The sequence below is a fragment of the Solea solea genome, chromosome 8, assembly GCF_958295425.1.
Source record: "Solea solea chromosome 8, fSolSol10.1, whole genome shotgun sequence".
Lineage (NCBI taxonomy): Eukaryota > Metazoa > Chordata > Actinopteri > Pleuronectiformes > Soleidae > Solea > Solea solea.
In genome coordinates, this window is record NC_081141.1 from 18,422,688 (window position 1) to 18,480,699 (window position 58,012).

Below are 58,012 nucleotides of genomic sequence, written 5' to 3' on the forward strand. Positions count from 1 at the left end.
GTGGGTACACATCATAACTGCAGGGATGCAAGAAGCATTTATCCCATGAAACCGTTGAATGGACAGGCTTTTTGTGCACGCTGCTTTGTGTTTTCAGTCATACAGTTGTCTCACTTTACTAGCCTAGTGTTGCTGTTGCCTCCGCCTGAGTGGACATACAATGAATCACCTCTGCAACACAGCAATGTCACTGAACGACATCTAAATACGGCTATACTGAGAAACATAGAGAGAGTCATGTGAGGCTGATTGTGTGAACTCATTTGACAGTGTTTTGAATGTAACACATTTATTTAAAAGTTACACACAATGGTTTTTAATGATCCTTTTTTTATTGTTCCAGATTATAAATTAGAGCTAATTTGCATCATACTTCTAAAATCTACTAGGACTACAATGATGAATCGATTATTAATCAATTACTAAATGAATCGTCAGCTAATTTTATAATCGATTAAAGGTGAACTGGAATGCTTGTATCGCACATATATGTTAGATATGGAGGTCTACTTACATATATTAACTTGTTTTCATGGTTAAAAACCTCCTAGTCGCTGCAAACGAGCCGAGCCACGTGGACTGTGTTGTGATTGGCCAGCCAACGAGAGCTTTCCCACTGTCCTGTGATTGGTCAGGTACCTGGAAGTGACGTAATTGGTAGGCCAGCTCTCAGATACACAGCTCCCCCTCTGGCACGGTGGATGCTCTGCATCTCAGCAGCTACAATGAGAGTAGTTCTTCTTCTTCTGCGGTTGAATGTACGCAACCGGATGTGCCTGGACTAGTGCCCGCACCGGGAGGCGCTACAGTGGTGAGAGGAGTGGTGAGGATTTCTGATGACGACATCAAATTAAGTGCCGATCCGCTTCGCAGAGCCCAGGAAAACAATAAAACCCTATTTTCTCAGCAGTGGCTGAACTGTTTGTTCTGAAACTTTAGGGTTTCATAAACGAGGTAATGACGCAGATACACACACACAAACGCAGCGTTAATTGGAGCTTCCGGTCTATGCCGCCTTTAATCAGTTTGAATGTTTCTGTTTTCTGATTTATCAGCTTCTTAAATGTGAGTACTATCTAGTTTCTTTGTACCATGTAACAAATAAATCATTAAATCAAAATCATTTTGAACAAAACAAGTCTATAGATGATAAAATAATAAAAATATAGATATAGAAAAAAAATAAATCTCCTCTCTACCAATACTACTGTCATCAAACAAGATTATGGATGAACTTTCAAATTAAATTTTGTAATTTCACTAACTATATAACATTTATGACGGAGTTTAATATATATGCAGTATGTATGTGTATGTGTATAAATGATATATATATAATTATATATATATGTGTATATGTAGTATGTAAATGAAAGTGTATATGTATATATGTATATATGTATATATATGTGTATATATGTATATGAATATATATATATATACATATATATATATATATATATATATATATATGTGTGTATATATATATATATATACACCTTCATTTACATACTACATTCTTGACCTGCTTGCCACTGAACAGCTCTGCTGTACCTGTGAGGGGTTATGCATTTTTGCTCAAGGACACTCCGGTTTTAATAACGAGAGTGGCTTTGTCGCTTTCCACAGCCAGGCTGTACAACCCCAGTGCAAAAGGTTTTGGTCCATGCACTGCAGTGCCTGTGATAATATTTTAACAATATGGAGGCTGTGTGATTCACGGCAAGCAGGCAGTGGGCATACGGCTACATCTGCTCTTATCTCCGTAATGGTCGTCTTACCATATTCATTGCTTTGGTCTTTAATAGTAGGACGAGGAGACAGTCATCTGGCACATGTCGGCACGAGTCAGCATCAGCCAATGAAAAGACCATCTGAGGAGGATTAGCATATTGGCATCAGGCCTGGAGACAGAGCGAAGCTGTCAAGGCAGCGAGTCCTAACGACAGGTCACGTCGGACCACTGCACAGTGCTATAACTCTTCTCTCCTTTCTCCATAATGTACCTCAATTGCCTTTGTTTCCCTCTTTTTTGAACTTCTCACTTACTCTATAACTAAATGCAGCTCACCTGATCTGTCCAGCCTGTCTGACCTGTTCTCAAAAAATGTCGTTATTATTTTTCTACAGGACCTTTCATTAAGTACATGTCTCTCTCTCTCTTTGTCACCCAGTCTCCGTTCTCCTCTCTGCCTTTCCCTTTCCTTTTAATAATTAAACAATGATTCACTGATCTGAGGTCAAATTTTATCTGCCCCAAAAAGAGCTGAAGTGTATTGTCTCTGCTCCGTCCTCAAAGTAAGGTCCTCTGACGCAACTCATATCATCTTCAATCTGCCATCTATCTTTATTGGGCCAAATTATTACACCTTATTAGCTATTATTACATTTTATTATCAATTCAAATCAGGTCAGTGGTTCATCCATCCTGGCCTCCGTCCCACTGTTTCTCCTCTCCGACTTCCCCACTTTCTCACTTTCGCTGAGGAGATCAGACAAAGAAGTTCTCTGGCCAAAAAACTTCAGCAATTTTATGCGAGGTTAAGTGCTTTGTGAGAGAATGGGTGCGTATATATAGGCTCATTTGCCTCCTCAATAATAGAGATTAAAGTGAATTGGAAATTAGCAAAGTGTATCATCAGCTCTCTCTCTCTCACTGCTGAAAGTTTGAACTTGAGTTTTCAAATCTCTTCACACAATGTCAAAACATAATAACGGGCAGTGTTACAGAGAAAAGCTTATGACAAAGATTTGGTTTGCTAAAATTGCCTTGGATCTAGACGACGGGGCCTGTTTGCACTTTTAGATCCCTTAAAAGAAAATTGGTTCACAGAAAGTAAACAAAATGTGCCTGCTTCAACAAACATGAGTAGTCTATGTGTAATCTATGGATTTAAAATTCCATCTTTCATAAATAATTCATTGTATGTAAATTTCCCTCCAAATATCTTGCAATGGTGAGGCCAATTCCTTTTTTTTGATGAATATCAAGCTGTTTAACAACTTAGAAGACAGCCGTGTTTGCAATTAAACACCATTTCTTTAGGCGTGTAAAAATATAGAAACAGATGATCTTGAATGAGATTTAAATAAAACTACTTAATATTAAATTGCAAATCCTTTGCTTGCAATAACTGCATCAAGCCTGCAACCATTGACATGACCAGCATCCTTCTTCTCTGATGCTTTTCCAGGTTGTTGTTTGTTTCTCCCGTCACTCTCCTTTTTAACAGGTTAAATGCATATTTAATAGGGTTTAAGTCTAAATTTCTCCACTTTTCTCCCCTGAAATCCTTGGTTGTTTTGGAAGAATGTTTTGGATTGTTGTCTTTCTGCATGATGAAGGATCAGTTTGGTTGGTTGGTTCATTTAAAAAAAAAAAAAAAAAAAAAAAAGTAGAATATTGATGAAAGAATTCTGTAAAATTCTGGGTTTATTTTGCTGCCACCATCATGTGTTACATCATCAGTGAATATCCTGTCTCAAAAGAAGCCATGCAAGCCCAAGCCATAACATTACGACCGCCATTATGTGTTTCACAGAGCTTGTGTTTTTAGGATCATGAGCAGATCCTTTTGTTCTCCAAACTTTAGCCTTTCTATCACTTTGATTAAGGTTAAACTTTGATCTTCATCACTTCAGAATGTTTAGGCCTTTTCTCTGTACATTTTGGCAAATTCCAAACTTGTCTTCTGATTTTTATTTGTTAATAAGTGGTTTGCATCTTCCAGAGTAGAGTCATTTCCCTCACTGATCGAGTGATAAAGAGTCAACTACGATGAAAACAAAGTTGAATCTTTCACTGTGACTTTTTTGAGATGATCCAGGCCAGTGATTCCAAAATTGAAGTTACAGTGTCGAGTGGCGAGAGATGTGGTAAATTAATCATAATGTACACGCAGAGGAAGCAGTGAAGTGTGAGTAATTCATCAGTGGATTGTTTACTTTGGGTATTGGTCTAAATCCCAGGTAATTAAAAGCCTCTTGTTCATAACCGCAGAAGCACTCAGCCTTTTATTACAGCTGTTCTAATATGAACAAAGCTTTGCCTGTAAATGAATGAATGTTGAAGGCCTTGTTTAGTTTGAGGTTATTACATTACAGGTCATATGACACAGATTCACTCTCTACTTAGCTGATAAATCAATATATATAAATTTTAGTTAACCTACAGCTAGAATGGGATGAAAATAAATGGGACATAACAAATCAAAAGGTTTGAGTGTTTGTCCAACCATAGATCTCACCATAAGGTGACATTTGATATGAAAGCATTTTGTTTGATTAGTTACATCTTAATGAAATTAACCGAATAAAAAGTAATGTATTATTATTATTATTTTAAAAACAAAAAGATTCCAACACTAATGCACTTCATCAGCAGAGGAGCATTTAGCAACAGCACACCATTCTGTGTTAGCGTTAATTGCAGTTGTGATAGCGGTTAAAGGGAAGATCCTTCTCTGACTCCCGGTCATTTATCTCTCCATTACTGAGAGCACTCTGAGTTTTTTATTGGAGTAATAAAGTCAGTCTTCACTGCCACAAAAAGCCTCCTGACCTGTGGGTGCTTCAGATGCCCCCGACTCCTCCCAAATGTATCCATTGTCTTCATATTCACTCCCCCCCTTTCCCTTTCTCTCTCACACACGTACTTACTTACTTACTAATGTGTAATTAGACCAATAACAGAGGGTCATTTATAATGAAGCACAGGGCAGGTGCCGGATGTGAGTATGTCTCTTTTTGTGTGATGTCAGTGAAGACTGAAGAATTCACCTACCCCTTGAATTTTTTCCCCTTGAACTACTGTCTGAACCACAACAAATGGAAGTTTACAGTGACTGTAATGCATGTACGCCCTCTTGTGGTTGAGAAATTTAATCTGTGAACACTGACAGAGGACACTGACAATTGTAGTTACTTCATATGATGTGGTTAGACAACAACTTTGGATGACAGACGTTCTAAGATAAAAGGGACAGACTCTCTGACTACTTAAATGTACAAATGAGTAAGACCTGGACCAAGGCTTTCATATAAAGAATGGAACACCACTGAGTGAATGTGATTCTAATTACTGGAGACACATTATCCGAATTAATTCCATTTGACATTTAGAGATAAATTAAGTAGGAGAAAGTCATATAGCAGGAATTAACTGAGTTTGACCTGGATAAGAAGACTGTACATGTGACATGATGGGTCAGTTATGTGACCAGACTGACTGCGGTGAAAAGGTCAATGGGTCTTTGTAGTGAAGGGTGACGTCTGTGGGTCTGCATTAGATGCCTTTGAACATCCTTTGAACAAAAGATCAGCCCCAGCAAGAGCAGATTACACTGACGTCACTATGACTACAGCAATGCACAATCATTGTGTGCGTTGTTTAATCAGACATCTATCCTGTTAGGCTTCTTTAAAAACCGAGTGCGCTCGGAATTAATGATATGTGAGGGAGATACTGTGGACTGTAACAAACAGAGACCACCTCTACCCACCCTTTCTCTTTTATGTCAGGGAACTATGGTGGCCTTCACATACCAGAGAGATTTTCTTCTTTGTTTAAATAGTAAACTTCTGCTTGAAAATGCAGACTGCATGTTCTTGCATGCATTTGTCCATTTGAGCTTCTGTAAAAATGTGGCAGCACAACATGGTGGTTTCTTTAAGTACAAATAAAAGACTTGTAATGTTTTGTTAAAGGGATTATACACTGATGTAAACATACTTGAGTATGGGTAGTATATTCGATTTCTCTCAAAAACCCTCCTAAATATGACATACTCATCCTTGAAGGTTGTCCATTCATGGGCTGACTGTTTTCTTCTGAGAGTGCAGTGTTATAAATCATAGATAAATCATCTAATAGAGGGGTGTTGGGAACACACTATCTTTTAGACATTAAAATTATGTTTGAATTCTATATTTAACGCATGACTTTTAGTGATCGATTCTGTCTCTGATTGGTCTGCATGAACATTTGTGATGTATGCTGTGGTTATCTGAAAACAGGCATTGTCAAGCAATACGATCGGACCTGACCGAGGGGGCATTTGTGTGTACACAGCAGGAGCTCAGGGGTGGGGAAGAAGCATTTATTTTGTCAAACTACTGAACAAAAAGGTTTTGGTTGGGGGGCAAAAAAATGTACATCCAAACTTTTTCTGGGCACTTCTTTGTGTTTTCAAACATGCTCTCACCAGTTTTCAGCCACCTCACTTTACTGTTGCAATGTTGCTGTTGCCTCAGTGTCTGTTGACATAAAACAAATCCCCTCCTGTGTGCAGCACAGAACACAGAGTAATCAATTAAAGAGTAATTTGATATACATTTATGTAACTCACTACAGTTGTAATTACACACTGTAAGTGCAAATTTAATATACATTTATGTAACACACTACAGTTGTAAGTACACACTGTAAGTGCAATTATTTACATTTATTACATTTACTACTTGGGCACATAACATTATGACGTCATTTGTCTCAACTGCCGGAAACGCTGACATCACACTCTCGCAATACGACTGGATGCACATGAATGAACCCGATTCCTACCCTGACTCTGCTGGGCACTCAATATGCTGTCTTTTATGTGCGTTATTTTGTGTCTATGTGCGTGCACAGCCTGTTTCCGGATGCAGAGGGGGGTGGAAGACCAATGGTGCAGCGCTTTGCACTCGCCTTTAAAATCACCAGTCACCAAGACATCCATCACACAGACAGTTCCTCAGTGACGGACACAGCACAGACCTTACAGGTGAGAGGAAAATATTTATTTGAACATATTTGCCATTTCTTGATTTGGTTAAATGATAACTATTGTATTATTACTTATTTTTAGCTTTTAATATTATACAAATACAACTATTATTCTGTTACAAGTTCAAATATGTCTCATATGCCTTCATAATGTGAGTTACTCTTTGGTAATTTTACAGTTATTTGAACATCAAGGAATAATGTGGGTTCTTGAGAAGATCAGGGAGAGCATTGAGAGCATTCCATTAGAGTTGAGTCATATCATTGGGAAGAGTGAGGAGGATATTTTTATCTCTTCTAAGACCAGACTCTCTCAGAATCTGCACAATAACATCCTTACTCCAGACAAGATACCAGAGTTCTGCTTGCCCCCAAGGCTCTGCAGGAGAAGCCGGGAGGCAGAGACAACCGCACCTCACCAGCTCTGTCAGAACCAGGTACCAAAGAGCGGCACTTGCTCTGGAATGACATGTGAAAAAACGAAGCTTGCAGTGATAAGGAATAGTGATGTATCAGTGGCTTGGAAGGATACAAAGAAACCTTTGCCATTCTCTGCAGAGGGTTATGGGATGGCTGGGATATACGAGAGCCCAAATACCCGCAGGAAAGAATCTATATTTCATTCAAAGTTCCCCATTTACATGCTTGACAGAAGCATTGCTGCTGCAGCTCCTCGGCTCGCAAAGGTTAAAAAGGTGCAGAAGAAACCTATGTCTGGGATTTTCCCTCAGTTGTGCAAAAGCCTGTCAGAGACAGGAAGCACTGAAAGTGAAACATCCAGTGACTCTTCACCCCTCAGTTCCCCTTACACTACTAAATCCTCCTTCTATGACCAGTCAGGCAGTGGTCGTCTGAAAGCAGCAACATCATGTCCTTTGTTAATTGGCGGCAGGGAGGAAATGGGGAGGTTGAGGAGAGAGGTTTTAAGTTTGCAAACCTTTCCCAGTAGCCCTCCCAGCTCAGTTGCAAACTCACTCACTCTTGCCCCACCTGTCCTCTTCCCACTAGACGTTCTCCAGTGCCAGGAGAGACTTCAGCGCGAGCATGTCGTCCCTTTGCTGGGTCGTGGTAAAGTTCGACTCTCTGCTGAGAGCACCACATTTTCCACCAACACGCTCTTATCCCTATTCACAGTCAGAGTCCGTGTGGTGTCTGTGGAAGGCCTGTGGAGTGATACGAACCAACAAACTCTGAACTGTGCAGTGAATCTGTGTTTGACACCAGGGAAGCTGCAGCCACAGAAGAGCGCCACCATCAGGAACTGCCACAGCCTTGTGTTTAATGAAGATTTCTACTTCACAGCACTGAGTCAGGAGGATCTGCTGGAACTGCAGCTGAGATTAAAAGTGGTGGATAAACCTGCAGCTGGAACACTGAGGAGGGGGACAGTGATTGGGGTGTTCACCAAACCACTGTCTCAGTTACTTAATCTTCATAAATGGGTCTAACTTATATTTATTAGGATGTGTGGAAAAAGGTTTGAACAGGAGACATAAGAGGCACTGTGTTAAGACAGTATGTGTAGCAAAATATGTTGTTGGTTTTCATCAATATTTACATCATTTCTTTAATGATTTATTGATGTGTTTATGTTTAAATTATTTGTAAAATAAGAACAACTCAGGTATTTCAGTTTAACACATTATATTCCCAGACATTTGATTTAGAAAATGAAAATTACATCAAAAGTATTTTAAAAATGTTTAATTCAAAAACATAATTCCAACTGCATGTACTTTAACTGTAAAGATTGCTGATGGTGAATGAACAATATGAACCATTTAAATACAAAACTGTGATCTCAAGACACAAAACTATTCCTGGTCTATTGAGTCTATGAGTCGAATACAAAATAAACGACAGTGTTGTATTGTATTTAAGTTTGTATCACATGTCATATTAAGTGGATGTTTATTTAGTATGTAGGTCACCTGTGAGTAAAGGTATCACAGTGCAGCTGTGGATATGTGATTTATGTGCTAATAATTGTGCGTTGAATTTAGGATCGATGTCAACTTAGATGAAATGATGCGATACATTACTACAACCGCACAACCAGACTGATTTTCAGCAAAAAAGATCAAATCCCTCAATCACTCACATTTATGTACCATTTGTGACGAATGAAATTAACCCACTCAGTGAGTTCAGGTGTTTAACTGCAGTCTGGTCTCTTCTGCTAAACCAGGGGACGGTTTCACCAGCTACAAACCCAAGACGTATGTTAAAGAAAACAAACACCGTCATTTATTAACTTTTACCCTAATTTAACGTGTGTAAGAAGAAGCCCGAAAGCGACTTCTGACACAACATAAAGAACTGCTTCAAGGTAAAAACGCAACAGTGAAGTAAAAAGCATGACAAATCCAGAGGGGGTCAGCAATGCTACATTATCATGCGAACTGTCATAAAACGACAACAAGATAGATAGATAGATACTTTATTCATCTCACAGAGAAATGAAATGAAACAAAAACAACAACATTTTGAATTAAAGGCAGACAAAGATGAAATACTATTCAATTTACAATTGGTACATCGATGATAATTTGATGAGAAGGAGAGATAAAGGAACTTCAAACTGTGATTAAAACTTCAAACTGTGGAGGGCAGCATTACCTTGTAATGTACTGCCGGGAATTATTATTAGAAGAAGAATTAAGACCGGAAGAGGAGGAGAAGGAGGAGGCAGTAATGCAACATTGCTCACTGCCGTAAAACGCAAACAACAACAACACAATTCTACGTGAAAGTAGCCAACGGAGACCGTCTTCGATCCTTTGATGTGGACCAGTTTAAAGAGGAAGTACACGCGTCCGGGCACATCGGGTGGCAAAGGACAGCGAGGAGGAGGGCAGTAATGCAATATTACGTCTGCTGTCGTAAAAACACCAAGAACAAACAACTTAAACTGAGGATTCAGGGATTCTAGGAAGGGAAGGAGAGGACGCAAAGGAAAGAGAGGAAGGAGGCAATACAGATGCCAAATGTCGTCCAACACCACCACACAACTATTAACTAACTATTGAGCACCTAGAATGTGAACATTACGACGACAGGGTGACATAAACGACAAAATGGTCTTCGAAAGCGTGGTGGTAGACGTCCTCAACCGGTTTTTAGGGGATTATGTTGTCAACCTTGACAGCTCACAGCTCAAGCTTGGCATATGGGGAGGTACGTGAACATGTCATTGTCATTTTCTTTCCTAAGAAGAGCTCATTTGCTAAGATAGCTAGCCAGTGCTGGCGGGGGCTACTCCCCAGGCGTGTGACAGAGGCTCCCTCAGCTGTCAGTGTCACTTTATCTGTGTCAGAGTCGAGTCGAGAGATTATGCAGCCAAATGCTGGTTTACAGATAGTTCAGGGAGCATGAGTAGTTCCTGACTGCTACAGTAATCACACATTAGCTTCTGTGGTGTTGGTTGCGAGGCTGTTTGTTCAGTGATTTCATAAATAGTTGAGGGAAGCAAGCACTTAGGGGTCACACCCTTTCACGTAGCCAGGTTATGACTTGCCACTGTGTTTCACACTGAGAGTCATTTTCGCCACAAGCTCCTCCAGTAGGTGTGACACAGTTCTTTTCACACACCAGAGGCTCCAGAGCCATTGCTGAAATTTTAAACAAATGTGTATTTTCATCAGACTGTAGTCTGCTGCTTTACTCAACAGATGTGAGAAAGTCCTAAAATGGAGACATAGTATAGTCTCCTTGGGCTTGTTTTGATTATGTGTATGTCATAAATGGTTTTAATAATATATGTGTTTTAATGCCCTCAGTGTTGAGTTGGGTCATTGGGTGCAAAGGCCAAATACCTTCTCTCTAAATTGGACCGGCTTTCTGCCAGCCTCATCATATATACAATGCTAATCTATTAGTCTTCACAATGTAAACAACAAATGGTAAATCAATAATCTTTTCATCACAGGGAATGCTGTTCTTACAAATCTTGAAATAAAAGAAAATGCCTTGGTAAGTTGCACACAAATGTGTACTGTATGTGAGCACAGCTTGTCACCTGTCATGTCTTTCCAGCCTTGATAATTATGTTTTTGTGCTACACCAATTAAATGTGCTTTTGTTGCAGAGTGAGCTTGACATCCCTTTTAAAGTGAGAGCTGGTCATATAGGTGAGATTGTAGCTAATGAACTAATGTGACATACAGTGTTACAGTGAAACATTTCCTCACCTTGTGTTTACGTTTATAGGACGGCTGGAACTTAAGATTCCATGGAAAAATCTCTACACTCAGTCAGTGGAGGCCACACTGGATGGTGTCTATCTTCTTATAGTTCCCACAGCAAGTAAGATAAGCAACCATGTACAGCTGAATAACATGAAACATGTTTTACATAATGTGTATAGTACTGTACAAATAGCTTCATTGTTATGTTGTAAAACAAATTATTTCTCATAGCCAAGGGTTTTGCAATTAACTGGTTTTGCGGTAAATATTAATGTAATTTAAATAACTGCAGTACAAAGTTCAGTGTAATAAAGTAAACACACCTTGGTGTATTACAGTAGCTAGCATCTCTCCATTAAGTACTTGTCAGAACATATAGGAAACTCCAGCTTAATCTTCTGTGTATGTCATAATTTCCATAATAACTTCCAATGATCCAATTCTTTCCAGGTATAAAGTACGATGCAGAAAAGGAGGAAAGACAGTTACACGAATCTCGTCAGAGGGAGCTACAGCGGATAGAAGAGACAAAGCAGAAGGCTGCTGAACAAGGTTAGGGTTCAGAGTTTGATTTAAGGGTGTGTCTGTTTGTGTAAACATGCAAGCACATTCCTTTCCTGTCTATTTCTTTTCCTTTTTCACAGGTTCCCCATAGCTAAAACTGCTTCCCTCTGTGAGACTAGCAGACAAAAATAACAGAGATGGACATGATTGTATGTAGTAGATGAAATTAAGTAGAAGGAGAAGATCATCTAAACCATGTGGCTTTGTGGTTACTTTCAAACTTAATATTTTCCAAGGTTTAACACTGCTGAACAAAAATGCTCTTTTCTGCTGTTTTGTTTGAACCTGTGTTTAATTTATTGTTCCAACTACATGCCCAGGGTCTACAGCCAAAAATAGCCGTTTTGCTTAAAACCCGGTTCAATGCATCTCTTCTTCTTGTTTTATACAAGTTACTTGTGCACTGCCCCTTTATATTTCAATAAAATTACAAATTAAAAACACACTTATCACAGTCCTGTAATAAGCACTAAGGAAAGTGCCACAGACTATTACTTAACTTTATAAATCATATTTCAGCATCATAACTTGCATGTAGCTTCAGCAGTCATGCTGCAAAGAATACACTGATATTTCATGTTTATGCTAAAATAAATGTAGTACTTAATAATACATCCAGAATACATTGTTTAATTTAACAGAAATGAATATGCAGTTGCCATTTTGTTTGACAGAGAACCCAGCGATGGAGAAGCAGGACTCCTTTATGGAAAAGCTTGTCACTCAGGTCATCAAAAACCTGCAGGTCAAGATCTCCAACATCCATGTACGATATGAAGATGATGTAAGTTTTTAAGCCGGTTTATTCCAGTACACTCAGTTTAAAATTAATTCACTGTCTTTTTTTAAAGTTGTAACTATTAAGTGTTTTATTTCTCCTCATGTTTACACAGATCACCAATCCAAATTGTCCTTTATCATTTGGAGTGTCTCTTAAAAAACTCAGCCTTCAGGTAATGTTTAATGTTTCCAGTGTCAGATTATTTGCTAAATTCAGTACTAAAATGTGTTTTCCATTGTTTAATAATTAATCGCATTAATACTATGTAAAGTCATCTCATTGAGGCCTTGCTCGCTGTTTGACCTTATAGACAGCTGATGAGAACTGGAATCCAACTCTTCTAGATGAGAATTCTAGGCTTTTCTTCAAGGTAAGTAATTCACATTATTGCTCAATGGCGTTTGTTTTTTAGAGTCTTAACATTGTACAAACAATTTTCTTATTGAGTGTGACTGGTTCAACTGACCAAACAGTATTGCATTAAGACCCTTTAGTCTGTGTTCCAAAGTTGAAAAAGCACTGCATATTGCCAGCTCTTGTTGTTATCAGTTCCACTGCTCTAATTGCTTTGTGCTTTCGTTCCTCTCAGTTGATTCAACTAGACAGTTTGTTTGCCTACTGGAATGTCAACTCAATACTCTACTCCAATCACAGTGCTGATGAGGCCTTGGTGAGTCTCCCTGTTATTGTTGTGTGGTACCTTGTCACCACCAGCCTGGATTTAGTCTTATTCTCTGGTCTGGTATAAATTATTGTAACAGGCACAGTGAGCTATTTTATTGCACTTATAGGGCAGCAGAACAAAGTCTCTTTGTAGAGAAGTATTAATGGGTAAAAGTAATGCTTATAAAGCATGCAAAAGAGACAGGAAAACATTGAGCACTGCAGAGGTAGATTGATGATAAAAGTTTTCTGTGTCTTTCTTTTAGCAATGTCTCAAGAACAGCATGGAAGTCCAGAACTATCTTCCTGACAGTGTTGACTTCAGTGAGTGTCTCCTTTTCATTTCTTTCTTTGCACTTTCACACTGTTTGTTCGCATGACAATTAAATGAAAGCATTAAAAAAACACTTAAAGCCGCAGCACCCGAAAAGTATCAATTAGTATAGAAAGGAAATTGGTATATGGAGCGTAAAAATTATGCTCTTGTACTGCATTGTGTGAAAAAACTCACACAACTCAAATACATTTTTACCAGATTTCAGCACCACTAAATTTTGATCTAAACAGATCAAAATTTGGGTTCAAGTTATTACAAATCCATGTGCAACTCAAAAGTTTGGTTTCTTGCTGCTGCTCCACAGTTTTCCGTCCCATCTCTGCGGATGCTAAACTACGAATGAATCCCAGGTCAGATGTGGATTTCTCCTCTCCTAAGCTGGACCTGATGGTCAATCTCTGTGAAGTGGCCATTGAGCTCAACAGATCCCAGGTAAGTAATTGTAGTACAGATTATAACGTTGTCTAGTTGAAACTTAATTTTATTCAAAAGAGTATAGGAGAAACAGACATGTTAAAGGGGAGTGAAAATGTAAGCATACTTGCAGAGTGCACAGAGTGAAAGAATGACTTGTTCAGAGAGGATATCTGCTCTTGTGTAAGTACTCTGTGCCTCTGAGTAATTGCTGACTTCCTCCCTTTCCAGTACATTAGCATCTTGGAGGTGCTGGGCTCAGTGGATATGATGTCCCGGAACCTCCCATACAGGAAGTACAGACCTGAGGTCAATGTTCATCGGAACTCTTGCATATGGTCAGAAAACAAACACATGCACAACATGACTTTGGTTTATGACCATCCCATGACATTTTGCCACATTTTCTTGTGTTGGTACTTATTGTTGAACTTTGTAATGTTTAGTGTAATTTTGTGTGTTGTCTCTTTGTAGGTGGAATTATGTAATCACAGGCATCCTGGAGGTAGACGTGAAGCCACGTCTCCATATGTGGTCATGGCAACACATTCGCCGGCACAGATTCATGATCAAACATTACAGAGAGCTCTACAAGACAAAAATCACCAGCAAGAAACCCAGTGAGGAGCTGCTCAAACAGCTAGAGGTGGGGCAAATCTGAACTGATCTTAACTGATGGAGACAGGAAGGAAGGAGACAGACAGGGGTAGACCAGGATCATTGTAGTGCATAGAATACTTAAAAAAACATGGTAATAGGTAGTAGATAATATGTATTACAGTGAGGGAGTCAATTGATTGCCCTCTATTTGTCTTTTATTTTTGATTAGCTGGCAAATCCCTTTCAAATGCTTATATTTGTTCTTGGCTTTAAGTGTTGGACTTTGAGTTTCGTATTATTTGGGATATTAATGCTAGTGCAAGTTGCTTCTGCTTGATTTGTACACTGGCAAATACCTACTTAACATCAGTGACTATATAGTACATCACTGACAGTATGAAATGTAAAGCTAATAGTCTATGCTATAAGCAATCCTAAAGATCTTGCCTTCCCAGTATCTCTTCAGTAATGCATTTACTCTTTCTTGATTCATAAGTACTTACTCCCAAATCCAGTGTCCAAAGTCATAAAGGAATTGATGGCACTGGAGATGGATGTTGTTATACAGAGAAATACACCATTAAAGCTGCCTTTAGTATTTTAGATTAAGTGTTTTTCCACTGTCTCCCCTATGCACTGTACTTATCATCTATGCTTGATGTGTTTCATAATGGGCATTTAGTAAGTGATGGAGGAGCAAAAACATGCTGCTGAAAGCACCAATCAATTTGTGTTGTATCTCTGTTCTCAGGAGCCCGAGAAGACCCTGGACGTTTTTAATATCACATTAGCCAGGCAGCAGGCTGAAGTGGAGGTGAGCTCATCTATATTTGTCATCTGCATTTACCCATTTTGCGTTTGTAGTAGAGGTTGACAGGAGTGGATTTTTAAAGGTCGATAGTGAGTTTAAATTATGAGAAAGCTGATAGTAGATTAGAAATAGTGGAATAGAAATCAACAAAATGTCTGTGTTTATCATGATAACAATGTTCATTGCAATACAAAAAAAAATGAAGTGTGTTTTAAGAGTTTTTTCATTCTTTTCCAGTGACCTAATGACTATTTAATTAGTTAGGCTTTGTAACCATTCTCTTTGTCCAAAGCTTTGTCAGAAAAAGATGGATCTCCCAAATAATTACTTTTTATTCTTTATCCCAAGGCGAGCAAGGCAGGCCTGCGTATTTATCGGCCAGGGTTAAAGATGGAGGAAGAGGAGTCTCAGGGTTGGGTGAACTGGATGTGGAACTGGGGAGGAACGGCTGAAACATTAACAAAGGATGCCAAAACTGGAGGTGGGATGTACAAAATAAAAGTTAGGATAATGAAACGAGCATGCACATACACAAGTTTGCGTATGACAAAGAGAAAAGCTCCTATATATTTTTGTAGTTTGAGGCCATGATGTGAGCTAATGCTTTTGGTCCCGGCCACACAGGATTTGATGAGCTGTTAACCCCTGCTGAGAAATCCAAACTCTACACTGCCATTGGATACAGCGAGACTGTTGTTAACCCCAACCTGCCAAAGAATGTGAGTCTCTTTCGCGACTGACACCCCCCTGTCACCAATCTGGGTTTCTATCCCACTTAATTGATACTACTATGACTACAAAGTTTGATTATGTTCTGTGTTGTCCTTATAGTTTGAGGACATGAAGGTCAATTTCCATATGGAGAGGCTGACAGTGTCTTTCCAAGACAAGAACGACAAAAATGAGATCATCAGGGTGACTGTGGAAGAGCTCAACTCCACACTCGCGCAGAGACCTGGAGCGCAAGCCATCAAGTTTGTCATAACCTTTTTGTCTTTTTTTGTTGTGTGCATTCTGGTTATTGTATCTTCAGGAGCTGGATCTGCTTTAGATTAGAAGAAAACAAGAGGCTTCTTCACTTCTTCCCTAGAACTGAAGAAGCCTCTTGGATGAGAGGTGAATTGTTCTCAACTTCATTGAAGCAAGTCCAGTTGCTTATATGTTAAACTCCTGAAGATGTTTTATGTATAGTATCATAACTGTTTGGTTAAAAGTGTTTGGATGGCAAATTTGCATATGTGTACTTGCAATGAAACTACTACTATTACTTTTACTGTTACACCAAGATGGATATTAAATATAGTCCCACCTTTTTGCTCTTGTACTAGCACAATGGCATCTGTGACATTGACATTTTGTTCCTTTTGTTTTCGCTTTAATCAGAGTTACAGCACAGCTGACTTTATTCGAGGTCACAGGCCTGGCCAATGGCCGACCTGCACCAACCCTCCTTTCATCAAGGAAAGCAGCCACAGGATCAGGGACCCCACTGCTTTCTATCCTGTTCGAGACCAACCCTCTGGATGAGTCAGCTGACCAGCGACTTCGTGTGGAATCGCAACCGCTGGAAATCATCTATGATGCAGTGAGCGGTGTCTTTCAGTGTGAATTAAAGCATGTGAAAAACGTACGCCACAAATTAATTCTCTGTTTGTATACAGACAACTGTGAACGGCATGGCAGTCTTCTTCATGCCTCCTGATGACCTGCGGCTTGATGAGCTCACCAACGCGACACTGATGAAACTGGAGCAGTTCAAAGATCGTACATCTACTGGTCAGTTGCCCTAACGTGCACAGACATACACATATGCGTTCCAGGGGCCAGCCTTTGTTTGCACCTTGTCATTTTCATGTGCTCCCACAGGCTGCATGTCTCGGCTACTGAGTTTGTTTAACTGTGGTTTTCCTATTCATTTGTGGACTTGGATTGTTTCCAGTGATTGTCTGCAAAAGTACTTTTATTATATATTGTATTAGTGTCCTTTTAATCCTGTGCTCTTAACTTATTTTGTTTTTGTCTGTTTTTTTTTTTAATTGTCTTATTTAAGACAATACTTGCGTTTTTATGGTGAGGTCTTGCAACCACTTTCCAATGTGCTATTATTCCTCAAACTCTTACTCTAACAGTGTTTTCATCGATTAGTTTTATTGAAGTTGATTACAGACTCATCCATCAACATTTTATTTATCCCACTATGTTGTCAAGTAACCCTTCAGTTAACATAACATGAAGGTATGAGATATTTCTTGTATAGCAATACTTTTTCTAAACATTTAATAGCTATGCTGCAGGCTGTAGTGCTAATGTTTATTTTTTTCATAATAGTTCTGTATTTGTCATTACTGTCTGTTGTGGCAGCAATCGTTGTGTTTATGACGTTGTATTTTTTTTTTGTAGGTCTAATGTATGTGATCGAAACACAGAAAGTGCTTGACCTGAAGGTAAACTTGATGGCCTCCTACGTAATCATTCCACAGACGGGATTTTACAATGGGACTCAGAACATCCTACTGCTGGATCTTGGACATTTCAAGGTCAGAAAGTGTTAAGTGTTTTGTGGATACCCTAAAAACTGTAAAGAAACAATAATTTCTAAATTTGTTTTCCATTGTCTTAATTTTTAGGTTTTAGGAAATGTAATTTTTCTTTTCTTTTTCTTTTCTTTTTAGATATCCAGTCAAAGCAGGGGGGATTTACCGCTGTTGTCCGCAAGTCCCAGCAACATAGAAGACCTAATGTCCAGAGCATATGACAGCTTTGATATCAAGCTTAGTAGCCTGCAGTTCATTTATAGCACACCAGGTAAAACTCGTGAGAGCTTGCCTTTTCTAATGCTTAAGATTGAATGTGTGCGTGTGTATGTGTGAAATACAGATAAATGTAAAACATGATCTGTGCTTAATAGATGATGACTGGAAAATGGCTCGTAAGCAGAAACAGTCACTGCTGCACATCTTGGAGCCGGTGGATCTGAAAATGGCTTTCAGCAGGGCAATGGTTGTCAAAGACTCCCGCATGGCAAAGTACGTGCAAACAAATAAAACCGGATTTTTTTTATATAGTCATCTGTGTATAGTGATAAATAGTTTACTACTACAGCGATGTTCAGAACTATTAAAAAAAATAAATGTATCCTTAGATTGTAAAGAACAGATTAAGACTGTTCTGCACATTAAAGTTCGGCATCTGTGTTTTAGGTATAAGATGTCTGGAGAGCTTCCTCTGCTGTCTTTGCGTATTTCTGACGATAAACTCCGAAGTGTGCTGGAGCTGGTGGACAGTATCCCGCTACCTAAGTCTAGACCTGTTGCACACACTGGTTCATCCTCCACTGCAAAGGTAAGAATGTCATTTACTCTTACTAGATGGCCTTCTCTAAATACTGTGTCAATGAGAGAAATTAGTGGAGGAAAATGGCAAAAAATGTTTTGACCAAAATGTAGGTGTTTCTTTATTACACTTAGTAGATAAAAATAAACAATTGAAGCCACTGTATTTTAATACAACACTTTCGGGTGGATAAAATCATGTTTTGGTTTCATTTCCTCCACAGTCAAAGCAGCAGTTCACACCAAAGTTTTCTCACAGACGACCTATGAATTTAGCTGACCAACGCTCTTCGTTCATGTTCGAGTCGTGTGAAACCATCAGCATCAGCTCTTTGGGTGAGACATAGGCCTTGTTGTAGTGTGAGATCATTGCATTAAATACCTCATGGTGGGGGGTTGTGGTGGTGGTTGATACAGCACAGTATTGCGATATTTTCTGTGGCATCATTGTATTGATACATGGATGCCAAGTGTGGATATTTTATGTGTGGATGTTACTTCACTCAAACAAAAAACAGACTAGAGGAGCCTGAGATGTCATGAAAAGCAACTCAAAAGCAATCATTTCTAAAGATGAATACATGTCATCCCCAATTTGAACTTTTCAATCCTCCAGCATAAACATAAATCCAGGAACAGCAGCTCTGCTCTGCTCTGCTCTACATCCTTAAACATTGGAGGTGTTGCACAGAGCAAGGGAAAATGAACTTTCTGCATCTGTTCAAACTTACATTTAGTCCAATATCTAAATACTAGGCCAAAATGTTTGTGTTTTCAATGCACTGTTGCGCTTCCTACTGTAGCTGCCATAGCAGTGGCTGCATTCCTGAAACACTACTCTAAAAAACTAAAAAAAATGTAACTACAATGACTCCATACATCCTGTAGACTACAGTTACAGTAAAAGCAAAGCTATGCTATGTAACCAGGATGATGAAGGGATAATGTATGTGAGTAATTACATTATTTATTTTATTAAACATGAATAATAAAGCTTGTTTATTGTGCAGGGGGGTTCATTTAGGTCTGCACTCGAAACCCCTTACCCTAATAAACTGCAGTATATTATAATATTTTTTAATATTGTAATATCATTTTTAAGGATGAGTATCATGATAATATCATTTTAATAAAGCCTCTGGCAAATCCCACCACCACTATAGTATGACGGGTGGATTGTTTGTTTTTGTCACTTCTCAGGGTCCGAGGAAGATTTGTTCTACGATGCTCCCAGCTCTCCCATTGGTGAAAACCCATTCTTCCCGGACAAACCCATGCCACTGCGCTATGCAGATTTATACAAGAAACAACTCCAGAAGGAAGACGCTCAGAAGAATATGACTGACTTCATCCTGAATTTTGAAATTAGTGAGGTACAGAGAGAGAGAGCCTCTACTCTTCTGTTGTGACCATTTTTAATAGCTAACACAGCAACAGTGTTCTAGTAAATGATTCCCCCTTTATCATAGTTATAACATGATTTCCTCTTTGTTTTTTCCTCTCTCTTGTTTTCTTTTTGTGTGTGTTCTTTCTTCATCTAGTTTTCTGTTCAGTTGTGCCGCCTGTCTGGGGATCAGGAGATCACAGTGCTCCACTTGGACATATCGGGTTTGGGCACTGAGCTGAAAGTGTGCACTTTTGACATGACGGCAAACACATACCTTCGAGAGATCTGCCTAGAGTGTCCCGAGTATGTGGGTAAGTAGGTGCGACTTTTATGTATTTGTAAATTAACGCTAGCCTACAGATTTTGTTACGTTAATCTTGTCTTCATTTGTTTCCTGCTTGTGCAGATTCTGAAGATAACCAGGTTAAGCTGATAACCACACTAGACAACACAACGAAAGACTTGCTTATGCTTGATTATATCAAAGTATGTGTTATAATATCAACTCATTACAGATTGATATACAGGAGAATTTGTTAGTATTATTGGTTTTTAAATGAGGATTGCTTGTCTTACTTAGGCTGATAAAACTGGCCCGGAGTTCAAGACTCGACATAAGAATACAGAGCAGCTCATCAAGGTAAGAAAATGTGAAATTAACTAGTAACCAGTGTTAAATTCTCATTCTTCTTTTATTCTTTTCAACTGTATTTCAAGTCATTAAATATGTGGCGTATTAATGCAGGTTTCACATTGAACATGTCAATGATGCAAATTACGTACTAAATGTATCTTTATGTTCTTTATCTTAACAGGAATAATAACAACATATATATAATTTTGTATATAATACTTACAAATGTGCTGTGATATTGTACTGTCCTTATTTTAAAACAGGTGACCTTTTCATCCCTCGATGTTCATCTACACACGGAGGCTCTCCTGAATACCATGAACTTTCTCAACAACCTCCTTCCTCCATCCACTAAAGAGGGAGGGAAGGATGAACTCCCCACTATTCCTGAGGAAGAAGAAGTAGAGGGAGAGAAGAAAGTAGAGAAGAAGGAAGGATCTTCTGTTATCAAGAAAAGAAGTAATGAATTTCACCAAAACCTTTCAGATTTTTAGTGAATTTCCCAGTTTAAAGCCATTAATCTCCTGTGTTTATCTTCATTATTTGTCTGAAATTGGGCACTGTTTCTTGTCATTTTCTCATGTTTTAGCTGGTTCAAGGAAGTCAAAGGATAGACCTGTGGTGAATCTGCATATCAAAGCTGATCTCCGCTCCCTGAAAATTTTCATTCGAGGACAGAAAATCAGGATTGCTGAAATTTGTATCGAAGGTGTGCAAACGTTGCAAACAAGCTCTTCTCTATTGCATTCTTAAGCTTACTGCTTGTTTTGCTGTTGTGGTGCTTGCCTGTTTGTCTTTATACACAGTGGTTTTATGATACACCGTTCCACTATGCATTGCCCCTGGTAGTCAAAAAAAAAAGGGTTCACCCAGTGTCTCACTTTCTGAACCATCCAGATCTCGTCTCTGAGGTTCTGATGAGGAAGAAGGAGATGGAGATTCTGGCCAATCTGAGAAAAATTGTCATCCTCAACTGTGACAAGGATGCCCTTTACCAGAAGGTAATATTAGCAGGTGGTCTTTAAAAAAGAAAAAAGAAAAAATCCACTCATAGTATTATCTTTTTATGTTATAGTTCTGAAAATAACCATATTTTACATCTTTATGTCTTCATTTATATGTTGTTTTGTTGTACTTATTATTCCTCCTTGGATTACATAAAAATAATGAATGTCCGTTAACAAAACTAATCTCAAATTGCTTTAAACCCTTAATATTGTCTCTTATTACTTAGGCTGTGACCATAGCAGATAAGGAAGTGTTTTCATTCCGCATGGTGAACTATACTGATGCCACAGAGGGAGATGCCTATCTTGACATGTCTAAAGTAGACACTGCTGTCAGTCTAAATGTGGGATGCATTCAGGTCATCTTCCTCAACAAGTTTGTCTCTTCCATATTGGTAAGAAATCAAAAATGGCTAAATCTTTCAAGTTTTTATGAGGTTGTTATGAAAATGTGCTTTCTAGGACTGGGTATTGATTAATACTTTCTGATATGTATCATTGACACTATCTTGATACTGATTCCTGAACAATACTTTTTACAATATACATTTTATTAAATCTGTTTTATTATGTTACACATCATTGTAAGATTTTTTAGTTATAGCTAGTTTTAAATCTTATCATTTGTCTGATAAGTCTTTGTTTTCCATGGATAGTCTATCACCTCCTTTAATTTGTCTTCTAAATAGTTGTTTTCCACTGTCTTTTTCTTCAGGCATTCATCAACAACTTCCAGGAGGCTAAAGAGGCCCTGGCTGAGGTGACAGTCCATGCTGCAGAAAAGGCAGCATCTGGTGTGAAGGAACTGGCAGAGCGAAGCACTCGAATCGCTCTGAATGTCCACTTCAATGCACCAGTCATCTTCCTTCCTCAGTCCTCCACTTCCTCCAACGTCATTGTAGCTGACCTTGGTCTGCTTTCGGTCAAGAACAGTTTCTCTAAGCAGCCATTTAAAAGCGATGCTGAGATCCCTCCAGTTGTGGATATAATGGCTGTGAGACTGACTGACCTTAAGATGTACAGGTCAGAGTGCATTTTTTTTTTTTTTTTACTTTTACAAAGGTTACAAAGTGAACTGTTTATCAAAGAAGTTGTGTGAGTTTGATTGATCAATATGATATTCTCATGATAACGGCTGTTAAAGACTGTTGTGTCGTTGCTGCTTCCAGGACGACATACGTAGATCAAGGTTTTCATGGGGAGACTGAGCTGCTGATGCCTGTCAGTTTGGACTTGGAAATCCGGAGAAACCTTTCATCTAACTGGTACCACAGTATACCTGACATAGAGATTGCTGCTCATCTAAAACCCATGACTGTAAGTTTCTCCGTATGGTAGAGTGAGAAAGAGAGAGCGGTTAACCATAATCAGCAGTTCTTATAAATTAATTAATGCTTAAGGGTTTACAGACTAGGGCTGGATTACACTCTCTGTGGTAAGCGTCCTCGGAGAGCCACTTTGTATTTCTGCATGTACAAGTGGGCAGTTCTGTTCATACTCAAACAAAAGTCTGCATCAATCTAGAATTCCACACATGCACACTCTCATATTCTGTTCCAGTAGTGGCAAATTCTCACCAGGAAGTTGCTCTCATTTTTTATGCCTTATGCCTTCTTTGAATGCTGAATTGAGCATGTGTCGGCACTGCCGGACTTGTTTATAGAAATTTAGGCAAGTCTCCATGGTTACCTTCTTCTTCAAAAGGGCGAGTGACAACATTTATGTCACACAGACCCTGGCTGATGTCTGTGAACATGTGGACCCGGTGCTTAGGCGTTATTATTTTTTTTGTTTTATTAGTAATTGTGAAGTAATTTTACTTCATTTCTCTCTGATTGTGTCAAAGGACTTGCAAAAATATCTGAATGAAAAAATTTTATATGAATTCTTTGACTGCTCCAAATAGCTCATTCTCAGTCAGGATGATATGATAGTGGTTCTAAGGACTCTGAGTGAGAATCTGTCGGAGACGTCTGATGATGTTTCATCCCCGAGCATCCCTCCCATCACTTACCCCTCTGACTCCACATCAAACAAAGAGCCGCAGGGAACTAGTGGAACAGCCGACAGTAAGGAGATGTGGTTGTGTTTTTGTGTACATTTTCGACCAGTGTAACTAAATCACAGTGTAATATTAAACCTGTTCTTGGTGTTGCAGAGAATACAGTGGTGACAGCTGCTATTGTGGAGACTCGAATGAACAACAAGCTGAAGAGCACGCTCAAATTGGACTTTAAGTTTGATTCCATGACGCTGGTCGTGTACAGCCCCAATGTGAATGTGGTAATGCAAGAAAACACAGACATTCAGAAGGTCAAGCACAATCTTCATTTTTCAAGGCTTGTTTGTCTAACACAGACACTTTTTGTTGTTGTGCAGATTCTGGATGCTGTGCTGGACTCGCACAATGAGCAGCTGAAGCTGGCAGAATTTACTTTGTGTTCTATGTCCACCTCGGTCCACATGTTCTCCGACAGCTCCATGACAGCCTCAGTCCAACTCGCAACCTGCCTTCTTGATGACAAGAGACCGAAAATCAACATGGTCACGCCAAGGTACATGATACACCCCTCTCTTTACTTAAACACCTTTGGACTACATGTGGCAGCAGACCTTTGTTCGATCTCCTCTCCCTTTTTAAATGTATCATTCCTCTTCCTTCTCCTATAAATAGAATGTAGCCATTTTCCTTGTCTGTCATGATTTGCAGCTTTTGTAGTACTATTTTTTGACGTTACAAGAAATCTGAAAATGAGGTGAGAGAAAGTAAACAAAATGAATCAACAAAAGATTAACAATTATTTAAAAATGCAAAAATTAATGCTCATCACCACTTAAATAATAATTTACTCTAAATCCATCCTTTACTATTTGAGTTATGCTGTTTACAGACAAAAGAAAGACAAGACATGCCGTAGAAACATAATAATTGGCAGATGTAACAATGATACTTAAAAAATATATAAATAATAAATAAATAACATCATGGAAGGCAAATTATATGTATATGTAGTCAATTTAAAAAAAATAAACAGTTTTAACATTAGAGTATTTTTAGAGTGAGAAAGTTCCCTGTGGCTCTTTGTTTGACGTCTCTGATAGATTCTCTAGTAGACCTCACCATTTACTCTTCCATAAACAACACTTTCATGCTCTCTCCCAGGATGGTGGCTATGCATCCAGGTGCAGAAGAGAATATGATGGTGGAGGTGAATTATCGACAAGGACGTGAAGGCACCACTTTGGATACAGTGGTGCAGGATGTGTACGTGTGTGCCAGCATGGAGTTCCTGCTCACTGTGGCAGATATCTTCCTCAAGGCCTCCCAGCAGGGATTTGGTCAAGTGCCACAACAGAAGAGCAGCAGTGGGGCGGGAGATAAAAAGACTACAGCTAAAGGGTCCAGTAAGTTAACTGTAACACTTTAAGACAATATATTCTGATACAACTTGAAGATACAAGGCTGCTACCTTGTGGTAAAATATGCACCACAAATTAGGTAGTCATAGGAAAAAATATATATATATACATATATATATATTATATATATATATATATATATATATATCAATGCAATTATTGATAAATGATTTTTTTCAGTGTGTCTTTTTAATATAGACACAAATAGTCACCTTTACTGATTATCATCAAAAAATAATCTAATATTCATGCCCGTCCCTACTTAATACCGTGAATTATTACTTGAAATTATAAAAGTAGCGTTACTAAGAAAATGAGGAAATTGTCAAGTTGGACACCATGTTGTCACATGGTCTGAGCTGATGTTTTTTCTGAGCTGATGTTTTTTCTGTGATACTCTCTGTTGCCATCAGCTCCAGCTCCAACACCAGTGGCAAAGACAGAGATGAATGTGACAGTGCGTAACCCGGAGATCGTGTTTGTGGCGGACCTGACACGGGCCGACGCCCCGGCCCTCGTGATGACTACTCATTGTGAACTACTAATGAAAAGTAGTGCAGAGGGATCAAAAATGACTGCTCTCATCAGTGACCTCAAGGTTTGTTTTGTCACTACAACTTCACCACATGATGGAAAAATGTTGATTTTATAATTCTGTAAAGCACCTAGTATTGCTTCTGTATGAGACTGTGCTATTTTAAAAAAGATATTTGACTTGCTTAAATCATTTGTGTTTGTTTGGATAATGGTTGTTCTTGTAGGTGGTGGCTTGTCCTTTCTTGAGAGAAAAGAGGAAAAACAATGTGACCACAGTGCTGCTGCCGTGTCAGGTGTTCTTCCAGAGTACTCAGCCCCCAAACTCCCCTCAGGCTATGGAGGTGTCCATCAATGCTCTCACATTGAAGGTAGGTATAATATTGTGCAGTTGACAGATGAAAAAAACACACGGATAGATAAACAGACGTTCCTTGAATTAATAAAGGGATCATTCAATTTGGGAGTGGTTTAGCCACTCGGCTTTCAACTAGAGGGTCGAGGGTTATTCAGATTCTCGGTCAACATGCAAAGGTGCCCCTGGGCAAGTCACTTAACCCCAAATTGCTCCTGGCAGCTGTACTGGCAGCATGTGAATAGTGATTCACACATAGGTGTGCTGTATGAATGTGAGATTTTGGACAGTGACATTCATCTTTGAACTAAGATCTTGTGGGCTGAACAGTATTATGTCCTTTACCTTACTGTGCACAGGTATCTCCAATCATCATCAACACAGTAATCACCATCCAGTCAGCTCTGACTCCCACAGCAGAAACCCCAGAGGAGCTGGACTCTCCAGTCCCGATTGATCTGTGGGAGATACGGGACTGGAGGGGCCTCAAACTCTGGTTTCTAGAAGAGGAGAAGGATGAAGACACAAAGTCACTGACCCCACTGATACCACAAGGAGAGTCATTACAGGTATTTAACAACAATATACACTATTCGTTTTTGTACTATTATGTAGTAACCCATATATCACAAAACCTTGATCACTTCTACAGAGATATTATACTCTGTACACTGAAAAAAAGGTTTTTCAGTTTGATATGTAAGATCATGGCGTATGTCATTTCAATGGATATCTATCGATGCAGGTGGCCATCAAGTCTATCTGTCTAACTCTGGAAGCAGGTGTGGGCCATCGCACTGTCCCCATGCTTCTGGCCAAGTCTTCCTTCCAAGGAGATGTGAAAAACTGGTCCACACTCATTAACTTGCACAGCAAGCTTGACATGGAGGTAATACACACATACACACACACACAGCTGTATAAACTGTAGTAGATGGGTTACTTCCCGACCGTAATCCCACACTAAATTTTATACAATATAACTAATAATCTTCAGTCACATGTCAGATTTCAGTCCGATTTTCGCCATTTGTCAGATACTGCTATAGGTTGTTAATGTGACATTGTGTTTTACCCTAAGGTTCATTATTACAATGAGATAATGGGAGTGTGGGAACCACTGCTGGAGCCCTTAGAGGATGAGACAGGAGACAGATTCAGACCATGGACACTTGAACTGAAGGTACACACACACACAGAGGTTTGCACAGTCATTTTAGCTAGTGTTTCTAAATTGTTAAAATGAATCTATTTATCTATCATATAACCAGATGAAGAAGAAGCCAGTGGAGGGCATGTATTTGTCAGATGAAGTGGATTATAATGTCCCAGACTATAAGACTGTAATCACCATCAGCAGTAAAGACCAGCTCAACATCACGCTCTCCAAGTGTGGACTGGCGATGCTGAGTAACCTGGGCACGGTAAGAGCGCAGCTCATTTGGACACAGAGTTTGGTTTTGAGCATTCCTCTGTGATATATACTGTACATGTTCTTGCTGTTCTTCAGGCATTTGCAGAAGCCGCCCAACAGACATCCGAGTGCTTTCAGAAGGACGAAGCTCCCTTTGTGGTGATAAACTGCCTCGGTGTGCCAGTTTCAGTCCAGCACAGTGAGATGTTTTGTCCCATCACCAAACAGAGTACTAACTGCACTGTAAAGCTTGAGGATGGTGAAACCCTGGGGATGGACTATTCTACAACAACAGATGACCAGTTCTCAGCCATGATCTCCTTGAGTGGGAAGGACTTCTATATAAAGCCCAGTAAGTCAATATGTGTATATATATTTGGCTTCTGTAGTTGGCATGCTTCCGAATCATCTTTTGTAGTGTTAAAAAAAATTCATCATTACTTCACTACCTCACAGTCAAAAACCATTTGCCTTGCTTTGCACCTACAAACACACACATTGAAGAAGACTGGTGTAGTGACTCCCACCTGATCAGGACTCCCAGTCAGTCAAGTGAAAAATAGTCCACATTTTTGTGAAAAAGCAGTTCAAATTATATCACCATATTCTATTATGCTATTGCAATAACTATTTGTGATGATATTTCACAGAATTTTTCTGTATTGATATGGTACAATATAGTTCACAATAAAAATATATTTATTAGGATGAATCTATGAATTAAAAAAGCATAGAGAAATAATACATTATTATAGTTATGTATATTACAGTTAACTATATTATGTGTTGGGCTGCCTAAAATTGACTGGAGGGCCGGAGGTTTGAGACTGCTGCTACAGCAGCTACTGACCACACTTGACTGCCAACATAGAATCTATTAATGCAAACTGGGCAGGCAGCTTGACATTGCGGCAGGGTTAGGTATTGATTTAAATGTTTGAATGCGCTATCAATACTGATTTGTAAACAATACTTTTTTCAATATCAATTGAATTCTGAATGAATGAAATCCTTTTAACAGACCAATTACATTACACAATATGATACAATTATTTCATTTTAGCTGGCCTGGTTTTGCAGTAGATTATTTTGTGCTCCTAAGATCTTTTAGACAGACCTTTTGTTCATTAAACCAGCCTCTCAGAACACACACACGTTAGGCCCTGTCTTTCCCTTCTTACCCTCTGCACACCTCAAGACAGACATTCATATGCACTGTTAGATGTTGTTCAAAAGGCGTGCTGCATACCTTTTGGCTTACTATATTGAATGACAACACATTTCTTGATATTAGGTGATAGGAGGTTTGATTGAATTTGTTGATAATGTTTTCTCTGACGATTGCCATAATCCAGCTCCCCTCTTATTTTTTTTGTTTTCATTTCATCATCAGAACTGTCTAATGTAAGAATAATGTCAAATGAAATACTCAAAAAGCCTATGGTAATAGTCAAAAGCATATGGTGCACATATTATGCTCATTTTTTTTCTCTTCTGTCTCCAGCTCCACAGGGACACACCTCAGCCAGTATGATTCCCCTGATCAAAGTGGGCAGAGGGCTGTACAGTGTAACGCATCAAGAATCTGGAGTCACTTGTTTCCTGATCTGTCAGATTTACTCCGTGAAGGGCAGCAAGAACATAAAGATCCGTTCTCCTTTCCAGGTACTTTACTGATTTTCTTTGAGATTATTTGCTTCATCATTTTAATAATCCTATTGGTCTTATATTTATGGGTTGTACACATTTGCCTCTCCCTGCAAGGTCCACCAGTAAACGCTCCTTGACTTTATACTATCATTCTAATCAAGTATTTATTCACGTCAATTAAGCAGATTGTTTTATAAGAAGCTGCAAATTCTGTGTATATCGTGATGACATGCTGTTTCCTCCAGATTGCACAAAATCAAACACTTATGATTCTGAAAGAAAATGATAATAGGCTACACTCTCAAGGTGTATATTTTTCCTCCCCTTTCATGCAGATTGTCAATCATTTTACAATACCATTCAAAGTTTTGGAGGGATCACTGTGTCTAGGTACTGCTTTGCCAAATGAAGAGTTCTCTGTGCCTCTCGACTCATACAGGTTTGTGTAAACACACAAACAAGCCTGAACATATGACATATCCTTGCATGCACATGTTTAAACAACTTTTTTTTTTTTTTTTACTGTTTCTGCAAAACACACCTGCTTTACTGTCCCACTTACAACAAACTACACACTCCTTCACTTATGTCCACTGTCTGCTGCCCCTTTCAGGTCTGAGCTGAGCCTTCAGCCAATAATTGAAGAGGGTGCTGACAATCAGGTTTCTCAGTTCGAGTGCTCCGAAGGCTTCAGTTACGAAGACGTCAGCAAAGAGCAGCCTGAGACCCTTCAGCAGACATGCCTTCGCAGTGGAAACCAGCATGGCAAGATAACAATCAACATTGTGCCAGAAAGGGATGATGTGGCATTCAAAGACACAGGAAATATTGAGAATAACTTTGACGTGCCCTATGTGCTTCACCTTTGGCCCTCCATTCTGCTGCGTAACTTGCTGCCTTACCCCATCGCATATGAACTAAAGGTAGGATCAGAATCACTATGCACATCTTTCAAAAGTGTATATATCTCATGCACCTTTTGTAACTTGTTCAGGAACTTATTCTTATTGATACTGATCATTTGCATTTGCATTAGCTTATTTATTTTTTTCCTTATGTATTTGTTGTCAACTCACCTAATGAAGGCATCACCTGCTGGAAGATAGGAATTTCCTGGAGGAATAAGCTGCATTTTACCACAATGACACTATTGTAAACATATGCAAATAGTGCACAGTTTGTAGATGAGACTAAATATAATACTTCAAAGTCACTGTTGTACTCAGATAGTTTCTCTGTCTGCTGTTCAACAGAACAGTGACGTGTCTGCCCCTGAAGCTACTTTGAACGCAGGTCATTCTGCCCAACTTCACACCGCAGTCATCAACCAATCAAAACTCGGTCTGCGATTGCTCAACTACTTTGCTCAGGACTGGTCTTCTGAGTACAGGTCTGACTTCATACTCTTTTATACTGACTTATTTACTCTCTGACCATTATTGTCTTTGTATGTGTGTATGTAATTCTCTATAAATGATTATGTGATTCAGTCTCCAGAGTAACCAGGAAGAGATCACCTTCACTGTGTTCCAGTCTCTACGAGAGAATGATGAAGATTATTGTGAAGGGACGGAGATGAAAAAGGCTGAGTTAGATATAGCAGTGCATGTTAAGTATGACCTCGGACAGACAGTAATTGCATTCCACTCCCCATATTGGATGGTGAACAAGACGGGCAGGTTACTGCAGTACGTCGCTGATGATATCCACCGTAAACACCCGCTGGACTATGACATGCCCCTGCTCTTCTCTTTCAAACCTCGGTTCTTCCTGAAAAACAATAAGGTGAGGGGAAGGGATGTCTTACCCACGTACTGTATATAAAAAGTGGACATAGATGTCTTGTTGCAAAATGAACTTCTCTTGGGAAGCCTTCGGATTTACGGTGTAACAAGCATCATGTCAGAATTATTTTTGCAACCAGCAGTCTATGGTTTTACCACAAGTCTGAAGTTGTGTAAAATACATTTTAAAGAGACATTTCTTGTTCCCCCTTTAAATACATTTTCAAGCTGCCTGTTATTTAATTAACTCAATTGCTCTAAAAGTGTAGAAGTAGTCACTTTTAAATTATTTTCTGTTTTTATTTGGACATGTATCATAACAGTGATTATACACATGAGAACTCATGGTGTACCTTAAGTTGTCCTCTTTTCGTTGATTAATTACCTACCAAAAATAATTCTTACTGTTTATGACTTTTTCATCCTTCAGGTCCGCCTCATGATTTCCGACAGTGAAACCTCTGACGAGTTTTCCCTGGACACAGTTGGGAGCCATGGAGATGTGAAATGTAAAGGCAGATACAAAGACTACCTGGTAGGATTTTACCACAGATGTTCACATTCAGACATAAACTATTTTATCTACATTTTACTTAAAACTATGGCAGGTTATGGAATTAAATTGTGTGATGTCTGTTTTGACCTCAGGTCGGTGTGAAGATTGATCCGAGCAGTTTCAGTCTGACCCGCATCGTGACCTTTGTGCCGTTTTACATGCTGGTCAACAGAACCAAGCACAGTGTTTTCATATGTGAGCAGGGGCAAGATAACTGGACTGAGGCACAACCAGAGCAGGTCAGAGCCAAACCAAAACAAATGTTGTCAATGTGTCTGTTGGACCGAAATGCTGTATAAATTGTGGCAGCAGCCATTGATTAACACACAGGGGGGTAAGGTTTGTAAAATACTGATTTACTGGCTGTGTTACATTTACCAAAGTTTTTGTTTGATTCTGCATTTAGTCGTCAATTCCTTTCTGGCCTGAAAACGACACAAAGCGGCTAAAGATCAAAGTAGAAGGTTGTTTATCGCCTCCTCGGACTATTGACTTCACCCGACCAGAGAACTGCCTGCTGCTGCGTCTAGACAACTCTGTGAGTAATCATGAACACAGGGACAATGTCTCTCTGTGTGTGTACATAAGAGATGTATATATTTTTTTCTTGTTCTGTCCTACTACAATCTATTGAATTAGATGATTGAAAATATATATTCTGGTGTTTTGTTTCCTGTTCGGCAGGTGGGTGGGATCATTGTAGATGTGAACTTATCAGACCACTCGGCCACAATCCGATTCTCAGAATACCACGATGGTGCGGCCCCCTTCCTCATCATTAATCACACCAAAGACCAGACCCTTCAGTTTCATCAGAGGTGAGAGAACAGAAGGGCCAGTAAATAAGAAGTGAATAGACTCTTTAGTCAGCAATAAATGTATAATGAGTAGAGTGTAGTTTACAAAGCGACTCAGACTGGGAAGGTGAGAAGTGACCTGATATTGGTTCAACTCCTAGCAGACTGGACCGTTGCTGTATGTTATTCCCCTTCTGTCCTTCCCCACATGTACTGTCCTCACTGTTCTGAACAAGTTAAGGCACGATGCCACCAAAAAATATTGCTGAGGATAATTGAAGCTAGATTTAAGATATAAAAGCCCACCTTCTGTAGAAAAATGTATGAGCTTAAAGAGTTCTTGCATAACATTTCCCGCTGGTTAATCTCAAAATATGATTCTTTGGTGTACAGACTGCGTGTACATGTACTTTCAAAGTGCTCCAAGTGTCTGTTTGAATTGTGCTGGGAATGTACCTCACTCTCCTAAAGCTGAAGGAGTGCACCATCAACAGAAAAACAGAAAATCTTATGCCATGCTATAGCTGTTGCTATCAATTCATTCATTACTTTATTTCCAGTGCATTCTTATTTATCTAACATTTTCAAGCTTTGATCATATTTCTCATTTCGTGAACCAGATTTTGAAAATGTTATCATTAAAGCATATTTGCATTTCTGTGATATGGCACTGTATTTTGCTAAGTTGTCTAATGACTTTTCTTTTCTTTTTTAGTTTATAATGACCAACAGTATTTGTTTTTTGCTGATAGCCGCTTATGTTTTTGTGTTGTGGGTCATGCAGCACCCGGACAGAAACCTCGTGGGTGGCTGACGAGCTGCTCGACCTCTCCTTCTCACTGGAGGAGGACAGGTAGAAAGCTATGAAAAGGGGAAACTCTTCTGACACACTCTGAACTCAAGGGAGAGGAAGATAGGGAAATAAGAATGGGAGGGGTAAACAAACAAGAAGACTCACATCACTTATTTGTTTATTCATCTGTTGCACTTTTGGGTATTGAATGATCAGCAATGCAGCTGCAGGATTTTATCAGAACTGTGAAAAAGTAAAAGTAAGACGATGAAAATACACAGAGGTCACTACAACTGTGATTTAAGGTCTATATCACTGTATGAGCCTGAGATGCATAAGCCAGGTACCTTTTTTATTAAGATAAGAGTGACACCATGTGGTGGACTAAAGCATAACATGAACATTTCATTTGAGCAAAGCAGATAAAGTGCAACACTTGAATAATAAGTCTCTGGCTGATATTAACTTGTCACAGTCACTTGAGTGCAGAGTGTGGTCAGGTCAAGAGTGCAGGTGAAGACAAGCAGAAGAAGACTCCTTCTTCTCTAACTGTAATTTGTGTAATCTGCTCCTTGTCTTGCCAATTTCTAAACACTGCTTAGGCCTTGTCAAAAAAAATAATAATTGCACATTAGTGTGCAGTAATAACATTGTATTTGATGATTTGATGTACACTGATCTAGAATGTTGAGGATCATTGGATTTAGAGGAAAAGGAGCAGGTTAGACATCTGAACTCATTTATTGCTCTTTATTTGGTCTCCTTTCGAGTGTTTTTATCTTGTAGAAATACTAGTTTGGAATGCTGCTGACGGGATGGGATTCTGCCAAAGGAATCACACCTACTGCTTCTTCCTGTGGTTTTCTGTTGCATCGACTCCTGTTCTCTTATTTTTTCCATCTCCATCCTTAGGTCATGGCTCCCTCACTCTTTCTCTTGCTTTTTTTCATGTTCTTACAGTGTGTCTGCTTTATCGTGTCGGAGACATTGCGAACAATCATATTCCAAAACTCCTGCAGGGGTATTGGGGACCTCTGGGTATTTGGCCATTGTTGTGTCTTATTTCTGTCTATTCATGGGAATTGTTTGTGTGCTCTATCGGACAGGTACTTTGGATTGGATTGGTTGTTTCTTGGTGGCTGGGCTCTGTTGTACTGTTATCCTGTCCATTTCTAATTATTTGCTCACTGTCATCTCAGTTGATTATTATTTCTTGCTTTTTTTAGTACTTCCTGATATATATATGTTCCTGATATTAACAGTGTGGGTGGGTTTTCATGTGCATGTAGTTCTCAGACAACAACAGAACAGGACGAGCTGGAGCCTGGGAAAGCTGTGCACTACACCTGGGCTAAACCCACCGGCTCCCGAGAACTTTGCTGGAATTGTAACTCTTACAGTGGGGTGCTGAAGAGCGAGGAGGTACTCAGTATTACTTGTTATAGTTCATTTGTTATGTGGAAATGTGAATAAAAAAAAGACGCTGTCATGTTTGTTTGAACCATGTGCCCAATACTCTTTCTTTTTTTTTTTCCTTGTAGGACCTGCTTGAGGACATGGACAACAAGGGACAACTGTTTGTGTTGTCCTTTTATGAAGGTAAAGTACAAAGAGCAGAGAAATACATTCTGTAATCAGACTTTACACAACCTTATTAAGACTAGAATGTATCTTCACAATTTCAACTTTGTTGTTGGTACAATGAAGAACAAGCAGTTGGCAGAAAGTGTTAAATCAGTATGGTTTGGATGTATTTGTTGATGGAAAGGACTCCAGCGTGTTTTGCTGTTCACCGAGGAGAAAAATATCTACAAGCTGCTCTGTGAGAGTGAGAAGGCTCAGCTGGCTGAACAGGAAATCATCCTGTCGCTGCAGAACATGGGCGTGTCGCTGGTCAACAGCAGCATCGGCCAGGAGATCTCCTTTATTGGTATCACAAGGTAGATAACCAGCATATAAACATGTCCTAAACTGGTCACACCTGAACCCTGAAGCGCAGGTGGTCATGGCAAATGTTAGAATGTATGTGTTAAAAATATAAATATATATAGTACTTGTGGGTGTTTTGTAAATTTCAAAAATCAACAAAAATCAAACAAACTGAAATTATAATTTTTAAACAGAATTGTATTCAAATTGAATATATACTAGTGAATTAAATCAGAATTTGAAAAGTAGATGTTCACAAAGTCTGTATTCAGTGGTTGTTACTGTGTATAACAACTGGACCTTTTAATCATAAATTGTATAATAGCTGTGTAAACACGGATATAAACATAGTATGTGCACGGTTTTACATCCTGTCGTTTCTGTTTTCTGGTTGTAGCTCTGATGTGGTGTGGGAAGTAAAGCCTAAGAAAAAGAGGCGGTGGAAGACTTTGACCACTAAAGAAGTGGAGCTTTTGGAGAACAGCTTCAAACATTACATTGAATCTGGATCTTTGGACAATGCCATCATTGATCTGGAAAACAACTTCCAGGTAATTCTCTGAATATTCTTGATGATGGAATTGTTGGAATTATAAGTACTTCCTTTCTTGTTCAGTTTTTTTTTTTTACCCTTTTTGGTTGCTAACTTATCCCAGGGTTCAGATCAAAGATAGGATGAGGGTTCCACTAATATTTAATGGAAAAAGCATGGCAGGAAAAACATTCTGAAAGAGTAAAGAGCAATAGTAGCAGGAGCATTCTGATGTATGTTGTGTTGAAATTGGCAAAAAAAAAATGTAAGAGGACATGGCAACCAAAATATGACGGAAACAAGAAAAACAATAGTTGGGAATCGCTCACTCTGCATTCCTAGCTAAGTATTTGCTGGGTGAATGGTTAAAGGTTTTTGACTGGTGTCTCTCAGGTGTCCTTTACCCCCAAAGGCGTGGATATGCGGATGCTGCAGCCATGTAACGCCCCTCTCAGGAGGCACTTCCTGCCCGGCGTGAAGGTGGAGTATAGCGTCTCACCACGACAGAGTGCCTACCGAGTCCAGATCCATCGCATACAGGTGAAGAGAAGAGCAGTTTAGAATAAAAAAGAACGTTTGATTAGAAATTACAACTTCCCTGTTTACATGGACCTGTTTTGAGATGCACAGTTGTCCGATTGTCTGGAAATAGTAGCAGAAGAAGAAGCAGCTTCAATTTGTAGTGTATTGTAAGGTAAACACTGTTGGTTTTCCTAACCTTTTGACCTTCAACTTCAATCTTTTGTTTTATAATGGCACCTCCAGATCAGTTTTCTGCTCTTGTTTGCACATGTTTCTATCCATTTCCAGCAACGTCAAACAATTGTTTACCTGAACGCTGATTGAAATGACGCTTTGTCTAAAACACCCCTCATTAGCGGAATGAAACTTCTCTCTAAATTTAACTTACACATACATATCCATCCTTCCTCCTGCAGATCCAAAATCAGCTGCCAGGAGCCATCTTCCCTTTTGTCTTTTACCCTGTGAAACTGCCAAAATCTATCACCATGGACTCAGGTTTGTTCATCTGTCTCATACATTATGTTTAATTTAGCATTTTTTGTTTTTAAATTCAATTTTCTTGTCTGTCTTGCGATTTTATTTTGTTTTTTTCCTTCCAGAACCCAAACCTCTGACTGATATCAGCATTGTTACCAGAGCAGCAGGGCACTCTGATATCTCTCGCATCAAGTAATTCTTCTCATTGCATTCCCCTCATGATTATTTACTTTTCCTTCCTGTAGCAGGGAAGACAGATTTTCATATTTTTTCTGTTCCTTAAAATCTCACTCTTGACTTTGCTATTTTTATAAGGTTGGGTCTATTAAAACTGTCTCTCCACCTCTCTCTCCAGGTATTTCAAAGTGTTGATTCAAGAGATGGATCTGAAGCTTGATCTGGGTTTCCTGTATGCCATCCTGGACCTGTTCACCCCTGAGAATGCCAGCTTCATAACTACAGAGCAAGAGGTCAGTTTCACACACTCATGCTCTCACGGTCAAGAAGCTCGTCGTTTGTTCAGAGTCATGCTTATTTGAGCTGGTTTTATTCCTGTAGGTGGAACTCTTCGACAAGGATATCGAGTATATCAAGACAGAACTCGAACACGCCTCTGCTACTGACACCTCTCCCATCAGCCTCTATGAGTACTTTCACATTTCCCCAATCAAAGTATGTGAAAATGTTCAGTTTTGTAATTCTAGCAACAAAGTTCTTAAATGATCACACTGCTGTCTTCTTCATCAACACTCTTTTTTCTCTTTAGAAAATAAGGTCTTAGAATGACTTTCTGTCTTAAAACTGTGTGTAAATTTTAGATAATACAAATGTCTCTTACATCCAAATGATTGTAAGGAGGTCACACAATGCTTATTAAGCCTTTCAACATTCTTATGCTGCACACAGGAAGTGATTTGTTTAATGTCAAGACAGACAGCGGCAAGTTCAAGTGAACTCTAACCCCAGTTTGACAGGATAAATGCTTCTTGCCCCTGTATACTCACAAATGCTGCCCTGTCTGGTCTGATAGCATTGCTCGGCAGAGCCTATTTCAGATCTTAATGTTACATTGTTTCTGTTCAAATAGAGTAACCGCTGAAAGAACAAAAAACAAATATCACACACTGCAGCTTTAACAAAATAAAGTATGTTTTTATTTTGCAGCTGCACTTGAGTTTCTCTCTGAGCACGGGAGGAGAAGACGGGCTGAAGTCGAAGAGGGACCGAGAAATTATCCCCGTGCAGTCCCTCAATTTGCTGCTTAAGAGTATCGGAGCAACTCTCACTGACGCGCAGGATATCGTCTTCAAGTAAGAGCGCACAAAAAGGCCCTGGACAACACATGAAACCTGCACAGTAACATTAGTTTATTTTTGTTACATGTATTGTTGATACTGCAACTTGACTGATTTATATGCTATTTATTTAAGACTGGCCTTCTTTGAGTTGAACTTCCAGTTCTGCACCACACAGCAGCTACAGTGGGAGGTCATCAGACATTATTCAAAGCAGGTAACAATTTGCAACTTGTGCAGTTTTGGTTTTCCTTTAAGTAAGAATAAGTATCCTGTGTGAGAACTCTTTATTGTGTTTCAGGCTATTAAACAGATGTATGTGCTGGTACTTGGCCTGGATGTGCTTGGAAACCCCTTTGGGCTGATCAGAGGTCTGTCTGAGGGAGTGGAGGCCTTCTTCTATGAGCCCTATCAAGTAAGAAAGTGTTGCTGACCAGTAAAATATGTATGAAAATAAAGTTAATAACATTTTCTGGTAAGGATTTTAAAGGCAGTTTCAAGGTGCCATATAGGAACATTACAACAGAACAGCACAGAAACAAAAATGAAAGAACTTAAGTTAAAAAGAAAAGTAGGATTTGGTTTAGAAATATATAGGTAAAATGAATACAATCTATTTTAAAGCTAAAAACGTGGTTATAGAAAAAGTTTAAGAATGTTTGTTGTTAGTTTGTTTTAGTTTAATATTGTAGTAGTTTATTTAAATGCACTATTCAGTTAAATGTTTTTAGTCTAGGTTTCTAATTTAGGTTTAGGTCAGTATTTAAAGACTGATAACAGTTATTAAGAGTCACAGCAGTGTGGTCAGTGGTGTCTTCATGTGTTATTTTCTTCTGGGGTTTTGCAGGGAGCCATTCAGGGGCCAGAGGAGTTTGTTGAAGGAATGGCTCTTGGGGTGAAAGCTCTGGTGGGAGGAGCAGTAGGTAAGCACCCAATCACTGAATATCTTATATATATTTGTAAAATGAAACAAAGTGCGTCATAGTGACAATTCTTCAGCTTAAGCACAAATGGAAATTTCTGTTGTCCAGGGGGAATAGCAGGCGCGGCTTCCAGAATAACAGGTGCCATGGCAAAGGGCGTTGCTGCCATAACTATGGATGAGGAATACCAGCAGAAGAGACGAGAAACTATGAATAAACAACCCAGTGGCCTGAAGGAAGGACTAGCCCGAGGAGGAAAGGGACTTGTGTCCGTATGTACAACATTTAGTGTTCACATCTTTTCTTTGAATCATTTATTACAAAAAAAGTGCATATTAGCAGAAATCACACTTTTGACACAGGCTGCTGAAATTGTAAAATAAAAAAAATAATGATAGTGTAAAATGGCCGAATAAGTTGAAGTTAAACCTGTCATTGTTTCTTCTTAGGGGTTTGTCAGTGGAATCACAGGGATTGTTACCAAACCCATCAAAGGTATGTTGAGTTTGACCCTCTTTGACTATTAAATGGTGGAATTATGCTCATTGACCACTTTATTAGGTACATAAGCCACCAAACAGGAGTGGTCCAAATATTAAAGATGACATCCAATTATATCAATTTTCCATGAGTATGATATGTGTTAATGTGTGACTTTCCAGGAGCGCAGGAGGAAGGCGTCGCAGGCTTCTTTAAAGGTTTTGGGAAAGGTCTGGTCGGTGCAGTAGCCAGACCAACAGGAGGCATTATCGACATGGCCAGCAGTACTTTCCAAGGAATCAAGAGGTACAGTTATTCTGTATTTGTGTGTACAGTATCTGCAGCACTGTGTATGTGAACTGTTAAAGGTGATCTATGTAAAACATGTACATCAGTGACCTTTAGCTTTTAAAACCATTACGTTCATCCCAATTGAAAACAGGAGCAATTACTTTTACTTTTGAATTTTAATTGTGGAGATAAAGTGTTAGTTTTTGCTCATGGAAGTCCTTGAATCCTTGAATACATAACTGTCCAAGCTACAGTTTTATTTTATAAATAAAACAGAACGTATTTGGTTCACCTCTGAGTGTTGGCATCAGCTGGAGATTGAAAGTGGAAGTGCGTGTGAAGCAGTGGCCGCAAAGAATTATCATGATGACAATTAAAGGCTGTAAAAACAGGTTAAATATCTACTGAAATAGACGTTCTCTGTTTAACTTCCCTGTCTGGGTGAAAAGTATCCACTCCAGCATCTGTGTCTGTTGTCAACTTCCTCTTGGCTCTTAGCCGTCTATATTTTAAATCCTCTCCACTGTAGACTCATTTGTCCTCTCCTCTGGTCAAGATGTTTTTGAGAGGGGTGGTGAGGTGTGTGTGTGTGTGTGTGTGTGTGTGTGTGTGTGTGTGTGTGTCCAACCAAACCATTACATCATCTTTTACAGAAGCAGATTTTTTTTTTGTGTGTGTGTGCGCATAAGGAAGCCGTGTCTCAGGAAGCATTTCTGTGTTGTCGTCTCGTTTATAGAGCTGCTGAGACGTCACAGGACATTCAGTCTCTACGTCCTCCTCGTTTCATCCATGAGGACGGCGTCATACGACCATATAAAGAGAGGGAAGGATTCGGCAGTCAGATGCTCCAGGTAGGAAAAAAAAACTGCATCATCAGCTCTCGGCTTGTAGCTTAGGTTTAATTTTACACCATCATCCTCCCTTTGTTCAGCTTCATTTAATTAGACTTAAATGTTCCACTTGTTTTGGTTATTTTATTTTTGTCCTTTCCTGAAAGCGGGTCCCTTGAATATAATTTAGCTTATTTTTCATTGATTAATTGTGTGAGAGAGAAAAGTGAGAGCACCTTTAGTTTCAGAGTACAGATTACTGAATCATACTCAGTGTGGTGTTTATGGTGATTTATAAGAAAAGCAAACTTTATTTTAATGCAGTAGAGAACTTTTTATAATGTGTAGACGTTGATTTTGTTTGGCATATTGTGGTGCGTTTGGATGAATGCAAACATATTTATGAACCTCAAGGTGGTTCAGCTGGTTAAAGCTTTCATATCCGTGGATTTTGAAGTATTTCAAATTTCTGCTTTATATAATCTACGAGCTTTAGGGTGTGGGTCATTGTGTTGCCCTGATGAACGGAGTGGGTTGAAGGTTTTGCGTTTGAGTCTAGTAAGGATTCTATGTGCAGGTTTAACTCGGAACTTTGCAGAAAACTGACAAATTAAAGTGTCTCAAACTTTCACAGCAGCATCAAAGCTACTTATGTCCGAATTCAAGTTGAAGTCAATATGTATTGTTTCTCCTGTGATTTAAACATACACTTTTTTTCTGATTGGAAAAGGACCAGGAAAAAGCACCGAAGTAACAGTTTAAATGGAAGTCAGTATCAGTAAAATGAGTCTTATATCGTCAGTAAATACTGTCCTGAGGAGTTAATGGTATCAGTTTTTTCATATAAAATTAGGAACTAATGGCAATTTTTACAGATCCACGGGTAATTGCAACAAATCCCACATTTCATATTACAGGAAAGTAAAAAATAAAATTTACAACAAAATATTCTTTGATAGAGAAGACAGAAGGCCATTCATGCTCTCCCCTTTTCCTAAATGTCCTGTAATACCTTCAGTAAACCCGTGGTGCTGGTGCATTAGCAGTGTTGTGAGCCCGTGCTGCTGTAGTTTGAACTGTAGCTGACCAGTAGCTGTGTTGGTAGAAACATACTATGGTTCTATCGCTGCTCGGAAGCTGACTCTTCTTCTCTTGTCGTGTCCACAGATGAGATTGGCCCTCATTGAGTGTCGTAGCACTGCCTCAGAGGATATTGGTGATGAGGATAAAGACTAGGAAATAGAAGTGACAGCTGCAGTTTGTTTGTCAGTTAGAAGCTCTCTGTCGGCCGAAATTAACAAATCAAAGAAAAAACTCTTAGTCATTTAAGAAATGTGTTTAATTTTATGTTCATTAGTCCTTTATTACCTTTAATGGTGTCTTTATTTTTTTTCTTTTACCTTATTGCTTTTTTTTTCCACCTGTATCCAATGAAAGTAACATTCTGAACATTGATGAATGTTATAAATACATTATAACACAATACAAGAGCGGTGTAAATGAGTGCTTATAACTGTGATTATACAGCACTGTTTATAATGTGTTATAATGCATTATAGACATTGGCTTCTCAGGAAGTGTTACCAAGGAAACGTTTCCTGTCGGCACCCAATAATCCATCACATTTTTGTCTTCTTTATTCATGAGTTGTTTTATCATTCTGTCATTCACCGTCCTTTTGTTCTCAATAAAACGTTTTTAAATGTCTGTCTTCCATTTTCTTTGATTCATGCCATTTTCCCACAACAATGCTGAACATGTTTCACCTCCACTAGAGTTAAGTCTTGTGTGGATGTCACTGGTGTCTTGGTTTTCATATTTTAGTTTAGTTTAGTTTAGTTTAGACATTGTGGTTTTTTGTTTTGTTTAAATGTTCACCTTGCCTTTTTTCAGAAAATTGAGAATGGACGTTTTGCCAAGTACAGATACTTTGCTCACGCCAAGGTCAATGAGTCTGACTTCTTCATGATCACCAAGAGGTGAGCAGGTTATTTTTCCGAGCGCTTTTTATTTACTGTTGTTAAACCAAATGAGTTCATACAGTAAAGGTAACAGTGCACATTGAACCGCACTGAGCTTTATTACTGTCATCCTTTACCCAACAATGAGATGCTCATCCTCATTTCAATGCTGTCTTTGTCTTTTTCTGCTTCAGGGGCATATTTTTTGTGACCAAAGGCACATTTGGTCAGCTGACCTGTGAATGGCAGTATCTGTTTGAGGAGTTCACCAAAGAGCCAATGATCATAGAGAGCCGACGACTTCGCATTGAGGCCAAGGTATAAACCTTAAATCCAGTATGCAAATGCATTAAAGCTGTAGTGCATACCTTTTTAAATAGAAGCAAATGTCTCTTACATTTAAATTAAGTTGCAACTAACAATTAGTTTCATTATCAATTAATCTGGTGATTTTGTTTGGTCCATAAAATGTTGAAGAATGTTGATCTGTGTGTTATCAAATGTTTTGTTTTGTCCACAAACCAAAAGGATTTTCAGAGCAAAGAAACCAGAAAATGTTTGTTTTTTAAAAAAAATCAGAGAACCTTTTTTAATTATTGAAAAAACACTCAATCCGATTAATAGATTACCAAACTAGTTGACAATTAATTTAGTAATTGATTAATAAACTGCCTGATTACATGGTTGCATGTTTAATCACAGCTCCTGCTGTTCCTCCACCACGCAGCTCCATAAAGTTTCCTGGACACATTCTGGACAAATAGTGTTTCGTAAAACGCAGTGGCAGTTGCTGGTCTTTGAAAAAGGGGAAACTCATATCATAACCAATCAGCGTCTCGCTTACCACAGGGGGGAGAAAAGCTGTTCTGTGCTGGGCTTCTACTGGTGTTAATACACCGTGCTACTGCAGGGATTTATGAGAAGAAAATCACGTCAGACGATCTGTGATTCTGAACAAACTAGTCATATAATCTATGTATTTTATGAGTTTTAGAATGAGCAGAACGTCCTTTGTTGTCTTGAGGTGATCGCCTCTGGTTAAAAGACAGATACACAAGACATAACTTACCAAAGACTGTGAGAACAAAAATTGAAGAGAGTGAGTGGAGGCATGGGTGGAGGGAGTGAGGCAGTGTTTTGGTAATTACTCAGAAGTCCACAAGGGGGCGATAACATTTCCGCACTGGAGCTTTAAACCTTGTTGTGTGTCCTGCAGGAAAGAGTAAAGTCAGTCTTCCATGCCAGGGAGTTTGGGAAGATCATAAACTTCAAGTCTCCCGAGCTCGCCAAGGTATGTTCATCACATCTTTTCATGTATCAGATGCTTCTCGTTTACATGTGTTAAGCCATGTTTCCATCATATGGTACAGTTCGGTTTGGAACGGTTAAGCCCTGGGTCAGGCTTGCGTTCCGACTGAGAACAGTACCTTTACTGGGTAGGCGGGTGTTGAAGGAACACTGATCGCAAGGGAGTGGCGCTTTTCTGTCGCCCAATCAGCTGACTGTCGTGGGTCTAGCTGAAATTGAACAGTGATTTTGTTACTATTCCTAGTGGAAACGCAAAAAGAAATACACACAAAACACACCAGTACAGTATGTCTCCCCTTTATTGATAATGTCACTTTGCTTCTTCTTTAACTTCAGTGGGTTCTTGCCAAATTGGAGGATGCGAGAGACACTTTACCCAAATACTGAATCGTCATCGAGGGGAAAAAAATAAATAAAACACGCGTTTGTGAAAAAGAAAAAGAGGACAGTAAGGCAACATCATGGATGCCAGCTGCAGTAAAAACCCCAAGAACAAACAAACAAACAAACATATACACACATACACAAACACAGTCCGTCTGTGTGTGTGTGTCAGTGCCTTTTGTTCTTTACCGCATGCTTGTTTTATTTACCTCCACGTGTGAGCAAGTGCAAAATATCATACGCAAGATGATGTCTGTTGAATGTTGTGTGTGTTGGGGGTGAGAGTGTCTAAGTGTGCATGCTAACAGATGAACAGCTGACCTTTTTCCTACATCGACGTACCACAGAATGAATGGAAACTGATCATGTTTCACTCGTTGCTCTGTTTGCACTCGTTGGTTTTTTTTTTGCACACAATGTGATAGATGTTTAAAGTTTTATTCTATTTAAATTGATTCTTAGTCCTGGGTTTTCACATTACGTCATCTTGTAAAATCTGTTTTGAATCTAAAATGCTGGTGAAATTAAAAGAATTCTATTTTTTCATAGTTTGGCTCGTCATGCTCTGTCAAACGCACATTAAGTCAATGTCAGTCAATTTCACTCAACATACACATATATATATATATATATATATATACATATATATATATGTGTATGTTATGAAGTGTGTCAAAGCTAACACTGCTAGGAAACAGCTTGAGTGATATTAAGCCCAAATAATAGTTGACGAACATTTAAATTTACGACAACAAATGACAGATAATTTAAATATAGTATACATATAACATAATGTACACCATTACTTCTTTTTGTTTGAAACTTGTCCATTGTTTTGTTCAGTGTGTGATTTAGAGATGCATGCTATTTTTATACTTATACCTGTTCAACTACTGTACACTGGGCTTACTATATATATACATATATATCTACATGTATATATATATATATATTCCCACTTAATAGTCTGTTTAATGGCATTGCAGATTGTAATTTAAGGTTTTTATGTTTTTATACCACACATATGCAAAGTGAACAACTGTATGTTGAAGAATAACCCAGAGGAAAGTGTGTCCAAAGGAAACGAATGCTAATAATCCTAAATTAATCTTGACTTTGATGCTTATTTTAATGGTTTGCTTTTTAGTTGTTGGGGTGCTTAAACAGTTTAATACAAGTAAATATCTCTTGTTGCCATGTTATCATTTCTGGACTTGAGGAGGGAAATATTCACTGCAGTGGCTTAACACTTTTTTCTTGCCCTTTTGAAAAGAATAAATAAATAAAATATGTGTTTCATACTTCAGTGCTCTTTTTTTTCCTTTATTTATTGTGCCCACAGAATCTCAAATATGCAAATCAAACGCTATACATACACAGTTTCTTACTGAAAAACGACACAAGATAAATATAATTTCCAGTTTTTCTAAGCAACAACTCCAGACTATTTACATCTAAACTATGATGACCACCTCAGTGGCTGCTGATGTTCCTGAGTAAAGATGACGATCACAGGCAAAGGCAAAGACGGTGGTGGTTCAGTGTTGGAAGGGAAAAAAAAAAAACTTTTATAGACAATATTTAATCACATGTCTTAAGGGAAGTCATACCAACTGTCACACTGTAAGAAAATAGTCCACACTTCAAGTTTCCACTAACGTTCATATTCTCATCTCTACAGAAAAGTATAATTAATGTTTATGTGTGTTAAACATCGTCATATCATCTTCAGCTGGATGTGCACAGGTGCATAAGATCTTGAAAACATTTCAGCCTAAAACGTCTTTAACTTATTAAGGCTTAACTTATTAGGCTCTCATCATGTCATTCTTCATTACTCCTGTAGCTTTTTTTTTTTTTTATCTCCATCCTTCTCCTTCCTTTCACACCAGATTGAACTCCTTCAGGTTGTGTCTGAGGATGGTGTCTTTGACGGCCACAAAGACAAAGCGGATGTTTTCTGTGTCTGTGGCGCAGGTGAAGTGATTGTACAACGTCTTGTCCTTGTCCGGGTTTTGTTCTTGGTACATTTTGAGGATGAATTCTTGAGCTGCTCCAGGATCCTGCTGAGGTCCTGCAATTCAGAGGTAAAAGAAGATATTTCTCTGTGACGTTGTGCAGATTTTTCTCTGAATATACATATTCAGTGCGAGGAACATCCATCTGTCTGCCTGTTAAGAACCGTTCTGTGTGTTTATGTGAGTGACTAAGACAATAATTTGGTTTTCTTAATGTCACACAAACACGTGAGTCCAACTCAAATCAAGCCAGTCTTAGTCGGACTAACGTACCTGGATAATGCTATGATTCTTAGTCCGATTATATACACTTTGTTTTTCTGTCACATAAAGGACAACAGGTCAGCTAATAGAGAGATGCAGCGCCACCTGCGGAGTCAGACGTACACGGCCTGTCTTAGTTGGACTCCGGCCGTAGCTCGATTAAAATGTGCGCGTAAACGCGAAGAAGAAAAGCAACAACTAACAAACCTGTGAATTCAGGGAAGTATGTGGATAAGTGAGAGTACACGATCTTCTCTTTGAGGATGTCGGTCTTGTTCAGGAACAGTATGACAGACGAGCGCTGGAACCACGGGTAAGTGATGATGGTTTTGAACAGAGCCTTGCTCTCCTCCATACGGTTCTGAAACAAGAGTTTTAACAAATAAATCAAAAACACACATGACACATGTAAATGTTAGGGGGATCAAAGTGTGAACTCTCACCTCGTTGTCGCACTCAGCCAGGACCTGGTCGTACTCACTGAGCGCCACCAGGAAGATAATGGAGGTGACGTTCTCAAAGCAGTGGATCCACTTCCTCCGCTCTGACCTTTGACCCCCAACATCCACCATCCTGACATAATGATGATAATAATAATAATAATAATAATACATTTTACAAAGTGCTTAAGAGTCAAATCAAACCTAATCAAATGAATTGAAAAAAAAGTCACGTGTGATGCTATAATTCCATCTTGAAACGTTGCGGAGTCTCACCTGAAAATGACGTTCTCCATGTCAAAGGGATATTCGATGATCCCTGTGGTCGGCACTCGCACTCTGAGGATGTCCTGAAGGTCGGGCATGTAAGACGGCTGTGAGATTCTCTCCAGGTCAGTGAGATAGCTGAATAGATCATTGGAAATTGTTGGTTTTCATGAGCACTGATGTCACACTTTTTGACTGCAATCATTGCACATACACATAAGGGAGGTGAAAAGGAAAGACTTATTACAAATTACACAAATACAACATTTGGAAATGTTTTAATTCACTATCAGCAGATACTCACTGTTTTATAGTCATTACAGTGTCTCTACATTTGTTACATACAGAATTATTTATTCTTAAGAAAATGTTTTTTATTTACTTCATCACGCTCTTTAGTCAATGTTTTTTGTTTAAGTTATAAATCACACTGGTTGCAAAAATGCAACCACAATGCAAATTGTATTTATTTTTCCTTTGGCAGAAATTGTTTTTTTTTTTTTTTTAAAGTGTACAAACACCTGATTGTATGATTTGTCTGCTGGGTCAGATCTCCAGAGCCCGCCATTTTGGAGCATCATGATCGTACAGTCGCTCACAGTGACAAACTAAACAGCTTTTGTGTTTTGATGCTAATTAAAGGCCACATAGGTTCACATCTGCATGTTCTAGAGGTTTCCCTGCTCCAACACACCTGATTCAAATGCTCATCAGCAAGCTCTGCAGAAGCCTGATAACGAGCCCTTTATCTGAATCAGGTGTGTTGGAGCACAGCAACATCTAAAACATGGAGTGGCTCCCTGAGGACCAGGATTGAGAAACCCCTGTCCTAGAGTGAGGTGAGGTGAGGGGTATTCAGCTACAAGTCGTCCAAAGGAATTTTACTGAGCAATAACAACAAAAAGCTGTGTGATTGATGCTCACTATTTGGTGGAGTCAGACAGCTGGTACTCCCTGCGTCGGTCGTAGCACTCCTGTATTCCTGCATCGCTCCACAGACTCTTGATGGCCATGGCGTGATCCAGCTGCTCCACTTTGTCCACCTCCACATCCAGGACTGAGTTTGCATTGTTCTGAGAACATGGACGGACACCAAAACCAAAGAAGACATGGGAACATGTTCACCCTGATGATCTGGGTCTATTTCGACTACCTTTGACACGTTACAACTATTATGCAAGTGAGTTATACATTTGTATGCTTGTTTTATTTTTTTCCCTTACATTTCATTTTTTGTTAAATAATGTTTCTTTTTCTTTTTTTAATTTCAGTTTGTGTCCATACCTTATTCTGGGGATCGGAGAAAGAAATATCGAGAGGCTCCATGGCTCGGATCATCGCCTGCATGGACGTGTAAACGTTCTGGTAAACCAGTTTAATGTAGCTTCTCTTGTCTTCAGCTGAGTATCCTCCTCCATGTATAATTCTCATTTGTTTGATGAAGGTGCTCTTCCCACTTTCTCCAGTACCTAAAATACAAAACCATCTTTTTTAATGTGTGTGTGTAATGTAACACCATCAGACCGTCAGATCATGCTGATGAATGTGGTTTGTCAGTACTTGTGTTAATGTCCTGACCATGTTTTTTGTCAAACAGCGTATCATATACATGGTTATGATTATGGTGTCTTAATCTGGAAATATTTTTAAAGCGTAAAAAGACAGTATTCAAAGATATAAGTACATACAAACAAACCCATATGTCGTCAGTGGAAAAGTAATGCATGATCCATATTTTTGGAACATTATTTCACTTTTAACAATCGTATAAAGTCGTTCAGTGCGGTTCAACATGGAGGTAATCAAGGTAATCAAGATTTGCTGGGGAAAGTGTGGTGAGATTTCTGCTCTTCTACCGAGGTTAAAGCCACTCTAGCGTGCTGCATTGTACTGGTATGAATGGGGGGGTTGAAGTGATGAATATAAGCTTCTAATGGACTGTTTGAATGTTTAGAAGAAGATTTAATTCAGGCCTCTTCATAAAATTCTGCAAAAGCCTGAAAACAACCCATTGATTTGAATCCGGTGTGCTGGAGCTGAGAAACATCCAAACCAGTGTTTCTCAATCCTGGTCCTATGGGAGCCACTGGTTTTAGGTGTTTCCCCGCTCTGACACACCTGACTCAAATGGTCAGTTTGTCATCGAGCTCTGCAAAAGCCTGATAACGACCCGTTCATTTAATCGGGTGTGTTGGAGCAGGGAACATCTAAAACATGCAGGGGAGTGGGTGCACAGAACCAGGACTGAGAAACACTGGATTAGAAAGAGGTTGAATGTATTGAAATACCACGGTATGAACAGAGGAAGACGTGATACAGCACAACCACATATGAGTTACTTGAATAGGAGTAGTATTTTTGAAAAATTGGCTTTCCCAACCTCAGTTTCCCCTGTGTCGAGAAATATCTGTCACCACCGGTGTCAAGGTCCGACCCTTGAAACTGCAACGCTAATTCCGCACTTTTTAGACCCACTTGTAGGGGGGCGGGACCTCATTCCCAGAATGTAAACAGTGTCGGCCATCTTTGCTAACAGTTACGCTAACAGGACCGAGTGTCACTGGTGAGCACGTAACAAAGAAAAGAATGAAGATATTTCTCAACTCAGGGGAAACTGAGGTTGGGAAGCACAATTTTTCAAAAATACTAGCCCTATTCTAGTAATACAAATCGGTAAAGTATTCCTTTACGACTGGTTCAGGCTGGACCACTGCATCAGAGGCTAAACGGGTGCTCTGTCCCTTTTAAGAGCACCTTTCTACTGCTGCTACCACAACTCTGACATTTGCTTTTAACTACTGTGACTGTCATTCATTCATTCATTCATTGTCTCTGCTTTATCCTCCACATGAGGGTCGTAGAGTTAATCCCAGCAGAGTGAAATCACTACACTAATTATTGTTCAGGTGTGTTGTAGCAGGGAAACACTTGGAATTTGGAAACACTGCTATAGCGATGGCACCATGTGAGATCATTTTTATTGTAATTATGCGAGCAAAATAAGTCAAATGAAGAAATGCATACACTGGTAACCGCTTTTTTTTTACATCTCTCACATGTTTGTGTGCAGCTTGTTACTAAGAGTCAAGCCACGAAAACAAACAATTGCTGTGACAACTCCAGGGATGAGCAGGCAAAGCTGAACCATTCAAATGTATATTTGACTTTCAAAAGGACGTCTGCGTGCTGCCAGTTAAAGACCCCACCTGAGAGCAAACACCTTCGAATGACATCTAAACATCATATTTCAGTAGGTGAGGATGGAAGGAGATTGTAAACTTGTTTGCTGAACTAAAAAAAAAAAAAAAAAGCATATACCAGAAAGACACGGAATCCAAAACCTCACAGTATCCTTGGCTATGTGTAAACAGGCCAGTGCAGTGAGCAGTTCATGTTTTGCTGTTTTGAAACAAAATGGGGCACAACCACATGACACCACCAAAATAACAACTAGTATTTTATACTCCAATGCGAGGACAAAATGTGTGTTTCCGTTTAAAATCGGTACCGAAATAAAAGAATCAAACCTGGAACACCTTTTAACTGCAGCCTTTGTGAGTTTCTAGATGCGTATCAAAAAGCAGTTTCTGGTTTTTATGAAACAAATAATTGAGCCCTGGTTTGGACACATACTGGCTCTTTCAAATGATAACACACACACAGGTTCCTATTGAAGCTCCCAATTTTCAGTTTCAGATCACATGATAGTGAATGTATTTGTTTACCAAATGTGTTTGTTAACAGTCCTGAAAATTGGAAGTTGTCATATTTTTCCGTGGGGGGTGTATATCTTTGTGAGCTGGTCCTCACATTCTGTCAGGGTTAAGACCTGGTTTCAGGGTAAGAATTGGGTTTAGGTTAGGGATATCTTTTGTGAGGACCAAAACAGTTATAAACCATAACGAGTGATGAAATGTCTGAACTGATCACCCTGGGTGACTTTAAATCAATTTTAAAGGACAGATGTGTTCTCTTAGTGGATGTAGCGGCTCTAACTGAGATCTAATTAGTGACCTGTTTGTTCGTGTTGTGGTGGTTGTTTTCTGTATTTACTAATTTGTCTGACGCAACTTTTAAGTGTACGTATGCTGCCGTCTTGTCCAGGTCTCTCTTGAGAAAGTGATTATCTCAATGAGACTTTTCTGCAAATGCCCAAATGTGTGTTAAAGCTCTGTTGCGTTGAAAGGATGTTTTGCATGGCATCATGAATAAGGCTTAGACAAATCCTTTGCATTTGAATGCACCTTGTTTACAAGTCAAGTTTCTTGGAGATGGTTTGAACAAGACAGATGGACAGGTAAATACTCCTGACGGGAGGCAAATCATGACTTGGCACGTGGGCTAGGGTTACTGGCACGTTTGCAGTGTTTTTGTGGTATCATCGTCATCATCACCACTCAATTATTGTGAATTGATTGATGAAAAATGTCTCCTTATACATGTGTATAACATGGAGCTAGTAAAGATACTAAAATCAATAAACATTAACCTTCTATTTATCCAACATCTGTGAGTTAACCGCACTAAATATTATGATAAAATTAGACATGATATTAAACATTAGATTTTCTCATAGTGTTTTGATTGTGTAGGTATAATAATAATAATAATTATAATAATAATAATATCGTACTCAAACCCCTTAATGACTAAGCAAAAACACAATGCAGTATAACATTTTGATTCTATTTTGATTTGTACTTTGAAGTATGATTCTTGTCGTTTCTTGCTGTTGACTCCTTTATATATTTTATATTGGGAAGAATTCTTCCACGGCCTACTTTTTAGGTTTCCTCATCTTCTCTGCACACTTTATTCAAACTTTTCTATTACTTTGCTGAATGAATACCAAATCAAACTGCAGAACAATTTCACTTCTTTTTTTCAATATTAACTGATATTTGCAGGTGAACTCAATGACCAGAGGCTTTTATGTGCTGTAGAGAAGCACGTGTAATGTACAGTATGTCATGTTTAAGGCTTAACTGAAGTGACAAAGAGACAGAATAGAAACATTGTAATATAATAATGGAGTACGTTTCCAAGTCCATTTCTTCCAAAGCTGTGGTCCCTGGTGCACTTATCTTGTCTTAAAATGCGGTTATATAATATTTTTCAAATTTGCTCCTTTGTTGCATTGAGCGTTATTCGCATAATTTGTAATTCACATACCCAGTCTAGACAGTAATATAAACATGTTATATAGCTGCTCTGGGTCTCTTTCTTCAGCCGTTACCTCGCCTCCTCTTTTCCCTTTCCCTCCCTCCTTTCTGTCCCCCATTTTTACTTTCACCCCAACCGGTCGAGGCAGATGCCGCACATCGTTGATTCTGGTTCTGTCAGAGATTTCTTCCTGTGTTAAAAGGGAGAGTTTCCCCCCCCCCCCCCCCCCCAATGATGCCTAGTGTTTGCTCATTGTGTGAATTGTTGGGTTTCTCTTCTCTCTATAAGACCTACAGTGTATATATAGTATGCCGTGATTATTTGGCACGATACAAATAAAATGTAATTAAATTGAATAGATAGACCCTGAATCTTCATCCTCCATTGTATAAAGCACTTCAGTTTAATAATAAAATACTGTGGTGTATGTTCTGACACCTGTCACACAGTTCTTACAGTAACTGTAATCCTGGGCTGTAATCCTGGGCGGTAATCCACAGTCAAATGTTTATTATCCATCATCCACAATGCATTGACCAAAGTAGCAGACAGTGGGCTGAGAAACAATGTTTCCAAACAAATGACATGGGATGTGGAACACCACTCCGGGCAGCCACCTGACACTCGTCTGGTTAGCCATATAGCCCCTTCCAAGAGAGGCAGTGGAGGCAAAGCTATGGCCCATATCCAGCTCAGATTTGCATGATTGTTTGCATGTGGCGCGCCTGCAGCAGTGAGTCATGTCTGTCAGACACCACTGACCTCGGCCTTGACAGGGAATCAGGCACCTGACGTGCTGCCACACTGCTGCAGTGTAATGTGTGCTTCCACCACAGACCTGATGTAACTCTTGTCAGCAGTCATTTTACTATTTAATAGCATGTGACCTGTAATAAATTCCAATACAAATTTATTTCTATAGCACATTTATAAACAACCCAGTTGACCAACATCACATAAATACATAAAACAGACGGGATATGAAACAATGTAAACTAAAAGCAGTATAAAAAATACCACATGGTTTCATACATGGTCAGGTTCTGCAAAAGGAGTCAAAATTCTGACTTTAATCTCATTTCAAAAAATCTCATTGGCCCTAATACTCTTCTGTGCCAGGGAACGCCTAGGGCAAGAAGAGGGTTTTTAGTGGAGATATAAAAACAGTCAGTGTGTGTGTGTGTGTGTGGTGTGGGGGTGGGGGGGGGGGACTTACTGTTCCCTCCATCAGTAAGTTCAAATGTGTTTTTGTGATTTAAAAATTCTTTGTTCGGGTTTACACAAATCATTCAAACTTTCCAGCAGTTAGACCATGTGTCCCCATGAGTGGGACTTCTATGGACTTTGGTGCAGTTGAGTGAGTCGTTTACAAACTTTAGTTTTTAGCCCAGAAAAGGCTACCTGCAAGATAAACTAGTTCATATATAGTATATAATAGACATTGGAGGCTTCAGCTGATGTAGATTTTGCATTTTTTGTTCAGTTGCTGAAATGAGTTTTTCCTTGTGCCCCTGCTGGCAGCCATGTTTTCAGAGAGCAATGAGCCCCTTTGTCTCTGGCTGGTTCTCAGCATAGGGACATCCACACAGCTCGTCATGCAACAAACCAAACTGTCCCTTTAATGCAACACTCTTAAATAATCACCAACATGAAGCAGCAGCAGCAGCAGGTGCCACTGAAAATGAAAATGGTTTACAAATTGGATGAATGATTCACACCCTGGAAATGATTTGTTCGCTCCACTTCCTCCTGTTGTAACTGCTGGAGTTTGTCCCGATAAAGTAACACAAAACTCTGGAGAGAGAATTTAACTGTGAACTGTAAAAACATCTGTGTTCCTGCTGTCAGAGGCCACACTTTTGTTTTTCTGTGCTCACGCAGACTGGAGAGGAAAAGATATCAAAGAACGATGTCAGGTTAAACAAACAGACAAATCTGTCTTTCCTTATGTGGCATAAGGCAAATTCATCAAGGGTTTAAAAAAAAATTGTGTGTGAAAGTCAGTAGCACAAAGTTTGTGCCACATCCGCAGCCAAGAAAGAGGGATGAGGAGAAAGGAAATGACGAGAAGAGACAGATAAACTTCTGCATCCTCCTCACACTCCTCATGTCTGTCAAATATTTTAAACCATTACCCCTTTTGCCCCAAATTATATTGATTGTTTTTGGAGGTAACATAACTCATGTTAGTAAGGTAACCGTTTTTGATCACCTTCTTACCCCCTGTGTATGATTATCTTTTTTCCTGTTATGTACTCCTAACTTTATGCTATGGTTACCCTCTTTTTTTTTTAATCGTTTGCTTATTTTCTTTTTATTTTAGTTTTTTTTTTAACTTTCTCTTGCTTTCTCTTACTTTCTTCAATAGTAGTGATTATTCATGTTTTTTTTCTTTTTGTAAGTATGAGGTTCACCTGTCAGTTTTTCTGTACATTTCCAATAAAACAACATTAAACCATAGATCATAGCAGGAAGTATAACCATCATGTCTCCTTGTCTGTTATCATAACATAACAGCTATAATTCAATAAGAATAATGTTGCTGCTGCAATGACACCTGTGTGTCGAGGTGTGGTCACTCAGGAAGCAGCAGGAAGGTAAAATAACTGCATGAGTTATCGACCAAAATATCAAAATCATTCAATGAATCAACATAAAAAGGTCAATTTATGACATGTGTCATTCATTCAAACTGACTTTGCAGACGTGTTTTCACTTCGTGGAAATGTGCGTGACCAATGGTGTTGTGGTTCACCCATTCATCATCACTCACCCAGCAGCAGCAGCTTCAGCTCCCGGCGTGAGTCCTTCTTGTCTCTGCGCAGCTGCTTCTCAATCTCCTCGTTGATCCTCTGGTTCTCTTTCTCCTCCGCCGACACACAGCATCCAGCCATCACTCAAAACCTGACAGCGTCAGTCCTTAAAAAAAGTCTTTTAAATAGTCTTTTAAAAAGTCTGTCTTTTCAAAAACCAGACCAGTCCTCTGTGTGTCACACAGTTCACTAATTCAGAAAGAAAAAGAGCCAAATCATTTTAAAATGTCTCTTTTTATCCCCCCTCCCTTTTTAATCCAATGTGTTTCAAGAGGATCCTTTCAGAGACTCTACAGAGGTTTGGAGCTGAAGCCAGTTTACTTGTTGACTTCACGTTGTTGAATTGATCTATTAATAGTCGCCTTCACTAATAGAGGCGGCTCACGAGGGCGGGGCAACAGTTTGCAAATTGAAAAAGGACGAAATGGGAAGTTCAAGGTGATTAGTATTAATATCATTATGTCAAACAGCGACATCCAGTGTTTGAAATGACTACTGCAATCCCAATTCAAAACAATGTGAGGCTGAAACACGGAGCTGCACTTTTTATATCACCGTCTGTATGCCTTTTATTGTGAAATATTTTTTAACCTTTTGAGCATTTATTTTCGTTATAAAAGAAAAAACAAATTGAATTGAGCATGTTTTTTCGGAAATGTATGAATTGGCATATCATTAATATAAGCAATAAATGGGAATTAACGTGTTAATTGATGAAAATTAAAGTTTAGGCTATAACAAAAATGATATATATATATATATATATATATATATATATATATATATATATATATATATTCTTCTCTCCAAACGTACTGCATGAAAAACAGCAGCACAATAATTTCAAATATTGTCACAAGTCAAAATCAGCTGGAGTGTGAGCTCTTAAAGGGAATTCTCTCCGAGTGAACAAATTCCTTCCAAAGCCTGGAAACAGTCGTTCGTTGCTCATGTATGGTAAACATTTTTTTTTTAATGTAATTTGTGTTTTTATCATTTGTTTTGTTACTATAATCAAATGAATTTAACACAAAGTCTCTGCTCGGTGGATCAGATGCTTTGTAAACAAAGATTTTCTCTTTAAGAAGCAGAACAGTGCAAATGAAAACAGCGGAGACACAAGTGACAAAGTAATGCAAGTCTAAAAAGTAGTCATTGTCGCTGAAACTATAATCTAGCTTCACATTTACACCATTTTAACATTTTAACACCAGTAATTTGTGACGTTGAAGTTTTTCCAATTTTTCCCTTTTCATCCTGCTCTTAAGTGTTGTTTTTCTAGTCAAATCTTCACTGTTTTCAAGTGAACTGTGAACTAGACTGGAAATTGGTTGCTGCCTGCCAAAGTCAACCATCATTGTAAGGTTTTGATGGCTGGTTGTCGGCCAACATGGCTGCCAGACTCCAAACCAGACTGCCAAATACAGCAGAAACACTGTGCAGGTGCTGGTTTTATGGCATGGAGTTTAAACTTTAGACATGAATCTGACATGACACCAAATTAAATGTGCACAGAATAATAAAGACGCCACAGGTGCCTTACATGGGACTTCAGTGGCAATACACGTTTAATAAGGCAATGTCTGCATGTTTTGTTTTCTCTTCATAAGGTTTTGTTATGATTCATCTCAAAATAACACTGTGCATTTAAATGAAATGGTAGCAGTTAAAGCAGCAGTGTGTGAGTTGGTGACTTCTCTTGCTGTTGTTCCTGTTTGGTCTTCATGTTCAGAAATGATCTTGGATTATTTGTACGCTGCATTTTTTATATGAAAACTGGCTGTGTTAAACAAACATGATCATTGTGTATACAGTGGCACTACAGGGAGGACAAGAAGCAAATATCCCAAACTTATGAATAACCAATGTTTTCAGTCGTACTCCAGCCTGTTCGCCACACTTTATCAGGTGTCTTGAAATAAAGCAAATCACTTCCTGTGTGCAGCATGGGGATGTTGTCAGGTGACATGACATCTAAACCCCATTATACTGAAAAACACAGATAATGGCATCATCAGTTTTTATTTAATGAAATACTTCACTGATTTGCATTTAGCTTTGTATTACCTGAATAAGGGTAGCATTTTTGTAAAATTGTGCTTCCCAACCTCAGTTTCCCCTGAGTCGAGAAATATCTCATTCTTTTTTTTGTTACGTGCCCACCAGTGACTCTTGATCCGAGGCTTGATTTCCACACTTTTAGACCCACTCGTAGGGGGACGGGACCTGAATTGTGTTGCTGTAGGTAGTGTTGGGAATAATACAATTTAGGGTAGATCAGGAAATATTTAAGTAAATTAATGCTTGAAATTAAATGTAAATGAAAAAAATACTTTATGTGGGATGAGACGACGCTCTATGACAAGTGCTCTGGGGTTTTTTTTTTTTACGCCAGTTAAAATGTTAATTAGCCCTGTAGATTGATTTCAGTCTGCACTTTTTGATAGAAAAGTAAATTGAACAAATCAGCTTGTGTAAAATACTGGATTATCTATCAATCTGATGAAAAATAAAATGATGTTGGATAATTAAAAAAAAAACAGTAAAAGCACAAAAAATACTTTAACTCAACTTTAAACAAAAATATAACAAACTTGTAAATAACCTTTTTTTTCTTCCAAAAAGAATTTCATTTGACATACAATACAATTACATAGATACATATTTTCAATACTGCACATTCAATCTGCCAAAAATGAATGATTACAAAGCCAACAAAGATGCTGTCATATATGAGAGAGATTGATGTATGTACAATGATTATAGCATTCATAATTGCACTATGCCTCAATAAATGTAAATTACAGGCTTATGTTCTATAGAAGTGAAAATACTCAATTTGGGAATGATGGAATTGCAAATCTGATGTGCCAATTTGGAAACATGACGGGTTTAATTTAGCATTTGAAAAAAAAATGTGTCAACATTCCGCCCTTTGTATGTAGCAAATTATTAATTAAAATAATGATTAATTATTAAATTATCCACTGCTACTGAACCGTCAACTGTAATTGGATAAATGTAAGGACACAGGAGAAATGGGACAGGAGAGCCTACGGGTCAGGAGGGACGCCGCGTCCTCTTTAACTAATCTGCCTCCACTAAATGCAGCTAAAGTCGGTCCAAGCTGTGTCTCTGTGTGTGTGTGTGTGTGTGTGTGTGTGTGTGCGCACGTGTGTAATACCATCAACTTTACTGGACACTGCAAGAATCAGCTGATTGATACATACGTATGCTCCTGTGGACAATTAGCCCTGCTCTTTCCTGTTCTCACCACTTTCCACTGAAGTAGTAAACAGCACGTAGAGGAGCCTGGTGCAATGACT

At 38.9% G+C, this 58,012-nt stretch overlaps 3 protein-coding genes across 5 annotated transcripts; 2 read left to right on the forward strand and 1 right to left on the reverse strand.

Annotated features, from left to right (window-relative positions):
• Nucleotides 1-6,966: 6,966 nt before the first annotated feature.
• Nucleotides 6,967-8,214, forward strand: LOC131463836 (C2 calcium-dependent domain-containing protein 4C). The gene has a single exon (XM_058635888.1). The coding sequence runs from the start codon at nucleotides 6,967-6,969 to the stop codon at nucleotides 8,212-8,214; it is 1,248 nt and encodes a 415-aa protein (XP_058491871.1).
• A 1,231-nt stretch (nucleotides 8,215-9,445) lies between these two features.
• On the forward strand, nucleotides 9,446-45,027 carry vps13a (vacuolar protein sorting 13 homolog A). 3 transcript variants are annotated; one of them, XM_058636958.1, is made up of 76 exons: nucleotides 9,446-9,943; nucleotides 10,695-10,738; nucleotides 10,854-10,896; nucleotides 10,976-11,071; nucleotides 11,404-11,505; nucleotides 12,192-12,301; nucleotides 12,411-12,470; nucleotides 12,609-12,668; nucleotides 12,888-12,968; nucleotides 13,228-13,285; nucleotides 13,603-13,730; nucleotides 13,944-14,050; nucleotides 14,187-14,358; nucleotides 15,064-15,126; nucleotides 15,472-15,604; nucleotides 15,748-15,842; nucleotides 15,955-16,097; nucleotides 16,507-16,708; nucleotides 16,785-16,899; nucleotides 17,524-17,660; nucleotides 17,796-17,928; nucleotides 18,032-18,149; nucleotides 18,324-18,465; nucleotides 18,680-18,791; nucleotides 19,656-19,828; nucleotides 19,997-20,153; nucleotides 20,249-20,328; nucleotides 20,423-20,482; nucleotides 20,740-20,935; nucleotides 21,066-21,185; nucleotides 21,374-21,477; nucleotides 21,711-21,878; nucleotides 22,199-22,506; nucleotides 22,653-22,800; nucleotides 23,390-23,552; nucleotides 23,642-23,766; nucleotides 23,863-24,038; nucleotides 24,647-24,888; nucleotides 25,317-25,501; nucleotides 25,665-25,808; nucleotides 26,152-26,361; nucleotides 26,538-26,681; nucleotides 26,874-26,975; nucleotides 27,064-27,216; nucleotides 27,303-27,558; nucleotides 28,711-28,871; nucleotides 29,192-29,295; nucleotides 29,470-29,779; nucleotides 30,110-30,246; nucleotides 30,347-30,641; nucleotides 31,071-31,175; nucleotides 31,289-31,435; nucleotides 31,603-31,734; nucleotides 31,881-32,014; nucleotides 32,778-32,846; nucleotides 34,076-34,208; nucleotides 34,328-34,385; nucleotides 34,555-34,726; nucleotides 35,113-35,266; nucleotides 35,641-35,787; nucleotides 36,186-36,267; nucleotides 36,372-36,441; nucleotides 36,605-36,719; nucleotides 36,808-36,921; nucleotides 37,414-37,559; nucleotides 37,680-37,761; nucleotides 37,846-37,959; nucleotides 38,392-38,467; nucleotides 38,576-38,739; nucleotides 38,917-38,962; nucleotides 39,130-39,253; nucleotides 39,975-40,089; nucleotides 41,962-42,047; nucleotides 42,224-42,347; nucleotides 43,246-43,320; nucleotides 43,674-45,027. In XM_058636958.1, the coding sequence occupies exons 1-76, from the start codon at nucleotides 9,844-9,846 to the stop codon at nucleotides 43,722-43,724; spliced, it is 9,810 nt and encodes a 3,269-aa protein (XP_058492941.1). In that variant the 5' UTR covers nucleotides 9,446-9,843; the 3' UTR covers nucleotides 43,725-45,027. The 3 variants fall into 3 exon arrangements, with proteins under 3 accessions (XP_058492941.1, XP_058492943.1, XP_058492942.1); XM_058636959.1 differs by lacking the exon at nucleotides 32,778-32,846 and having other exon boundaries at nucleotides 9,447-9,943; XM_058636960.1 differs by lacking the exons at nucleotides 41,962-42,047; nucleotides 42,224-42,347; nucleotides 43,246-43,320; nucleotides 43,674-45,027 and adding an exon at nucleotides 41,236-41,775.
• Nucleotides 45,024-55,007, reverse strand: gna14a (guanine nucleotide binding protein (G protein), alpha 14a). Its single transcript, XM_058636961.1, has 7 exons — nucleotides 54,647-55,007; nucleotides 47,995-48,179; nucleotides 47,635-47,783; nucleotides 46,720-46,848; nucleotides 46,447-46,576; nucleotides 46,211-46,364; nucleotides 45,024-45,795 (listed from the first exon to the last, which is right to left on the reverse strand). Exons 1-7 carry the CDS (start codon nucleotides 54,765-54,767, stop codon nucleotides 45,605-45,607), a joined length of 1,059 nt encoding a protein of 352 aa, XP_058492944.1. The 5' UTR covers nucleotides 54,768-55,007; the 3' UTR covers nucleotides 45,024-45,604.
• Nucleotides 55,008-58,012: the final 3,005 nt, after the last annotated feature.

Bases quoted from the DNA above. Each gene is read 5' to 3' on its own strand.
- LOC131463836 (XM_058635888.1), top strand. From the start codon at position 6,967: ATGTGGGTTCTTGAGAAGATCAGGGAGAGCATTGAGAGCATTCCATTA.
- vps13a (XM_058636958.1), top strand. From the start codon at position 9,844: ATGGTCTTCGAAAGCGTGGTGGTAGACGTCCTCAACCGGTTTTTAGGG. The intron at 11,506-12,191 runs GTTAGGGTTCAG...TTTGTTTGACAG, and splicing joins GCAGAAGGCTGCTGAACAAG to AGAACCCAGCGATGGAGAAG. The intron at 25,809-26,151 runs GTAGGTATAATA...TACTGTGCACAG, and splicing joins TCAATGCTCTCACATTGAAG to GTATCTCCAATCATCATCAA.
- gna14a (XM_058636961.1), bottom strand. From the start codon at position 54,767: ATGGCTGGATGCTGTGTGTCGGCGGAGGAGAAAGAGAACCAGAGGATC. The intron at 48,180-54,646 runs GTGAGTGATGAT...TTTGTATTTTAG, and splicing joins GCTGAAGCTGCTGCTGCTGG to GTACTGGAGAAAGTGGGAAG. The intron at 47,784-47,994 runs GTATGGACACAA...CCATGTTCTCAG, and splicing joins TCTCCGATCCCCAGAATAAG to AACAATGCAAACTCAGTCCT.